Source organism: Mesoplodon mirus (assembly GCF_964341445.2).
Source record: "Mesoplodon mirus genome assembly, chromosome: 4".
Taxonomy (NCBI): domain Eukaryota; kingdom Metazoa; phylum Chordata; class Mammalia; order Artiodactyla; family Ziphiidae; genus Mesoplodon; species Mesoplodon mirus.
This window is the reverse complement of record NC_138979.1, coordinates 161,390,999-161,462,547: the sequence shown is the minus strand read 5'-3', so window position 1 is coordinate 161,462,547 and position 71,549 is coordinate 161,390,999. Positions and strand designations below refer to the sequence as shown.

The following is a 71,549-nucleotide window of genomic DNA, read 5'->3' as shown; positions in this document are numbered from 1 at the left end:
TTTAGCTCCATTTTACAGGTGAAGAAACTAAATGGTTAAGTGACTTGTTCAAAATCACACAGTAGGAAGTGGCAGGGTGTGTGTGTGTGTTTGAACCCCAGAACCTGTGCTCTTAACCACGGCCTCTAGCTGTGATATGGAGCTCAGAGCCTGACAGATAAGACAGGGAAAGAAGCAGGTACCTGAGGATGCACAGTGCAGAGGAAACCACCCCTCAATGCGATTCTGATAAACTGAAATGAAGATTTGTTCATTTTAGCGAGTAGGTGGCTGTGAAATCGAGGAGACAGGAAATCACTAGGGAGAAGTCTTCCTCATAGACAAATGCTTTCCATTCATGAAGGGGGGAAAGTTTAGGTAGAGAGAATAATCTGACCACATCAAGCATGATAGTGATTGTCCCCGCAGTGAATCAAAGGTTCAGTCACACTGCGAAGCCGGTCAGCTCAGGTCCCCCCAAGTTAGGGGAACTGACAAGCTGAGACAGGGCTCCCCAGAGTTCAAGTGTGGTCCAGGCTCAACCTGAACAGAATAGGTGCTTCTCAGCTGGAACCCCACCACTGCCTGCTCACTTTGTGCGGCTCTCACACACAAGAATTGGCTTTTTGTTTTTTATAATCATTATTTATATTATTTTTATTTTATCATCTTTATTGTTATAATTTTCTTTGTTTTTATAATTATCTTTTCTGATTATAAAATAACACACATATCTTCATCTTAGAAAAATTGGAAAATACAAATACACATGCACACAAAATAAGTGAAAGTCAGTGATCATCTCACCACGTAGGAATAACATTGTTTAATATATATATATATTTTTTGCGATACGCAGGCCTCTCACTGTTGTGGCCTCTCCCGTTGCGGAGCACAGGCTCCGGACGCGCAGGCTCAGCGGCCATGGCTCACGGGCCCAGCCACTCCGCGGCATGCAGGATCTTCCCGGACCGGGGCACGAACCCGTGTCCCCTGCATCGGCAGGCGGACTTTCAACCACTGCGCCACCAGGGAAGCCCTGTTTAATATTTTGTATATTCCTTTCCAATCCCTTTTCATGGCATATGAATACATATTTATTCTTGCAACATTGAGATCATAAATAATACAATTGTTTTTGTAAACAATTTTGCAGAAGCTTTAAGAAAAACAATCAATAATATAATTAGAATTGTTGGTCTAAAATTTAAATATATAAAATAAAATGTAAATTTGGGTTTAGCATTCCTTACTTCCTTCTAGATATCCAAGGATGTTGTAATGCACCTAAAACAAGCAACGAGTAGTCAAAAGTGAGATCTTTGGCTCTTATCATCACCCAGGAGTTGATGGACTTGACTTTTTTCTTCTACCAAGTGGAAGAGGAATCCCAGAAGTTCCATGAAGTAATAGACACAAGTTAGCTGTTCACCACATCTATTTCCCTTCCTTCCTGGGGACACACCTAGACTGTATTTCCCAGCCTCTCTTGCAGTTATGTGACCATGTCACTGAGTTCTAGCCAATGAAATGCAGGTGGATATGTGTATTAGTTATCTATTGCTGTGTAACAAAGTATCCCCAAACTTAGCAATCTAAAGCAAGTTATTTATTTGCTCTATAAAAAATTATCCCCAAAGTTAACAGTTTAAAACAACAAATAATTACTACCTCACACAGTTTCTGAGAGTCAGGAACCCAGGTGTGGCTTACCTGGATGGTTCTGGCTGAAGGTCTCTCATCAATCTATTGGCTGGGGCTGCAGCCTCTGAAGATTTGATTGAGACTGGGGGTTCTTCCATTCCTCGCTGCAAGGGCTCCCACAGAACTGCTCAAGACGGGGCTTCCTCCAGGGTGAGTGATGGTAGAGAAAGAGTGACAGTACCTGGGATGGAAGCTGCAGTCTCTTTATAACCTAATCTTGAAATTGACCTTCACTTCTGAACTCTGTTTGTTAGAAGTAGGTCACTCACTAAGTCCAGCCTACGCTTAAGGGGAAGAGAATTAAACTCCACCTCTTGAAGGAAGGTATATCAAAGAATTTGTGGATTTTTTTTTGGCCACGCCCTGCGCCATGTGGGATCTTAGTTCTCCAGCCAGGGATTGAACCTGTACCCTCTGTATTGGGAGTGCAGAGTCTTAACCACTGGTCCACCAGGGAAGTCCCTGTGGATATATTTTTAAACCACCACAATCTGCTGCACATTCAGGCTTGTGTGGCCCTCCTCTCTCTTTCTCCATCTGCTGGCTGAGTGGAGAGGACTCTAAAGTTCTAGAGGAGGAGAAGGGCACAAAATGGAAGGAACTTGGATCCCTGAGCAGGGTGTAAAGAGATCCCCACTCTGCAGCCATGTGGGCTTAGAAGAGGGGAATTGAACTCTCCTGATGTTAAGCCATTGAGATTTGGAGTTTCTCTGTTACAGCAGCTAATTAACACATAAAGTAGATTTGTTTTGCTTTGTTTTCCTTAGGCTCATGCTTGTGGGTGTAGGTTCTATCAGGAAAAGTCTACTTTCAAAATAATAGAAGTGCCTTAGAGAAACGATCCCTTTTACTGTACAGAGAGATTGAGAGCCCTGACCTAGGAGAGAAGTAATCACATTCCTTGGAGGAAAAGTGTAGGAGAATTGAGAGGCAGAAAGCCAGAGGACAGTGGGGTCCCAGTGCAGGTGCAGAGAGCTGAAGTTGAAGCTGGCACTTCAGGGGATCTGTAGTGAGCACAGCAAAACCCTCACAGGAATGTGAGCATCTGAGCGCAGCAGTGCCACACTGTGAGTCCCCATCCTCCTAAAACACAGGGAAAGAAGACAGGAAAGACAGATCAAGAAGGGCAAAGGAAAGTGACTCATCTGAGAGCTGTATGCTGCAGAAATGAACACATGATACGTGTAGGCATATATGTATGAGGATGCTCACTGTGGCGAGGTTTATGATAGCAGCTGGGGTGGGACATGGAACGGGGGAGAGGAATAGTCTAAATACTCCTCAACATGGGAATGGTTGAATAGAGTCTGTTCATACATACCATGGTGTATTGTGAGGGTTAATTCAAGCAGGACTGGAATAAGCGCAAGCTGATTTACTGAAGTAAGAGACGTTCGTGCATAGCACAGACCCCTGGTCAAGTCATTAAATGTACCGATTGATAGTGTTGCTTTGTAACCACGGGTCTGAGGAATTTGTACCAGCTGGTCAACAGGGGTTATTTTTTATTTTTACTTTTACTTTGTTCATCATTGTTTGTTGACAATAGTGAAATTGATGATTTGTACCTGGTTTTGGCAAGACCCCTGAAGGTCTCTGCTGCTGGGGATGGTAAACCAGCAAGAAATATGCCTATGTGACCAGCAGGGTGTAAGAAGCCCTGGTGGAAACTCCATTTGGGGCTTCCTAGGTCTGAGGTGTTTTGTGGCACACCTGTGACCCCAAAGAGAGAGTGTCTGGTATGGTTCTTACAGAGGGAGGACAGTAGGAGTTTATACCTGGCCTCTCTGGATCCCTTGCTGTCTTACTTCAATGTTTTTTAATACTTTTCCTGCAATAAACTGTAGATTTGCAAGCATTGTCAGTTGGATTCTGTGAACCTTCTTTAACAGTCAAACTCTGCCTAGTGACCACGGTGAGTGTCCATGAGACAGTAACAGCCGTGGTTGCCAAGAAAGAATGAGATCTACATGCACCTCCCGGAAAGAGGTCCTTAATGTAAGTGCAATAAGCAAGCTGAAGACTAATATGTAAAACATGATTTCATCTTTTTTTTTTTTGATGTGTGATGCTAGATAGATAGGTATAAATATCAATATATTTGTAGAAACTTAGGGAAAGAATCAGGAAGCATGCACAAGTTATAAACAATGGTTACCTTATTGGGAATGTGTAAAGTGGGGAATGAAATAGGCTGGAATATCTACTTCTAACTTTATGTGATTAAAAAAATGGAATTATAGATCTTTTTTTAAATGAATAGACTATTTTTTAGAACAGTTTTACGTTTATAGAAAAATTGAGCAGAGAGTATAGAGAGATCCATATATTCCCTTTCCTTTCCCCCAGAGTCCCTTCCAGACAGTTTCCTCCATTATTAATATCTTGTATTGGTGTGGTATATTTATTATAATTGATGAACCAATACTGATATATTATTATTAGCTAAAGCCCTTAGTTTCACATTAGGGTTCACTCTTTGTGTTGTACGGTACTTAGACTTTTGGGGGTCTTTCTGTTTTTTTATTCTTTGTTCGTTTTTTGGCCTCACAGTGCGGCATTCGGGATCTTTGCTCCCCAGCCAGGGATCGAACCTGCGCCCTCTGTATTGGGAACACAGAGTCTTAACCACTGGACCGCCAGGGAAGTGCCAGTACTTTGAGTTTTGACGAATGTATAATGTCATGTGTACACCATTACAATATCATACAGAATAATTTTACCACCCTCATCATACCCTGGGCTCACCTATTCATCTCTCCCCACCTCCCCGCTGAACCCCTGGCAACCACTGATCTTTTTACTGTCTCTTTTGCCTTTTTCAGAATGCCCTATAGCTGAAACTATATATATGTAGCCTTTTCACACTGGCTTCTTTCAGTTAGTAATACGCACCTCAGGCTCCTCAATGTCTTTTCATGGATTGAGAGCTCGTTTCTTTTTATTGCTAAATAATATTCCACTGTCAGGCTGTACTGCAGTTTGTTTATCCACTCGCCCACTGAAGGACTTCTGGATTGCTGTTAGTTTTTGGCAATGGTGAATAAAGCTGCTATAAACTTTTGGGTGGACATATGTTTTCGACTCATTTGGGTAAATACCAAGGAGGGTAATTGCTGGATTGTACGGTGAGAGTATGTTTAGCTTTGTAAGAATCCACCAAACTGTCTTCCGAGAAGCTATACAATTTTGCATTCCCCTCAGCACTAAATGAGAGTTCCTGTTGCTCCACATCTTCACCAGGATTTGGTGTGGCCATTGTTTTGGATTTTGGCCATTCTAATAGGTGTGTAGTTATATCTCATTGTCCTAATTTGTGATTCTCCAGTAACATGTGACGGGGAGCATCTTTTCATGTGCTTATTTGCCATCTGTATACCTTCTTTGATGAGGTGCCAGTTCAGATCTTTTGCTCATTTTTAATTGTTTGTTTACTTATTGTTGAGTTTTAAGAATTCTTTGTATATTTTGGATACACGTCCTTTCTCAGATACGTGTCTTGCAAATATTTTCTCCCAGTCTGTGGCTTGTCTTTTCATTCTCTTAATGATAAGCCATTTTTCACTTTTGTATTTTTCAAGTAAATGTTTCAGTAAAGAAGATGACGGTGAGCAGAAATGACTTAGTTTAGCCTCTCTTGCCTGGTTACATGACTAGAACTAATTCCTAGTGAGGAGGAATCCACGCCTATGTGTTATACTTTTAAACAGTTTTCGTATTTCTATAACTAATTTACTAAATCCCATTCATTGTTTATCTATAGTTTATGATGAAAGAAGCCTCCCCCCACTTTTTTTAGCAAGGCCTAATTATAGAACTGTTGTCCAGTATGGGGGAGGGGTAGAAATTGTGGACGCCAGGTCACCTTTGTGGGTCAACTGCTCCTTAGTGGGGAGCCCAGTCAGGGATGGAGAGTGAGTGAGGGGCTACCTGTCCCTCCACCTACTTGATGTGGAGTGTGTGTGTGGGTACATGACCAGGCCCCCCAAATCAGTTCCCTAAGAAGCTGAATGTTTCACTTGAGCTTATTTCATGAGACCCACAGTGGTGACCTTGGACTCCCCCTCTCCTGAGGGAAGGGACTCTGTAGAGATCGGGCTGGAAGCTGCTTAGAAATGCAAAGGTTCAGCTACTTGAAGGGAAAGCATTTGAGGGAAGTCTCTCCTGACTCCCCCTGTGCCTTCAAAGAGGAACAGAGCTTTTTCAGAAGCCCTGTATAAAGACGGAGAGTTCAGAGGCTCTGGGCCCTGGGCCCTGAGGATGTTTCTTCTCAGGCAGTGTTATGCAAATCTGGCTTAATAGAAGGGTGGACTGATTCTTATTTTAAGCAAGGAAAGGAAGGGAAGGAGAATTAATACCCTTCACATTTGGACTATAAATACCACAGTAAATAGGGCTGAAAGGGAAGGATTGGGGGCCTTTGGGGAGCTTGAATCAGCTGTGAGGCCTACAGCTGGTGTGTCAGCAGTACTTCTCACACGAAGGACAGGAGAAGCTGGGATTGAGTGACTGGAATGGGAACCAATTAGAACATCCTCCCTGAGGACATGGCCACCACTACCAGGCATCCCCTTGGTCACCTAAGAGAGTTAACTAGGAGATTGCTGAGAAGAAAGGGTTCCTGCCCTGTTGGCTGACCATCAGGGATCAGAGGGGCCAGGACTGCTGTCAAAGATTAAAACACTGACATGAAAACTACATTTGGGGGAGCAAAATGATAAGATGGTCCCACACCAAGGTGTATGCTCAGACAAAATGGGGTATTATTTTCCCTCAGAAGGAAAGAGCACAGGCCCGAGGGTCACCTGACCCAAGGTAGAATCTCCCTACCTGTTGCCCTAAACCTGCCCCTGCCACCTTCCCAAAGGACTGTGACCTCCTTAAAGGCAGGGATTCTGTCAGGTCCCTATTTGTCTTCCAACCTGGTTCAGTAAAATGTTCTTGGACTGATTCTGGTAGTACTACCTGCCTCAGTTTCCTCATCATTAAAATGGGACATAAAATTATAAGAACTTAGCACATGGTAGATACTCAACAAAAATTAGTATCTGTCCTTTAGTTCATTGTGAAGTCATACTATCTGCTGCAGTTGTGCAGTAATTTCTTTTTTACAGCTATGTAATCATGAGTCTGTGAAACTTTATAATCAATATCTACCCTTTAACTCAGAAAACAATGTATCAAGACATTAAAATTAAAGTTTTGACTGAGACACCAAAGCACAACATATGTGAGGTCACATCACCAAGTGCAGGCTTCACAAAAAAAAATTTTTTTTAATAAATTTATTTTATTTATTTATTTTTGGCTGCATTGGGTCTTCATTGCTGCGCGTGAGCTTTCTCTAGTTGCGGCAAGCAGGGGATACTCTTCGTTGCAGTGCGCAGGCTTCTCATTCCAGTGGCTTCTCTTGTTGCAGAGCACAGGCTCTAGGCGCGCAGGCTTCAGTAGTTGTGGCTTGCGGGCTCTAGAGCACAGGCTCAGTAGTTGTGGCGCACGGGCTTGGCTGCTCCGCAGCTTGTGGGATCTTCCTGGACCAGGGCTCGAACCCGTGTCCCCGGCATTGGCAGGCAGATTCTTAACCAGTACGCCACCAGGGAAGTCCTAGACTGGACCTTCTAATGAACCAGTTGAGACTTAGAATGGCACAGGACTGTCTCTCACCTGAGAGTCAGCAGAAAATTTCCTGACCTGCTGGAATTTTCACCTGGGGCAAGGAAAGATGATCCTCATTGGATATATTTCAAGGAGACCGTGGGAGATAACATATTACGTTGTATTCTAATTTAGCTTGAGTTGTGCATTCAAAACAGCCAGCACCTTATGGTCCATGGTACCTCTTAGCCTCACTGGGTCTGCCAGGTGATATGGTGGCAGCGTATATGGTGATACGGTTCCAGCGGCAGAGCAGTCGGTGCTGCAGCCTGGCCCTGATGCGCAGCCTTTCTTGCTCTAGGTCCCACTCAAAACTAGCAGCTTTCTAAGCCACTGAGAAGTGGGTCAGAGCAGTGTTCCTAAGTGAGGTATATATGCTGCCTCCAAAATTCCAAAGCGGCCCACTAGGCCCTGTGCCTCTTTCTCAGTAGCGGAGTGCCAGGTGCAATTGCTTATCCTTTATCTTGAAAGGGATGCTTCCAAATGCCCTAGACCACAGGACCACTAAAAATACCATCCACGCGGCAGGCCCCTGAATCCTCATGGGGTTTCTTTCCAATCCTCTCTCATGCTCATGTGCCTTCCTAGGGTATTAGCCACTTCTGCTCCGCAGGTCCTATCAGCACCGTGTTATCAGTATAATGGGAGCAGTTGGATTCTTTGGAATGTCAAGGGGATCAAAGCTCCTATGGATTATATTCTGATGAGGGGTAAGAGAGTTAATATAGCCCTTGGGCTAGACAGTAAATGGGCACTTCTGCCTTTCTCATGTAAAAGTGAGCTGGTTTTGATTTTCTTTATTGATGGGAATTGAGTAGAATGCATTTATCAATTAATAGCTGCTTACCAAAGGCCAGGTACCGTATAACCTGTTCTAATCATAATAACACCCCAAGCATGGCAGGAGTGAGAGGGAACCACTTGGTTACGTTTACAGTAGTCCACTGTCTCTCACCACTATCCATCTGATTTCACAGAGATCAAATGAGTGAATTCTATGGGGAGATGATATGGACAGCCACCACCCTCTTGCATCCTTTAGGTCCTTGCTGGTGGTGCTGTTCTCTGCAGTTGCACCTAGGATGTAGAGTCAGTTCTGATTTGCCATCTTGGCTGGGGATGGTATAGTTTCAAGCACGTCCATTCAGCTTTTCCTCCCAAAACCCTCTTATCAGTAGGAGCTGGGGAAAGAGCCACAGGGAGGGTCTGTGGGCCATTAAACCCACTAGAGGCAGACTTGGGCCAGAACATCTTTTATCTCCTGGCCTCCACAAACCCATCTCCAGCTACTCCAGAAGAGCATAATAGCAGGTGCCCTGGTTATCAGTGTCATCTCATACCCTTAATTTTAATGGCGATGTTGGGATTCAATGCTCCTCAAAAGATGTGAGAATTCCCTTCCCCACTACATATAGTTATCCTTTAGGGAAGGATCAGGGAAATGTTTACTGAATAAATGTATTGTTTATTAAATAATGTATTGAATACATGTGATGGTAACACAGGGGGTTTCCTCAAGGGGAGCCAGCCTATCCTTCAATCAGTGGGCTCTGGGTCTGTGAACTGACTTAGATCTAGAAAGTACATGAGGCCCTGTTGTCCATGATACCAGTTAATTGCCTTCACCTGGCCTCTACTATTCTGGAATTCCATAATCCCCATTGACACTAGGGAGCCCCAGTTCTACGGCAGCAGCTCCTGCTGTCCAGCCTGGCCTGCAGAGGTGACCGGTTCAGGGCCTCTCCAAGGATCTAGTGGCCCCGCTCTAGTACCTCATCACTGCCTTAGTGACACTCTGGTTCTCCTGAGGAGCGTGGTCAGGTGATGGGGCCCCAGTCTCACATAACAAATCCATCTAACTGTGGCCTCCTCCCTGGACCATCTGACTCTTCCTTAATTCTCAGCCAAGGCAGTGCAACATCTCCACCTCATTTACTGTATAAGTTCATATCATGGGTAAGGCTCAAGGAGCAATACTGGCCGTGTACTAAGATACATTCCAGGTGTCAATGCCGTGGCATTGAACCTTGAGTCACAAGTGAGTTTTTCCATGTAAAAAAATTATCCCCTTCCCAGTAGTATTCTGGGCCCCTCAAGACCCAGTCATTCTTATATGTCTTCTGCTGGTGCTTGCTAAGATGGATCAGCCACATCCTGTAGTTCCTTCAACAGATAAGTGATTTCCCTCTGGAGCAGGGACTGTATTTCCCCTACTTGGGCTGAACAGAGATGTGACCCTATTTATCTGCCTGGCAATAATGAGTGTGGTAGCAGTGGATCTTGAGGGTAAACATCATGCTGCAGGGTACCTGCTTCGAATGCAATCTTTCCACGGCCTCCAAGCAAGGGAAGGCTGCTTTTAAGGGGCAGGGGGCCACTTTTGCCAGTCCAAAGGGCTCAAGGGATTCTAGAGGTTCAAGTCTCATTTACACAGATGCCCCATTTCAGGTCTCAAGGTCCTACATTTTTCCCTTTTAGCATCCTGACTTTGATATTGAAAATTTGTCAAGGATGGACATTGGTTCTCCTTAATGGGTCTGCCACCCTTACAATTAGATTCTGGGCCTGATTCTCAGCACAGTGTGCTCTGGGACTGGGAGAGACAAGTGTCTCCTTAAATACTGCCAGAGATGCAGTCTGGTTTTCACAGCACATCTTGAGATTATAATTGTCTGAACAGTTTTGCATTTTCTTTTTCTGAGGCTTCCAAAATGGTTAACAAAAGGCAACCAACTCAAGCTTTATAACTTATTCCCATACCATTCAGATGCCACAGCAATCACTTCCCTTTCTACCTGTATCACATCTCAATCCACACAGGAGAGTCTGAGTAAATACAGTAGGTCAGGGATTCTCCCCACCCCACTCAATATCACTGCCACCCGACTGGCAAATAGACTCAGCTCTAAATATCCCATCCTAAATATCCCTGAGGGTCTGATTTCTAGGGTTACTTCTGATACCTCCTCTTTTCACTTGGGTGCCCCCCCCCCGAAGCAGAACCTGAGACAAATGCTTGTGCTCAGGTAGTTTATGTGGGAGTGAGAGGAGTGAAACAGAGAAAGAGAGGTATACAAGGTGTGTTATTGAATTGGGTACCTCTATCGGTCACTTCTGCAGGTCTTGCTTAATCCTGCAAGACCTTTTGAGGAACCTAGGAAACGTGCCTCAGAACTCTCCACCTGGAGGATGAAAGGGGAAAGCATCTATCCGTTGATTCCTCCCCCCAATTAGTCAAAGGGGACCCTATGGTCATTGAGTCCCCCGAATTTCCAAGTTGCGTATGTGTAAGTGCCAAGGGGGTAGTCATGGATGTCCCCGGGACAGAGGTGGGAGGCACAATCTGTGTGCAATCTGCACACAGATTGCACCTGTGTGAAGTTGCTCACACCTGCTCAGAACTGGTCACGTGATAGAGCTGGGGTCAGAGGACTTAACATGGGGCACAACGGGTGCCCGGTACAGTCCACCCAGGTGAGTACTGTCCTTCCCAACAGCAGAAGCTGATGCTTAAGTATAACTTCACTGAAGTTGGTCCAAAGCACTGGGAGTCGTTTCTTTAGGAATAACCCAGAGCCGGTTTAGGACCTAAATGAGAAACTCAGTCTCTTACTGTATTTAGTTTTTAAGCCAAAACAGTATGCCTGGATTAATTAATCTGATCATTAAGCATAATTTAGCTCTTACCAAAGAAAGACAATTTGCCAGTATGGAGAACAAGCTCATTTCAAAGTTACAGAAAAGTAATATAAAGGAATAAGACTGGCATCAATCTCATTGCTTTATACTTAGTCACACCTTATATGAATAAATGTGTGTCTATATATCTGTGTGTTGTGTATGTAACTGTGTTTGCCTCTGCCTATATTGTGTCACATATCTGAGTAGATCTGTGGATTTGTGTGTGGCGTCTGTGTTCATTGTGTGTTGTGCGTGTTGACCATCCACTAAGTGCCAAGCACTGGGCATGCCTGTATAGAGACTCCATCCTTATGGCACTTACTCGGAAAACAGTCTATCTTGCCAGGGAGTGAGGAGGGCTGCCGTTAAGAATCTCCAACTCTTGGGACTTCCCTGGTGGTCCAATAGGTAAGACTCCATGCTCCTAAAGCAGAGGGCCCGGGTTTAATCCCTGGTTGGGGAACTAGATCCCACATGCATGCCACAACTGGGAGTCCGCACGCCGCAACTAAAAAGATCCCGCAGGCTTCCCTGGTGGCGCAGTGGTTGCAAGTCAGCCTGCCGATGCAGGGGACACGGGTTTGTGCCCCGGTCCAGGCAGATCCCACATGCCGCAGGGCGGCTGGGCCCGTGGGTCGTGGCTGCTGGGCCTGCGCGTCGGGAGCCTGTGCTCTGCAACGGGAGAGGCCACAGCAGTGAGAGGCCCGTGTACCGCAAAAAAGAAAAAAAATAAAAGATCCCGCATGCCGCAACGAGGATCCCGCATGTCGCGACTAAGACCTGGCGCAGCCTAAATAAATTAAAAAAAAAAAAAAAAAAGATTCTCCAACTTGTAAATTCCTATTGTGGTAGGCAGAATAATGGCCTTCCAAAGATGGAAACTGACTATGTTATGTCACGTGGCAAGGGGGAATTAAGGTTGCAGGTGGAATTAAAGTTGCTAATCAGTTGACCTTAAAATAAGATTATCCGGCATTATTCAGGTGGGCCAATATAATCACAAGGGTCCTTAAAGGATGTAAGGCAGAAGAGTCAGTGTCAGAGTGATCGACAGGAGAAAGACACAACCAGCCAGTGCTGGCTTTGAAGTTGGAAGGGGCCATGAGCCCAAGGAATGTGGGTAGCCTCCATAAACTGGAAAAGGCCAGAAAACAGATTCTCCCCCGGAGCCTGCAAAAAGGAACGCAACCTGCTGGCACCTTGATTTTAACCCAGTGAGACCCATTTTGGACTTCTGACCTCTAGAACGCTAAGATATTAAAATTTGTGTTGTTTTAAGCCATTAAATCTGTGGTACTTTGTTATAGTGGCAACAGGAATCCGATACACCTGTGACACCTGGGTCTTTAAAAGGTTCCCCCTTTGCTTTAAAGCTGCACTTAAAGGTGTGGTGGAGTTGCATTTTACACAGGGATTGGGTTGAATATTCAGAATGTAACAAGAAAAGGTAGAATCGGAATTAACCTTGAACATACCTTGCGTGGCTCATTATGTAGAGGGTAGGGACCAGGACCCACTGAAGTGGTACAGATAAACACTCCCCAAGTGCCCTCACCCCGGGGTACCCTCACCACCAGGCACTCGGCTTATTAACTGGAAGGGCCAGCTAAACAAACCACATGCTTTGAATCATCTTTCTCTCCCTCAAGGCATGCAATTAAATTTGCATAAATTCATAGAGTGTATGCTGCAACTCTATTGTAATTTCAGATTTTGTTTTATTTCCTGAGTTTGCCGAGGAAAGAATGGAAAAACAAAACCTATTTGTGTTGTCTGTGGCTTGTTCTTTTTATTAGGAAATATACCAAGCATACAGAGAAGCATGAAGAAGATAACCTGCATCTGTGTGCATATCCCTCACCTCTGACAAGTTCCATTATTCTACATTTGATTCAGATTTTTAAAAATAAATGAAATGTTACACATACAGTTGAAACCCAGTGTCCTCTTTAGCCTTGCAGATACCATCCCCAAACCCCTTCCTCCCCACCCCCCAGGAGCAATTCCCTATTACTTCTTTTTTCTTTTGCGGTATGCGGGCCTCTCACTGTTGTGGCCTCTCCCATTGCAGAGCACAGGCTCCGGACGCGCAGGCTCAGCGGCCATGGCTCACGGACCCAGCCGCTCCGCGGCATGTGGGATCTTCCCGGACCGGGGCATGAACCCGCGTCCCCTGCATTGGCAGGCGGACTCTCAACCACTGCGCCACCAGGGAAGCCCCCCTATTACTTATTTTGATGTTGACAGCATTCCTGTGCATGCTTTTGTACCTCTATTACCCAGTTCTGTGTGTACCCATAAACAATAAAGTATCAATTTCCATGTTTGGAAACACTGTATAAATGGTATAGCGTACATGCTTCTGCAACTTGCTCCCCATCCTCCAGTTCAACAGTGTGTTTCTGAGGTTTACCCACATTGATACCTGTAGCTCTGATTCATTCTTTATAATTGCTGAGTAATACTCGATTTTATGAAAACACAATTTGTTTACCTGCTCTTCTGTTCATAGGCATTTAGGCTGTTTGCAACTTATCTTTATTAGAGACGAAGATTCAGTAAACGTGCTTGTACTTTTCCTTGTGCCCCTATGCCAGGGTTCCTCCAAGGTGTATCCTTAGGAGGGAAATTGCTAGGTCAAAGATGTGTGTAGCTTTAGTGTCACCCGTTATTGCCAAACTGCTTTACACAGGAGTCACACCAATTTCCCACCGGCAGTGTAGGTAAGTTCCCTTTAACCTGAATCCTGACCAATACATACTAGTTGCTGCCTCTCTGATTGCTAATGGGTCTTGTCCTTCTCGGGTTGCCCAGCTGATTCTCACAGCAACCCTGGGCAGATGTGGCACAAGTCTCATATATGACCACCTGGCAGGAGGGCACAAGGAAGCCCAGGGAGAGGATGATGAGCCCAACACAGCTGGCTATGGCCGTTCAGGAGCCGAAAGAACCCAGGAGTCTTGGATCCCAGGCATCCATTGCCACAGGAACCAGATACATGGCCAGAACACTAACTCTGCAGCCACTTTTAGAGAATAAAAGATATTCAAGTAATTAGTACTACGTGGTAAATAACAACCATCCACGTGAACAGAGGGCAAGATAATTACCATTTTGTGGAGCTTTGTATTTCACCAAACACTTCTACATGCATTCCATATTTGACCTTGACAATAACCCCATTAGGGGGTTGTTGGATTACTGTTCCTACTGTACAGATAAGGGGTTGGATTACTGTTCCTACTGTACAGATAAGAAAAGTGAGGCTCATGGTTGGTCAGTAGAAGATTGGATCTTGAACCTACTTGCCTTTAAAGTTATGTCTTCTGTATGTACACTTGGAGATGGGTGTCTGAGAGTTGGGAATTCTCAACCTGTGCCATCTCTCCTGGCCCTCTGCAGACAAGTTCTCCCATTAACTGAGGTCACACCACAAACACAGAGCATTTCCCCCAGGGTGAGGCCCAGGTCAGCTTTTTACACCTGGAGTCAGACTGTAAGAACATCCTGACTCTGTCACTCAAAGGACTGTGATTTTGGGCAAGTTACTTCTTCTCTGTGCCTCGGTTTTCTCATCTGTAACATGGGAATGATGGCACCTACCTCCCAGCAAGGTCGTAGTACGGACTGGCTGCAGTAGCACATCTAACCTGTCAGGCACACAGAAAACATGTGAACATTAGCTCTTATGAGGTAGACTGTGACTGTGGCTTCTGGCTTCCCACAGCAGGGAGCGGTGGTCCTGATGAGGAAAGGTGGGCCGCAGCATAGCACATGTCACTGATTCTGGGAGACAGCCCGTCCTCGGAGGCGAAGGAGGGCTCTGTCCTGGAGGTACAGGCTCACGGCACCCAGCACAGGACCAGAGGAACCACAGCCAAGGGCAGGCAGTGGCCCTGCAGGAACGTCCACCAGGTCACATGAGGGGCCTGTAAAGTCCACATCTTCACTTTTCTCAAGGCTTGGTAAATGTCAAAGGATTACAGCCTGAGGGTTTGCCGTGTGCCACTACAGCTGCCAGTGAGCTGACCAGGCACTGCTTCCAAGGCAGGGCTCGGAGGGTGAGGGCTGGGCGTGGCGCACCAAGCGTGTTGGGTAGAGGGGACCTGAGATAAGGAAGTAAGGAACCAAAGGTGTATTAATGACCTATTCTTGGTTCCTGTCCATCCCAGAAGGACTTGTTCAAGATCTGAGAAGCAACCCAAGCTCACTGCTGTCCTTGACGTGAAGCCTCACCATCAGCAACTAGTTATCTAGCCCCAGTAATGGAGGAAAGAGAACACACAAGTATAAGGTAGGACAGTAGGGTTCAGCTCCTGAGTCTGCCTGTTTACAGCTGGGTGAACGTTAATCTTCGTAAGCCTCAGTTTCCACAACAGTACAATGGGACTAAAACACCTATCCCACCTGCCTCATAGAGCTGGAACATCAGATGAGTAACTTGCATGAAAGTGCCCTGTGAACCATCACATGCCATGTAAATGGCAGCTCTTGCCTATGGCACTGAGCTGTTCTTGCTCTGGGTGGGGTGGGGGGGAGGCAGTATTCATTCACACCATATGCTCACATCACTGGTTCACTCCATGACCATGGCACAGCCTGGAACTCTATCCAGCCCTCCCAGAAACTAGATCTGTAACCATGGCCTCATAGGCCTCCTGTTCTAATCAGGTGAAACATTCCACCATGGGGACAATCACAGTCAGCTGGCCACAGGTGGAGAGAGTCACGGGCCTTTGGAAGCAGAGTTCAGACAGCAGCTCTGCTTCTCACTAGCTGGGTGATCTTGGATGAACTACTTACCCTCTCTGAGCCTCAGTTATTTTTAAAATGGGGGTAATGATGCCTCTTTTGTTGCTGTTGAGAGAAGTGAATGAGACTATGTATGCTGGTCACCCAGTAAGTCCTCAACAAGGCAAGTTTAAACTCCCTGGGCCTAGAATTCCTCATCTACAAATGGGGACAATGGCTGCTCCTTGATAAGGCTGTTCTGAAGATGAACAGAGACAGTGTGTGGAGCACACACAGGACTTAGCTCATGACTGTCAGGTCCATAAGCGCAGGGCCTAGGTTTGTTTTATTCCCCAGGGACTACTCAGCCCCTTGTAGCATACCTGGCACACACCCAGCTGGCACTCAGGAAACATTTGTTGAGTGAATGAGCAAAGTAAGTACTGCAGATTTAACTTCTCTGAGCCTCGACTTCCTCATCTATAAAATGGGCATGTAAATACTTACCTGGGAGGGCTGTTGTGAAAACCAAGGGCCCACGGCAGATGCTCCAAACATCTCCGACACTGCACACTGGGAGGTCACCAAGTGTGCCTTGCACCCCATTCCCTAGGCAGACACCACAAGAGGCGGCTGGGTAAGTAAGAGTAACGTTTACTGAGCGATACAGGACTGAGTACTATGAAGGGTTTACCAGGATGGAAACGCACCCCACCCCCTCCCCGGACACCCCGCAACACCCAGAGACTACAGTACTTAGGAGTTACACACAACGGCCATAACTGCTGGATATCTGTTCGTAACAGACAAACCATAACATATTTATACTGTATCACATCGAGTGATTATAGAAATCCATATATATATTGCTTGTATAAAATCTTTTTTTTTGTAAAAAATATTAAAAAAAAAAAAAAAGAAAGATAAAAAACATGTGCAGTTGAAAGCCCTGCCAGGACAGCCAGTCTGTAAACATTCAGTGAGTATGTGCTTTGGAAGGGCGCCCGCGCCTCGTGCCCACAGCAAACTCCAGCAGGGCCGGCAAGGGTGCACCCGGCTGCTACTCCCCAGCAAGGCCGCACTGGGCCCCGCATCACGGCCCTCTCCGGCCTCGCATCAGGGTCAGGGGTCAGGGCTGGGGCAGGCAGATGGCAGTGTTACTCAGCTCCATCCTCAGCCGTGTTTGGTTGTAACTCATGGCTTTTCCTGGCTGCTCGGAGGTCCCTGGGGTAGGTGGCCTGGCGGAGAGGCCGGAGAAGTGCCCAAGGCTGCCTGGCTGGGCGTCTCTCCGGCCTGGGTGCCTCTGTCCTGCCTCATTTGAGCTGGGCCCCAGCAGGACAGCCCCACCCTCAAGTCTACTTTGGTCTCAGCGCTGGGTCCTTCTGGGTTTCGTCAGCCTGCTCTTCCCCTTACGTGGCTGATCTGAGTTTCACAAAAAAGCCCCACTAATTACTGGCTGTGCTGAGCCTTGTTGTAAAGTTTTTCATGCACCAAGGAAGGGCCCTCTGGTGCCTTCCTCCTCCTCTTCCTCCTCTTCCTCCTCTTCCTCCTCCTCCCAAGCCCACGGTCACTTCTTCTCTAGCTGCTCAAGCAGCGGGTTGCCTTCCGACTCAGGCGTCTTGACGCTGTCCGTCCGAACAATACAGGTGGGGCGATGCCGGTTCAGCATCAGGATGAGCTGCTGTCGTTCCTGCTTTAGCTCCTCAATCTGGGTCTTTAGCTCTGCGTTCATGAGTTCCAGCCGCTCGGATTCCTGCGTGCAAAATAGACACATGGCTTTAGGCTCTCACTGGGAACCAGCTCCAGGCAGAGACTCTCCCTCTGGGTAGGCACAGGGCACAGCAGGCTGGCGTTTGCCTGTTTTCTGTCTGCCAGTTTCCCACTAGAGGAAGCACAGAATCTGCTATTGAGTCCCCCGGGGTAACTGACTTTCTTTAGGCCATGCCCGTCACACCTGTGACACTGGCCTGTGTTGCTAGTGGGATGAAACCAGGTTATATCCTGGGGCCAGCCTGGTTCATGTCCCACCTCTCTTCCCCACTCAATCCACTCCAGCCACAGTGGCTTCCTTGCTGTTGCTCAAATATGCCAAATACTCTCCTGCCTCAAGGCCTTTGCACAAGAAACAAAGGGTGGGACAAGAATGGAGGCCAAGTGGATCACAACAGATGCATGGAGGGTCCATGGAGGGGTTAAAGGTGGCCCGCGATGGCAGTGCAATGGCAAGGTGCTTTATGTATGATAAATGTATGTTGGGGATATACTGGCCTGTAGGATCCACAAGCCCAGTGTGGTCACGTAATTCCTCCTAAAACATGCGCTTCCTGGTTATTAGTCTATAATTATTTAAACAGCCTCTTCCTTATCGCCTGATATCTAGAATCTCTGCCCACTGGGAGGCAATCAATCCAGAAGTCATCCTTCTGGATCCAAACTGTGGCTTTAAATAGACCTCAAGTGAGATTTCCAGAGAACTTCCAGCTCAGCTGGAGGGGCTGCAGGGCGAGGAAGCAGCGTTGATTTGATTTGGGGGGTTCACCTGTTCATGATGACAGGTGACGGGCACACCAATTCAAGGCTCTGGGGGTCAACACAGGAAAATACAGAGGCACCGGAATGATATTTCTTGGACTCTGTCTCAAAACTTATAACCAGTTTGGAGGTTGGAATTTACTCAAGGGCCAGCAAAGGTTGACCAGTGATTCTCAACCAGAAGCAATTTTTGCCTCCCAGGAGACATTTGACAATATCTGGAGACATTTTTGTGTGTCACAGCTGGGGAGGGTGGGTGGTCTTGGAATCCAGTGGGTAGGGATCAGGGATGATCCCAGATATCCTTCAATGCACAGGACCCCACAACAAGAACTATCAATCCAAAATGTCCACAGTGCCAAGGCCGGGCAACCTGCATCAGACCGAGTGTGGGCTGTGGTTGCAATGGGCTGAGCGGCCCCGCCTGGGGGCCCAGCCGGACAGCCTCCCTCGGGGCTCTCCAGGGCCCCAGGGCTGCTGTCTTCCCCACACCAGCCAGGCTGACTGAGTTGTTCCTTTTGCTCATCTCTGCGGAGGCAGCCCAGGGCTGGGGACTCAGAACTGCTGAGATGTACAGTCCTCATGACCAGACGCTGAGGGAGAACAGCCTCAAAGAAGGAAAAAGTGCTCAGGGGGAAAATACTAAAAGCCAGCTAGGGTGGTTTTGGATTCAGCTGGATAAAGTGCGACAGGGAGGCTGGCCTGGTCCATGGTTCTCCAAATTCCGAGAGAATAGCATCGCTGAGGGCCAGGAGAGACCCCACGTGAAACCATGAGTCTGGGGCAGGTGGGTGCCCATCTTAGCTGCCTGCTCACTGGGTCTACAACCTGGTGACCTTGGGAATGTCTCTGACCATGTGGTTCCCCCAGTCAAGGTTTTAGCTCCAACTTCAAAGCCTCTGAGCCTCTTGCCTCCAGGAGTTTCGGTTCAATCCACCCACCCACCAGCGTGTGCTGAGAACCTGCTGTGTACAGTGAATGCTCTAGGGGGTCCAGAGGCCCATGAGCCCCTAACACAGATCTTGTGCAGCTTCCACTCTAAGGGGAAGAAGGATTTATAGAGCAGGGAAGAGCTTATCATGTGTCCATCAGCCATCTAGGGTCTAGAAGACCAGGAGAGAGTGGGCTAAATGGCCGGATCTGACATTGGGTTTGAAAAATGGGTTGACTCTCGTTGAGCAGAGAAAGTCGGTAGGAGTGGGGGGCATTTCAAGAAGCAAGCCCTGAGTGAACAAGGACGCAGACATGGGAAAGCTTAAGATGTGTTTAGGAGATAAAAATCCTCCATTGTGACCATAGGTCACTTTAGGATATAGTAGGGTACAAAGCTGGGAAGGTGGATTTATAGCCAGAAGCAGAAAAGCTGGTGGGGTTTGGAATCAGAGTCAAGAGTAAGTTTCCTAACTTCCCTGAGCCTCAGTTATCTCATCTGTAAAAAGATGATGATCCTGGGGATTAAATGACTGCACATGGGAAAAGCATTTTGCAAACTGAAGGGTTAGGGAGGCTTACGGAATTTTTACTTTAAGCCATGAGCAAGGGAATATGAAGACAAGAAGGAGGAGAAGCAGAGGAGGAGGCCATTTCCAAGAAAACTTGGCAGGTCTTGGAGACTGCCTGCATTTGCAGAATGGGCAGATGGGAGGAGCGCTGCCCTTGAGCCTGGGGTGGGGGGTATCCAAGGAAGCAGGGAGGAGGGAGTTGCTCTGGAGAGCAGTGGGGAGGGCAAGGCACGAGTTGGGTTGTACAGTGAATGGAAGTTACAATGGACATGCAAGGGGCAGGGTCCAGCAGCGCTGTACACACACATCCTTGTCCTTGAAAAGACTGCATGTCAAACCCACCTTACACGTGAACACCTGTATCGCACAAAAAGACCAAGTGTGTATGTGGCAACTTGCTTCCCTGTGCATGTATCATAGGAATGGCATGATATTTTGCTGGTTTGAAAATGTATGGGTACCTCATGGACTATCCTGACCTCTGACAGTCTGGCTATCAGACTGTAACTAACTGCTTTTTCATTTTATTTTCTTCTGTTTTATTCGTTGGTGCTATGTATTTATTTAATGTGTAAGTATAAGTTGAGCTCAGAGGAATTTTTTTTTTTAACCATGATTGCAGAAGTGGTTTGTGGTTTTAGAACAGCAATTACCTGATCTGTTTTCCTAATAAATTCAGGAACGTGGGCTAGGATCTTCACACCTTAAGTATGAAATGAATAACTCTTCTTGCATTTTTGTTTATCGTTTTTTTTTTTTTTTTTTTTTTTTGCGGTACGCGGGCCTGTCACTGCTGTGGCCTCTCCCGTTGTGGAGCACAGGCTCCGGATGCGCAGGCTCAGCGGCCATGGCTCATGGGCCCAGCCGCTCCGCGGCATGTGGGATCTTCCCGGACCGGGGCACGAACCTGTGTCCCCTGCATCAGCAGGCGGACTCTTAACCACTGCGCCACCAGGGAAGCACCGTTTATCGTTTTGCCCCTGGTAGATATTTACTGCCCTAGAGAAAATGAAACCATTTGTTGTTTCAGAATGGAATTAATGCAAGTGAAGGAGGTTCTGTCTCCTCCACGGTGGTCAGTGAAAGGAGCAGAAAAAACACAGGTTGACGGGGCTTCCCTGGTGGCGCAGTGGTTAAGAATCCACCTGCTGGGCTTCCCTGGTGGCACAGTGGTTGAGAATCTGCCTGCTAATGCAGGGGACACGGGTTCGAGTCCTGGTCTGGGAAGATCCCACATGCTGCAGAGCAACTAGGCCTGTGAGCCACAACTACTGAGCCTGCGCGTCTGGAGCCTGTGCTCCGCAACAAGAGAGGCCACGATAGGGAGAGGCCTGCGCATCGCGATAAAGAGTGGTCCCCGCTTGCCGCAACTAGAGAAAGCCCTCGCACAGAAACGAAGACCCAACACAGCCAAAAATAAATAAGTAAATTTAAAAAATAATAATAAAGAATCCACCTGCCAATGCAGGGGACACGGGTTTGATCCCTGGTCCGGGAAGATCCCACATGCCACGGAGCAACTAAGCCCGTGCGCCACAACTGCTGAGTCTGCGCTCTAGAGCCTGTGAGCCACAGCTACTGAGCTCACGTGCCACAACTACTGAAGCCCGCTCGCCTAGAGCCCGTGCTCCACAACAAGAGAAGCCACCGCAATGAGAAGCCCGTGCACAGCAACGAAGAGTAGCCGCCACTCGCCGCAACTAGAGAAAGCCTGCGTGCAGCAACAAGGACCCAAAGCAGCCAAAAATAAAAATTAATTAATTAATAAAAAAAAAAACCCCACAGGGTGAGGGGCTGGGCATCCTTCTGTGTGCCCTTGGACTAGTCACTTCCCTTCTCCGGACCTCATTTTCCCCCTTAAAATATAATGATTGGCCCAGGGGACTTTAAGCATTAAGATTCTCTGACTCTATTATTTTTAAAAGTTACCCTAATGAACTTAAAATAGGGCTCTACTTCCCAACTCTTCCTGTTAAAAAAAAAAAAAAAAAAAAAAAAAAGCCTGGTACAGACTTCTGAGCCCAAAAGCCCTGTCTGAGTTAACATTTTGACGCTGCCACTGGCCAACTACACTGCTGTGAACAAGATTCCCAAGTCCCTGAGCCTGGGCACCTGAACAGAGTGCTGGGCCACAGAGGAAGCTCTGGGCTCCGGTCCTGACTCGGCCACCATGTGACGCTGAGCAACTTTCATCCCTCTGAACCTCAGATGCCAGTCAGTGGAATGGGGCTGCCTTGCCTCCTCCTGAGTCACTGTGACCATCAGGGAGAGAGTGGCTCTGAAGAGCAAGGAACGCTGTGAGGGTGTGAGACTGTGTCACTGATGCCACACCCAGGGAGCTGTGTCAGGCACAGCGGGGTTACAGAGGCCGGCTGTATAGCCGTGGGGAGCCAAGGGGCTGCCGCTCCCGAATGCAGGCAGCGGAAGTGGCCTGGGGCCTGCAGGGCGTGGATCTGACCCCCACAAAGGCCTGCCTCCTTCAGGGCTGTGGCTGGTCCTGGCAGGTGAACTCTGAGAGGCTACAGGAATCTCCCAGGGTGGCTCTGAGTGTCCAGGGGTCAAGAATGGGAGGGTAACTTTTTACATTATATGTATATGTGTGTATGCGTATGTATATATATATATGCGTGTGTGTGTGTGTGTGCACATACACATACATATACCTTTGTACCTCCGAGCCTTGTAAATATTTGACGTGTTAAAAATAAATTACAGAAATACAAATCAAAACTACAGTGAGGTATCACCTCACACCAGTCAGAACGGCCATCATCAAAAAAGCTGCAAACAGGGCTTCCCTGGTGGCGCAGTGGTTGAGAGTCCGCCTGCCGATGCAGGGGACACGGGTTCGTGCCCCGGTCCGGGAAGATCCCACATGCCGCGGAGCAGCTGGGCCCGTGAGCCATGGCCGCTGAGCCTGCGCGTCCGGAGCCTGTGCTCCGCAACGGGAGAGGCCACAACAGTGAGAGGCCCGCGTTACCTCAAAGGAAAAAAAAAAAAAACCTACAAACAATAAATGCTGGAGAGGGTGTGGAGAAAAGGGAACACTCTTGCACTGTTGGTGAGAATGTAAATTGATGCAGCCACTATGGAGAACAGTATGGAGGTTCCTTAAAAAACTACAAATAGAACTACCGTACGACCCAGCAATCCACTACTGGGCATATACCCTGAGCAAACCATAATTCAAAAAGAGTCATGTACCAATACGTTCATTGCAGCTCTATTTACAATAGCCAAGACATGGAAGCAACCTAAGTGTCCATCAACAGATGAATGGATAAAGAAGCTGAGGCACATATATACAATGGAATATTACTCAGCCATAAAAAGAAACGAAATTGAGTGATTTGTAGTGAGGTGGATGGACCTAGAGTCTGTCATACAGAGTGAAGTAAGTCAGAGAAAAACAAATACCGTATGCTAACACATATATATGGAATCTAAAAACAAAAATGGTTCTGAAGAACCTAGGGGCAGGACAGGAATAAAGACGCAGACATAGAGAATGGACTTGAGGACACAGGGAGGGGGAAGGGGAAGCTGGGACGAAGTGAAAGAGTGGCATGGACATATATACACTACCAAATGGAAAATAGATAGCTAGTGGGAAGCAGCTGCATGGCACAGGGAGATCAGCTCGGTGCTTTGTGACCACCTAGAGGGGTGGGATAGGGAGGGTGAGAGGGAGACGCAAGAGGGAGGGGATATGGGGATATATGTATACATACAGCTGATGCACTTTGTTGTACAGCAGAAACTAATACAACACTGGAAAGCAGTTATACTCCAATAAAGATGTTATAAATAAATAAATAAATAAATAAACAAACAAACTAATTAATTAATTACAAGAGAATCCCCCATGTCTTCAGGTACTGACTGTGCACACAACCTTCTGACTTCACGCCCTAAACCTCACACCCGGCCTCTGCTTCCAAGGCCAGAGGGGAGGAGGCGGGCGTGGGGATGAGGGGGGCTGGACTCGAGCCCCGACAGACTTCCCGAAACCTCCCTCCTCGAGGCCTGCACTTCTCTTGGTCCACAGCTGCCTGCTCCTCTCACCAGGACAGCACCACCGCCACACAACCGGTCTTCCCACTCTACTCTCGGCTCCCCATTCCGTGCCCCACGCTGCAGCCACAGCGACAGGGTGTATCTCTCTCCTCCCGAAACCCTCCCATGGCTCTCCATGACCAACACACTTCATCATCCTAACGGGGACACGTGAGAGAGTGAAAGAATGTGCCATCAATAACCAGGCCAGGCCAACAGGCACAAACCGGGACTGCCCCAGACAACCCAGCACAGGGAGTACCTGACAGGTGAAGGCTCTGGGGCCCTATTCTCTCCATGGACTGTACACTCCAGCTACACTGGTATTTTTTTCACTCCCTTCACCACATCCTTAAACAACGCCTCTTGCCTCTGGCCTTTGCTTTGGCTTTCCTGGTGACTGGCCCCTCCAGCCCTGTCCTTCCACGCGTTGGCTCCCGCTCCTGTCTTATGTCTCAATCAGCGGTCTTTCCGCAGCCTAGACTCAGACAGGGCCCCTCCATCTGTGCTCACAGCCTGCCGCGCTTGCCCAACCTAACGCTCAGCACATATCCCATCCCTGTTTCCTGCCTGCCACCCCACTGCAGCCATGGCCTGCAGGCCCACTGTGTGGCGGCCACTCACTCAGCACTAAGGATGGACACATGGGTCAGCGAACGGCTGGGTGAGTCCCGGCTCCACCGCACACTAGCAGTGTGACCTCAGGCAAGTAACCTGACTCTGTGCGCTACGGGTCCGTGTCTAAAATGGGGATCATCCATGTCTAGCTCAGTGGAATGTTATAAGATTAAACTAGATATGGGAAATGGCTGGCACACAGTAGGTGCTCAGCCGGTGTTACTGGAATGTGCGGAGCAGCGAGCCCCGCTCACTCGGCGCTGACCATTCGCTGCACTCGTGTGTTACTGGTGTGCGTTCACGTGGGCCTTCTTGCCTGCTGGCTGGCTGACAGGCCCTTGAAGGCGGGGATGGGATGTGAGACGTCTCTGTCCCCTGCTATGCCTCGCCCAACTCCACAGGCACTCAGGGCTGGAAATGAGGGATGTGACACTCCATCTATCTTAAAGGCCTATGTGAGACCCATGTCCTAGAAATTTCTTGAAAACTTCCCACCTGGTGTTGGTCCACCATCTCTTCCAAGGGGCTCCCAGCTCTAGGAGTCTAACTCCGCCTCCACTGACCTTTCCCCTGCCCTAGAGGCTCACAGCCAGAGGTGTACACACAGCCCCATGGTGTTGACACCCAGGATCTCAGATTTGCTCTCTGCTTGTTGCAAGCATGAGAAGAGACCCACAGATCCCCAGCATCAGAGAAAACCCAGTCCAGCTTGGCCTTGTCTCTCCAGCTCCCACAGGACGGACCACGACTGGTCCTTCCTGTGTGTCCCCAGCGCACCTAGCACAGGGCTGGGCACTCAGTACATGCTTAAGACTACTTGTCCACAAATCAATCAACGAGCAAAAGAATGAATGAACAAAGGAATGAACAAACCCATGAATGAATGAATGAGAGCCAGCAGGGCAGAGTGCTGAGGATGGATGCTGTGAAGTTAGCCTCAGGCCGAATCTCAGTTCTACCGCTTAGCTGCTGACGGACCTGGGCAAGTTACTTAACTCCCCGTGCCTTCCTTAGGGTCCCCATGTGCAGACAGAGAATAACGCAGGCCCCTACCTCATACAGTTATTATGCCGATAAAATGAGCTAATATGTACACTGCGCTTTGCACAGGGCCCCACTTCACACGTTAGCAACTAGTGTTAACGGTTGCACTCTGTAGAAGGGAGCCTGACCTGTGATGTTATTATTCTATGATGTTACTATTGTTATTTAGAAATCTACAAGGGATTGGGGGTGGGGAGGCTGGAGACCACCGGCTTGGACTAATTAGCTTTCTGGTCATGTCCCTTCACACCCATCTACCGTTTTTGAGGAGCAGGGAAGGCCTATTTGGCACATTCCAAATGAAAGGGCAGGGATGTGCTCCGAGGGCCACGAGGCAAGGCGGCCCTCCACTGGCCTTGGCACGCAGAGCTGACCTCTGGTCCCAGAGGCAACAGCCAAGAGCTCGGGGGTCAGCTTCGGTGGGGCTGAGGCCAAGCGGACGGGAGGCAGAGCCAGAAGAGCCTCCCGCACGCGAGGGAGGAACTTTTCTCTGCCCCATCGCTACGTCCACTGCCCACGTGCAGGGAGCTCTCACTGACGTCATCTGCACCCATGCCAGACAACTCCGGTAGCCCTCAGAGCACCGACATGGGTAGTGCCAGTCCTGGGCCCTCTGGGCCCATCAGCACCGCGGGTCTGACCTCAGTTAGAGGGGGGGATCTTGGCTCCTCCCACCTTCTCTGGTGGTCCAGGGAGCTGGGTGGGCGGAACGGCTGCTGGCTGCCCCTGGGCGTCTTGGCTCAGGGAGGGGGCATCGGAGAGAAGGCAGGGAAGGCAGAGGGGTCGAGGCCGGTTGGGCAGATGCCAGCGAGTACACATTGATTCTGCAGGCATTTGATGGCGTCTCCCGGTCCATAAGCACACTAGCCACTAAAGGACAAGGCCGGGGTCCCCCCTGGCCACTGCCCTGCTCACCCGCTGCAGAAATTCCGTCCGTTCCTTCTTCTTGTTCCGGCATCGGGCGGCCGCGACTTTGTTCTTCTCCCGACGCCTTTTCCTTCGCTCTTCTTCCTCGTCTAGCTGTGAGGGCAAAGAGCCATGGATGAGACATTGAGGCAAGCCTGGCGTACAGCTTCCCTCCTTACGCTCGGACCAGCAGATGGACAACTTAACCCACATCTCGCTGTGAGTGAGCCGCACTGCCAGCCCTCTGGCCTCTTGGCGGGTGGGATGGCAGCGTTTCCCAGCCGGCCCGAGGATGCTCTCGGAGTAGGTGGGCATCCCTGGGAGAAGTCAGTGCCCCAGGAGGGCAGGGCCACCTGGGTTCTGCCAGAGTTCAGGAGGCCCAGAGCCTGGTGCTCTCCTCACACAGGTGACACCCCATGGGTGGTGGCGGTCTGTTCTCTTGCCTGGCCCAAGCCCTCTGGGCACTGTTTTCCAGGTCAGCGGCTCCCTGGCACTTCCTTTCAAAACACCTTGGGCATGAGTGTTGATTTCACCCTCTGCCCCACTGTCACCTCCCTGAGGTATTGTCCTCCCTCTCGGTCCTTCCAAACCCTCAGATCTATCCCCTGGTGATGGAAAAATCTCCCCAGCCCCTCACCTGGGTTCATCCTTCTCTCTGCCTCTGCATGGCAGAGGACACCCACTTGCATCCCAGGATCCCATGGGCTCCTTAAAGTGCCCTGCTTGGGACACAGGCAGAGGGGCCTTTGGAGTCTCCAGGCTTGCTTCTCCCCGAGACACACTAGGAAATTTACCCTGCATGAAACAGGGCCCATAGAATGGGAAGGAGAAGGCTCGCTGCCCACCAACACGGACTTTCAAAGCTGCAGTTATTGTTGTTTCATTAATAATAATAACAAGAGCTGCCATTTGTTGCCTACTTTGCTAAATGCTTTAAACACAGGTCATGTAATCCTTACAAAGTCTGATGAGGAAGGTACTATGACTGTCCCATCTCACAGATGGTGAGACTGAGGCTCAACAGCTGAGTTTGCCCAAGGCCCTACAGCAAGGAAACAGTAGAGTCAGGCTTCCAACTCAAGATTTCTCTGACTTCAACCTTCCTGCTCTTGACCACAGCCCCAGCCCATTAGGATCACTTTGACGTGATGCCTCTCACTGTCCATTACCCACCAGGAGAATCTGGAGGATACACAGGACCAGCCGGTCTGGGAACGGCCTAGAGTCCGAGGCCACTGGAGAAGTGTAGGGTTGCCAACTCTCTCACTTCTGGAGCCAGTTGCGGGTGCTTCTGGCAGCCTGAGGCCTGGAACAAGGTCTCAGCCGAAAGGGCTTCAGGCCAGGAAAATAAACAGCCTCTCTGCCTGCACTCCCAGCATGCTCTAGGAGCTCAAGACCGAGGGCCTGGGCTGGAGACCAGCACCCACGGCCCTCAGCACAGGCCCTGGCAGGGCACAGCCCCTTCTCCTTCTCCACCACCTTGGAGCTTCTCCCTGACCCACTCCCACCCTGCCTGGGAGGCTGGCTGGAGAGGCGCCTTGTCAACACGGCCGCACCCAAGCACCTCCCAGCCCCTTGGCCTCCTTTGAAACAGAACCAGAAGTGACAGCTCCTCTGGCTGACCTGCATCTGGGGAAATAGAAACCCGGACAAAGTTGATTCCACCCAACCTCTACCTCACCCCCAACAAGGCCAAGGTAACCGTGACGACAGGCAGAGGGAAGGAACTGGAGGAAGTGGCTGGCAGTGCAATCTCCCCTCGGCCGAGAGGGTTTGCCCACAAACTGCCAAGGTGATGTGTGCAACCTGGGCCCTGCCAGGCTCACAGGGTTCTGGGGTTCTGGCAGAGCCGCCGTTTCCTAGGAGACACAACCTCTGTCCTCCAGGACCCACCTCCCTACCCCACCCCTGCGTAGGGCCTCATCCTACATAAAGCTGGAAGCCAACGGAAGCTGCGCTAGCAGCAGATGCAAAGAGGCTCAATGCTGGAAGTTTAAGAGATCAACTGGGCCAGGATGACACCCGGATGGGGGGCTGCTCCACCCTGCCTCTGCAGCCACATCAATTCCCTCCTGCCATTGCTCTCGACTCCAAACGTCTCACCCTTCTCCAAGCCAGCCAGGCCCTCCCGAGATGACCTTCCTTTCCTATTTGTACACTCTTACAACCCTCAAGAGCAAATGCCGCCTCCTCCAGGAAGGCTCCTTTGACTCCCCAGGTAGAATTAACTGCTTTTTCTATGCTGCTACAGCACTTTGAGTTCCCCGCTGTAAGAGTCTCTGTCACACCCCACGGTAATTCACTGCTTATGTAGTAGCTGCCTTCCCTGCTAATCTGGAGAATGGGGGACCTGGGTATCCCCAGCACCTGGCATAGAACATGGCACTGAGTAGGGGCACAGCAAATGTTAGTCAAATGAATGAATGGAATAAAAGATTCAAGAGAAACATGCCACAGGCTTGGATTCTATAATTATAAAAGTGATGTATTGCCTACATTTGCATCTGCATAACCTTTTCTTCAATGCTTATAAGGAATTGTCTCTGCCAGGGATGGCCTCTTCTCTCTGTCTGCAGGAGGCCAGCAAACCTTGGGGACTGGGTGCTGCCATCCCCAGAAACACATTGACCAAAGATGGAGTCAAGATTCAGGGTGCAGGGACTTCCCTGGTGGCACAGTGGTTAAGAATCCACCTGCCAATGCAGGGGACACGGGTTCGAGCCCTGGTCCAGGAAGATCCCACATGCTGCGGAGCAACTAAGCCCATGCGCCACAACTACTGAGCCTGCGCTCTAGAGCCCACGAGCCACGACTACTGAAACCCGTGCACCTAGAGCCTGTGCTCCGCAACAAAGAGAAGCCAGCGCGATGAGAAGCCCACGCACCGCAATGAAGAGTAGCCCCTGCTCGCCGCAACTAGAGAAAGCCTGAGCGCAGCGAAGAAGACCCAACGCAGCCAAATTAAAAAAAAAAAAAAAATTCAGGGTGCAGGCCACCGATGGTTGTGGTGGGTGCACAAATCCCAAGCAGGCCCTGGAAGGATCCAGGCTTTGCACTTAAGCCTAAAGCCCCCAGCACCACAGCACCACCGGCTTCCAAGTCCATCCCTGGGCCTTTTCTGTACCCATGCCTTGGCTAGTATCTCCCAATAAAGCAAGAAATGGCCCCAAAGCCCCATCATCACACTTTCCCCTTTGAAACTGTGCTGCTTCTCCCCCAAATCCTCCTGCTGCTATTTAAAAGCCTCCCACAGGGCACATAGAAAACGGATGCTGAGGTCCTGCTGGAAATAAGACAGAGGTTGGGCAGTGCCCTTGGCCTTCTCCATCCCCACGGGCTCACTCTGGCCCCTCTCGCAGGGCCTGCATGGTCTGCGTCTCTGATTGGAGCTGTCTGGACTGGCGCAGCCCTCCCCCAGGCCTTTGTTCATCCCCAGAGTTGAGGCTGCTGCCTTCTCCTTGATGCTCCCCGGATTCTCTGAAGCATTTGGCCCCGCGTGGGTGACAGACAGCAGAGTGTTTTCACCGCCCACAGCTCAGACATCTAAAACGGGAACCCCAAATGGGAGATAGGACTTTTTCTGCAGATACAGCGGGAAGATCCAGCATGTGTGAGGAAGAGGCAGCTTGAGGCTCAAGACATTTAAAAACCATGAGATGGGGGCAGGGGTGGAGTAAGCATAGCATTCCCTCTTCCCAAACTGGATCCTGGCTCTGTTTACCCCCAATTCCCAGGAAGGCCCAAGGACAAAGCTGTCTGTGTTCTGGCAGTCAGGGGGGCCCTGCACCACCCTTCACATTGGAGGGACAGACCTGGGGATCCACGGCCAAGGGTGCCCTCCTGTTGAGCAGTCCCTCCTCAGAGAGCCTGTCCCAAGCCCCTGCTGAGGGCCAGGGCGACCCCAGCCCCTGGCCCAGCTGACTGGACGAGGTGTGAGCGGCTGACCCAAGCTGGGTTGTATTCACCAACTAGAAATTTGAAACAGAACTGCTGGACTGGGAGGCATACAGGCTAGACAACCAATTTCAACCCAGAGAAGCAGAAAGATCAGGCTGCTGATGTGTGGAGGTGAGCAGAGACCACGCGACAAGAGAGAAGCAAACGCTCAGCTATAGGAGGGAGTCGGACAAAGAGAGGGAACGGGTGACAGAGAGAGAAGCAGGGCCTGGATAGGGTGTGGTGGGCGAGGTACCCAGGGTACACATTTCAGGAGGCGCTCACTCTGGGGCTTGTGCCAGGGCAGGGTCAGCACCTGAGGATGGGTGCCTCCTTAAATGCCGTGCCCTGGGCATCTGGCTTGCCTCACCCTGTCTAGACCCCGAGAGATGGAGGGAGCTCCAGAGAGAGAAAGGTAAAGACAGAGACAGAGAGGAGAGACAGAGGGACACAGAGAGACAAAGGTGGGTGGAGAGAGACAGAGGGAACAAGGCAGAGACACAGAGAGAGAAACACAGGGATATGGCCACAGGCCGATGGTACAGACAGACAGAGGGACAGACAGGAACTCTCTTGGTCCTTCTGATTCCACCCCTGGAGAGGCCTGACTATGCTTTGTCTCCGTGGGGTCCATGATGGGTACACCTGAATCTACCCTGGAAATTCCTCCTTTGGCCTGAAGGGAGCTGGAGAAGGTTTCTGCCTCTTGCCACTGAAAGATGCCTGGGACACCAGGGTCCCACCCTTGTGAAGTCAGGTGATGCAGAAGGTGGTCCCCAGTAATCCAGGGGAGAAGGCCTACCCAGGAGCAACGCTTCTAGAACAGCTGGGAAAGTGGCAGAGCCTGGATGCAGAAGAGCCCTTGAACAAACAGAGGTGGGTCACCTCAGCAGGTAGAAAGTCCCGGGTATCAGGGGTCCCAGGGGGTTAAATGGTCTCAGTAAACCAGTCAGGACAGGCCTATTATCTTCCTCACTTTCACAGATGAGGAAACTAAAGATATCAAGGCTGTCCAGAAGGTCAGTGACAGCTTTGAATCCAGGCCTTTTGGCCCCAGGGCCTGAGCGTCTTCTGCTCTTGGAAGGGCAGGCCTAGGTAATAAGCCCCCCACCGTTTCAGCTCCACCCTGATGATGGGACCGTAAAGCAGCAGCAGAAGCATCTGACTCTGAGCACGATGACCGTTTTGTTTTTTCCTACCTGGGTTTTTTTTTTGTTTTGTTTTTTTGTTTTTTTGTGGCACGCGGGCCTCTCTCTGTTGTGGCCTCTCCCGTTGCAGAGCACAGGCTCCGGACACGCAGGCTCAGCAGCCATGGCTCACGGGCCCAGCCGTTCCGCAGCATGTGGGATCTTCCCGGACCGGGACGCGAACCCGCGTCCCCTGCATCGGCAGGCAGACTCTCAACCACTGCGCCACCAGGGAAGCCCTACCTGGGTATTTTTAAATAAAAAATATGTTTTGCGCAGTTAACATTAAACGTGTAGCGCTGAAAGCAGGAGGGGGGCCTCTCCTCACCCTGGTCGTGTTTCTCGGGCCCCGTCTGCCAGCCACGTGGCTCTCACACGGTGGCAACAGTCACCCAGATGTGATTTTGAATTCTGACATTTCATAAGCGTTTCCAAATATGTATCTTGCGAGACCCACAAAAAGACAGGATGGGAAAGAGCAATGACACTTTTTAACCCCAGGCACTGCAAACACAGAAACTCTCACATGGACAAAGCAATAGAGAAAAGAGCAACAAAGCAGGTGACAAGCAGAAATAGAGAGGGGGAAAAACCAAATCAAACCCCCAGCACTAAGCAGATCAGTGAAGGTCTGAGAGGCTTATTCAGACTAAGAACTGTCTCACGGGCAGAGAGAAGCAGGCTTATCTGAGACTCAGGGCATCAGGGTCATCAGCATGAACTTTGGGGTCTAAGAGGCCTGGGTCGCCCTCAGCAGCTCTGCTGTGTGCTCCTGGGCAGGTCACTCAGCCTCTCTGAGCCTCCGTCCCTCACTTGTACAAGGAAGGCACTGAGCCCTGCTGCACAGGGTCATCATGGGGACTAAGTCCCAGCCCAGAGCCGGGGACCCAGGAAGGGCTCTGAAAATGCCAGCTTCTCTGCCTGTCTTCCCAGGTGAGGCCAGTGCTGCCCGGGGCCCACCCAGCCTCCCCCACAGGCAGAATCTGGCATAAAAGGAGACCTGGGGGGGGGTGCAGAGTGGAGGTGCTTCAGGGCACGTGAGCTGTCAATGGGCAGGCCTGGAGTGACTGCCTTGCTGCCTCCAAATCTAGCCCTGGCCACGCCCACTGGGGGCCCTCCCCCCTGCATGGAGGAGCCACATTTCAACACCAGGGACCCAGGAGCACCCTGGGAAGTAAACACCCAGATACCAAACATACCAGACATTCTCCCACATAAGCAGGCTGCTCGGAGCCAGGGGCTGCAGAACCTCCCCACCCCCTGCCTCCACCACCTTACCCTTCAGACATCAACAAAGCGGGCCAGTCCAGGGACAAGACTTCGGCCAGCCCGGCCAGGCTGGGCCCACAGTCCCCTCTGCCTCCTGCCACCCCTGCAGGGAGGAATGAGGAAACGCCAGGGGCCCTTGTCCAGCACCCTTGCTGACCCCCTGCAGCCCGCAGGGCACAGGCCCTCCCCCGGGTATCTCTCCTGGGGCTGAGCCGTCGGAGACTCCACCCTCCTCTCTGTCCCATCTTCTCCAGCCAGGCCCTCTCACTCCGAACGGCCAAGGTATGGACCTCAGCTGAAATGAAATACCGGACAGTTTTAGTGAACAGTTGGCCAGGCTGTAAGAAAATTCAGGACAAATGGTCAGTCAAAGGGCTGGCGTTGCAAACTCAAGCCACCCCCAGGAGCCAAGCAAGTCAAGGTTGGTGAGGGAGGATGGCTGGATGAGGGTCTCTGGCCCCCAGAGGGGACACCCCCCACTCGCCCCAGGGCAGAGAGGGCTCAGTGTGGCCAAATCTTCCAAGTTTTCAAGTCTAGCTGAAAAAGTGAGCTTGTGGGTAAAATCTCCCCATTTTTAACGTTGGCAATGAATTCCATTTTGAAAAGAACACTGCAGGAGCCAAACAAAACACAACTGTGGGCTGCCCCGGCCGTGGGCTACTAATTTATGATCCCTGGCAAGAGACAGACCCCGGCGGGGTTGGTCACCAGACAGGCGGTTCCAGTCACGGCGCTGCCCCTTTTTTCTGACCTTGGGCCAATCAGCCCACCTCCCGTCCCGTGGCTCATCTTTAATAAACACAATGGCCCCCCACTTCCCCTAACCTTCAAACATTTCTAGAGGGTGGGTGCTAGGGGCCTCATTTTACAGGTGAGGAAGCAAGGCAAAGTGTCTGCCCAAGGCCACCAAGCTGGGGAAAAACAGGGATTCAGGTCCCAAACATCACACTGCCTTCCAACACTGGGCCGGACCAAGAGCTCCCCAAACCCCAGCCAGCTCTGACTCCCTGGGGTTTCATTTGTGTGACCCTCAGGGGTCACGAGTGCAGCGTTGGTTTTACTGAGGGGAGAGGGAGGGCCGTGTGGGAAGGGGACTCTTGGCAACACCGAGGCCAAGATGAGGAAACCAAGGCCCAGGGGAGGGAGAGCTTGCTCCAAGGCTCATGCTGGAGGGCAGGGCCTGGGTCCTCACAGACAAGCCCAAGGGACACTGAGGGTCAGTCCCTGGGCCTCCTGGCTCCACCGACTGTGCATCACACCCTCTTTCTGGAATTCTCTCCGCCCTGGATGCTCAACACTGACCTTGTGTGGTCTCCTACTTCTCTGACTCTCCTTTCCTGTCTCTTGCCCGGGACCCTCTATACATACTGCCTCCGGATCACCGTTTCCATCTACTCGTGTGGTTTCAGCCACCACCTCTTCTCAAATGCCAAACAAATCTTTATTTTCAGACCAAAAGCTCCACTGCCAGCTGGACATTCAATCCAGATGTCCCTCAGCTCCTCAAAGTCTTTATCCTCAACTGGTGGCTTCACCTCTATTCTCCACCCCACCTGGCACCACTGCTGAGTCATTCAAGGAGGTAGGAACTCAGGCCTCGCCCCTCACCTGTCCCTCTCCTTATCTCCAGTTTTGACCAGACAGGCCATCCCATTCTACATTCTAAATCTTCCTCAGATTTGCTCCCCACTCTCCATCTCCCCTGCCACTTTCCAGGCTCTCTCTCTTCTCGCTGTCTCTGTTTCTCTCTGTCTCTCCACCTCTGTCTCTCTCTCCTGCATCACCTCCGAGGAGGCCTCCTGACCCTTCACAACCATCCTCCATCCCAGCCATTGGAGGGAACTTTCTAAAATGCAAATCTGATCCAGTTGTTGGCCTTCAGGGGGCTCCTCAATACCCTCAGGATAAAGCCCAAGCTCCTAATGTCCCCAGCAAGGCTCCCCGTGACTGGGCCCCACCTGCCGTGGTCTCACCTCCTATCTATCCCTACCCTACACGCCATGTTCCTGCAACCTGGAGCCTCTATTATACCTCACACTTCCCTGGCCTCATGCCTTTGCCTCTGCTGTCCCCTTGGCTTACTCTCACGCTGTACCTTCAGCTCAAGCATCACCTCCTACAGGAAGTCCTCCCTGATTCTCATCACCTCCAAGTTGGGGAGGTGTCCCTCTGCTCTGGGCTCTCATGGAAACTTGAGTTTATCCTGGCCTCTACTGTGCTATATACTAGCCTCAGTTTCTGCCCCCACTGAACTGGGAGTTCCATGAGGGCAAAGTCCATGTCTTGTTGACTTTCTGTGTGCCCAGCATCTTGTAGAGTTTATGGCCATCAGTAGCACTCAATAAATGTTTGCTCAAGGGAGACCTGATCCACAGAGCTGGTGACCTGGACAAGAAGCCAGGACTCCTGACTCCCAGTCCAGTGCCCTTTTCAACTGCTCCCAATGCCAGGCTGTAATCCAACAGTTTCACAAACCCACACATCTGGACGCCGTGTCCACTCAGAGCTCCAGCCCAGCCAACCACCAGTTGAAGGCTCTGAACAAGAGCTGGCAGAGGCAGTGGCTCCACCTGCCAAGGCGATGCACTCGGCTCTCCCGGCTGGGGGCACGCGCAGGTGGAGAAGCAATGGCTCAGTGCGCTGGGTCTCTGCAGGAAAGCGTGGGGAGCAGCAGGGCTGGAAACTAAGCTCCATCCTGAGGTTCTGGAACTAAGAAGACCTAGAGATCCTTGATTCCTGCTGCATCCGCAGGCCTGGGAACTCTAGTTCAGGGAAGGAGAGTGAGTCTGCCCAGGTCTCTGGGTCAGACAGCAGTGAGACCAACCAGAACACCACTGCTTTCTGGAAAGAAGCAGGGGATATCTCCTTTACAAACTGAAAGCCTGCCCCCACTCTTGTTGCATTAGATCCATGGGGGATCCATCCAAACTGACCTGAGTGCTCACGTCTCAGCAAGAGGAAGCAACTCTGGACCTCGGCCCTCCCACCCCCCGCCCTCACGCCCGTGGTCCTCAGAAAATCCTTCTCCTGGATTAAGAGAACCGATAAAACAATAGGCTGCCCAAGGCTTGGGCCTGGTTTATATGCACAGAGTGGGAAAGGGCCATTCTCTCAGAAAGCAGTGGAGAACAGCCCATTTCCACTGCTAAGAAAAGGCAGCATTGTGTTTGGAACAAAGCCTGAAAAAGCCGGCTGGGCAGGGTGGCAGCCATCTGTGGACCGCCCTGCTAAGCGAAGAGCAAACACTGTTACTGCAAAAGTGAGGGGGAGGCCAGGAGACAGGAAAAATCACCTTGGCTCCGGCAGAAACGTAACATGGAAGAGAAGAGGGACAATGGTTGCCAGGATATCCTTCTATGGACAAGAGCTCTTTGAAGAATGATGGCTCTTTTTTGTTGAAATATGTCTGTTACAGGCCCGTTTCATATTTATGGTTTAGGGAGGTTTGGTTTCCCACTAGTCAATCGATCAATTTTCTTGCCCAATTGACATTCACTTCAAAAAGATGAGAAAAGGAGAGAAATCGTGGCCCCCACAAGATTCTCCCCACCCCCAAAAGACTGGTAAGAAGCAGAATATATCTGGCAGGGAAAAATCCATTTCCTTCTCAGAAAGAGTTAACCATACAGTTGAAACTGGGTCTTTAACAACAGCACCAACAAGGAGCAGTGTAGCATGCCTTGATTACACCAGGGCAAAAACAAAAAAACCCAAAAAACCAATAACAACAACAAAAAAACAGAGACAAGAGCTCCTGCAAAATGACTGTCTACAATTAAATGAAAATGCAGTTGTTGCAAAGAATATTTATGAACAGGGCTGTTCTGAAAGTCCCGAGCTGGCCAAAGTAGAAGAACATTTCAAGTGCCATCACCCTATTAAAGCCTTGGAAGTCATTTGTCTTTCATCATGAAGGTGAAAAACAAGGTCCTTGGCTCAATTCTTCTCCACCAACGCGGTTCTGTTGAATCTGTACGCAGGGTGGGCAGCTGAAATACAGATTTCGGCCAATTTCTTTCAGGCACAAGGCACAGACAACAAATCGCTAAGCAGAAGGGCGACCTCTACTTCAAGGGAACAGAACGCCAGCTAATAAGAATCCCACTCAGATGACAAGGGTCAAAGGAACTCACGACCAGAGATGCCTGGCCTGGAGGATGGAAGGGTGATTTTCACCATGCGTGACTTATGCAATGAAACGGATGCAGCTAAAGTTCATGGGGTGGGGGGGAAGGAGGGGTTTCACAGCACCCAGACAGATGAGGGGGGGGGGGCAGAGAGCAACCCCCTGCCCCAGTTTTCAGACCAGAGCTGCTGAGACTCCGGGCCAGATTCAGCAAATGAAGGCTCCTTTGGCATCAGGACAGTTTATCTGATTCTCCCTTCTAAAACGATAAAGGAGCTGGCCTATTGACAAGCTCGGCTGCTTAATTAATTGGAAAGTCCTTTCGGGTGTGCATGCTGGCAGCAGGGGCATCTCAAGACCTGGAAATAACTGGTTTGGAAACGCTAAGGTGTTTGCAGACTCAGAGAACAACCCTGCCTAACACAGATTCAGGTACCACATCATGGCATGCGGGTTGCTCCAGGAAGCCTGAGATAGGTTTGGAGAAAAATGTGGCTTTAGACCCTAGTAGCCATTCTCAGAGAGAATCATTGCCAGTCAGAGCTGGAAGGGACGTTCAGTTCTGAGAGCATCAGAACCCGCTGGAGGGCTTATTACATCTCAGATTTGGGGGGCTCTGCCCTCTAGAGAGTCTGCTTTAGTAGGTTTAGGGTGAGACTCAAGAGTCTGTGCTCCTCACATGTTCCCAGATGCCAGCTGGTCTGTGCACCCGACTTTGAATAGTGCTGATGTAAACCAGTGGACTTCAGATGGGTTTCAGCAGAAGTCTCTTCTTCAAAGGATACTGCAATATACTAAATAGATAAAGGTGGTATTTTATTAAGAGGCTCAAATTGTATCACATACTTATTATAGTCATTCAGTGAGAACATTAAGGTGTGGTTGATGCCAAATCTTTAACTCAGAGGTTATGAGGGACATTTGCAGGTTTCTGACAGCTTCAAGATCCAGATTATTCCTGTCTTATGTTTTCCCTGCACACACAGGTCAGTAGTTACAAACGGTGTTTATGTGTATATATGTGTATACATATATACACATACACACACATATGTAAATAATGTTTTTTTCAGTTTGCCTTGCACTTTCAGGATGCTCATCAGTAAAGAGAAGTAGCAGAAAGAGCTCTGTTCTGAAATCTATGCAAAATAGATTAACCTGGCACCAGACGCCACCTTGGCAGCGCTCTCCAAAGTGTTAGATTTGATAACTAATAGGTATGAGCGTGGGTGTGGCTCTTGCTTTTTCTAAAAAACAGATTAGATAAAATTATGCCTTAAAAATGAGACCCTGGGGGCTTCCCTGGTGGTGCAGTGGTTAAGAATCCGCCTGCCAGTGCAGGGGACATGGGTTTGAGCCCTAGTCCGGGAAGGATCCCACATGCCGCAGAACAACTAAGCCCATGCCTCACAACTACTGAGCCTGCGCTATAGAGCCCGTGAGCCACAACTACTGAGCCCATGTGCCACAACTACTGAAGCCCACGTGCCTAGAGCCCGTGCTCCGCAACAAGAGACGCCACCACAATGAGAAGTCTGTGCACCGCAACGAAGAGTAGCCACCACTCGCCGCAACTAGAGAAAGCCCGCACGCAGCAACGAAGACCAAACGCAGCCAAAGATAAAATAAATAAAATAAAATAAAATAAAATAAAAAAATGAGACCCTGGCAAGTTACTTAATCTCTCTGAGCCCTGGTTCCCTAACAACTAATGGTACTAAAAGCACCTACCTCACAAGGTTTTTGAACAGATCAAAGGAGATAATCTCTACAAAAGCAGTTGTCAAACCCTAAAGTGCACTGCTCACATGATCCTTCTGTCCTGAAGGCAAACGTCCTCACTCCTTCAAAGACCTGGGCTGGCTTATAAGGTACCACGGGTTTCAACCAATGGCTACAGATTAGAACCACCAGCCCGCCCCACCCAGACCAACTGAACCAGAATCTCTGGGCTGAATGTCAGTATTTTTAAACACTCTCCAGGGGATGCTAATGATAACCAAGATTATTCCATATTTCCTCCCGAGTTCCACACAAAACCCTGCCAGGCTGCTCCCATTTCTTCTGGATGGCCAATAGCAACAAAAGAGAAAGAGAGAAAAAATATCCCTAACCAGACCCTGACTTTTTCACTGCTGTTGGCCTAAAAGGGGGGGGTTAATCACCATAGCTACTAATTCTGGAGCACCGATACATGCTGGGTGATTTACATACATTATCACTTTTAATCCTCCCTGTACCTGGGTGAGGTAGATATTATTCTTGCCCATTTTTACAATAGCTTTATTGAGATAAAATTCACACATACTGTACAATTCACCCACTAAAAGTATACAAATTCAACAGCTTTAAGTATATTCACAAAGTTGTGCAACCATCACCACAATCAATTCTAGAGCATTTTCATCACCCCCCCAAAGAAACTCCATACCCTTTAGCCATCACCCCTGACTTCTCCCATCTCCCCGCCCACCCACCCCCCACCCCCCACCCCCCAGGCACCAGGAAACTGGTTCTCCTTCTTGTCTCTATAGATTTGCCTATTCTGGACATTTCATATCAATGGAATCATACAATATGTGGCCTTTTGTGACTGGCTTCTTTCTTTTTTTTGGCTGCGTTGGGTCTTCGTTGCTGCATGCGGGCTTTCTCTAGTTACGGCAAGCAGGGGCTACTCTTCGTTGTGGTACGCAAGCTTCTCATTGCGGTGGCTTCTCTTGTTGCAGAGCATGGGCTCTAGGCGTGCGGGCTTCAGTAGTTGTGGTGTGTGGGCTCAGTAGTTGTGGGTCATGGGCTCTAGAGCACAGGCTCAGCAGTTGTGGCGCACGGGCTTAGCTGCTCCGTGGCATGTGGGATCTTCCCAGACCAGGGCTTGAACCCGTGTCCCCTGCATTGGCAGGTGGATTCTTAACCACTGCGCCACCAGGGAAGTCCCATGACTGGCTTCTTTCACTTAATGTTTTCAAGGTTCACCATGTTGTAGCATGTACTTTATTCCCTTTTATGGCCAAATGATATTCCATTGTATGGATATAGCACGTTTTATTTATCCATTCATCAGCTGAGGGACATTTGGGTTGTTTCCACTTTTGAGATATTATGAACATTCCTGTACAACTTTCTGTGTGGACATATGTTTTAATTTCTCTTGGTCATATATACCTAGGAGTGGAACTGCTGGGTCATATGGTAACGCTATGTTTAGCCTTTTGCGGAACTGCCAGCTTGTCTTCCAAAGTGTCTGCACCGTTTTACATTCCCAACAGCAGTCTATGAGGATTACAACTTCTCTACATCCTTACTAATACATATTATTATCTGTCCTTTTTATTATAGCTATCTAGTGGATGTGAAGTGGTATCTCATCGTGGTTGTGATTTGCATTTCTTTGATAGCTAATGATGTTGAGCATCTTTTTATGTGCTTATACTTCTTTGGAGAAACGTGCATTGAGATAGTTTGCCCATTTTTTAATTGGGCTCTTTGTCTTTTTATTAGAGTTGTAATAGTTCTTTATATATTCTAGATACAAGTCCTTTATCAGATCCATAATTTGAGAAAATTCTCCTTCTGTGGATTGTCTTTTCACTTTTTGCCCTTTGAAGCACAACAGTTTTTATGTCCAATTTATTTTTTGTTGCTTGTGCTTTTGGTGTCATATCTGATCCAAGGTCACAAATATTTGTGGCTTTTTCTTCCAAGAGTTTTGTGGTTTTAGCTCTTACAGTAGGTCTTTGATCCAACTGGAGCTAATTTTTGTATATGTTTGGAGTTAGGGAGGAAGCTGAAGCTCAAATGTCTAGTAACCTCTCCAGAGCCAGACTGTTCCAATCAGCAGTCCTGCCTGGCTACATGGCTTCCAAAGAGCCAAGGTTCTGTACTGGTGGTGGTTTGTGGTAGAGGCAGGGAGAAGGGCCACGGAAGCAAGCCGAGGAGGAGCTTGTCACCCAAGACAGGCACAGGCACTGTACTCAGTAAAGGGGGACCCTGCAGCCAAAAAGCAGAGCACAGTCAATGAGCCCCACAGAGGGCAGGACATGCGCAGGCTCACGGGGTCGCTAAACCCAGAGGTGGCCCATTGACCTCACTCCAGTTATCTCTGCAGCCTACCCGAATCTGCCCCAGTGTCCTTCTAGGTCTCTGAGCTCCAAGCTCAAGTGAAGTTGTCTTATGTCTTTTGGGCACAGTTGAAGGGAAAGAGATTTGACTGGCTCCAGAGTTGTTCAGCCAGAGAAGGACCCGTGAGGGGACTCAGTTTCCCAACTCTGAGTCCATATTACCAGTGGGTCTGGGGACACCAATGTAAGATGACCAGCATTGATAGAAGAGGCCACTTCATAGGGCTGCTAAAAAAACTGAGGATTCATGAGAATCCAGCAACGCCCGTAACACCACAGGAAACAAGATAAGGGGTCACACAGGGCAGCTTAGTGGAAATCAGAGGGTTGAAGGGCCTTTTCATTCACAGTTTGTGATGGTAACTAAAACTGTGGCTGCATCTAAACTATCAATCCATAAACAGTGAGAAACAGGAAGGTCTGCTTGCTTCCCTGAAACCCAGGTCACGGGTACAAGACATTGGAAAGCCAAGTGCTGTCAGAATTTGTAGTGTGATTCACTGCAAGTGGACTCAGTCCCTAGTAAAGGTGATTTACAGGTGTCATGCACTGTAGTCAAGGTTATCTTTACACACAGTAAACTTCTTCACAATGAAATTCCATGAGCATCAGTTTCCCCCTTTTGCAAATGAGGAAACTGTGCTCAAAAAAGACCAGCTGACTTGTCCAAGGCCATACAGAGAGTGGGAGATGGAGATGGATTTTGAACCCAGAAGCTTGAATCCAAGCCTAGAGCTCTTCCCAGGCCCAAGAAGCAGCCCATCTGGTTAGAAAGCCAGGATGTGGTGCCCCACTCCCACGACACCTGGACACCTCCAAACACTCAGGCCACCCACCACATCCAAGGGCAAAATACCTCAAGCAAATGAAAGCCCGAGGAACAGTTTTTGAATCAATTATAAAAACTAATTTGCCTGATCCACACTTATGAAAAGTAATCGCAATCATGTCTTACATTTGTTGTGTATCTTATTAAGTGCCAGGCATATGTGAAGTCCTTCTTTACCTGCATTAGTTCACTTAATTATCACAGCAGCACTAGAAGGTAGGTGCTATCATTATCCCCATCTTAAAACAGAGATCTAAGAAGGCAGCATGGGACTCCTTGAACTTTTCGAAGTGTCTGATTTCTGCTAACTACATACAGATCCAGCCATGTCCCTACCAACACCTCTCCAAGGGATCCAGTGCTAGGACAACAGTGGGTGTGACCAACCTATGAGGTTAAATAAGAGATTTGGAACCCTCGTGAATGCTCAGGGTATGGTATCAAATAAGACTCAATACCACAGGGGCCAAAGTTAAACACACGCATGGTTGCCTTTAGCTATCGCTCGTTTGCCCTCAAATTACATGATTAAAGAAAAAAAAAAAAGCTAACAGCTTTGGAAAATGTGCTAACAAAGTGAAGGAACTAAAGTGGAAATTTAGGATTTCAAAGATGAGTTGGGAGACTCTATTCCAAGAAGGGACAGATTGGATCTCTCTGCCAAGCAAGAATGAGACAGAAAAAGCGTCTGAGTCAGAGGGAAGAAGGCCAATGCTATTCCGAAGAGCCACAAATTAAAAACCAATTATGCAAGGCTTGCTAAAAAAATGTCAGTGGGCTGCCTTTATGTTTTAAATCACTAAAAACATAAGCATGCTTATGCCAACATTTACCCAGCACATCAGCTGGTTTGGGGAAACTTTTTATGCTCAGGCTAAACATGGATGAACATTTTGGTCTTTTTGGTGAGCAAACTCCTAGGGTGAGCACACCTTCCAAGACCACACTGTAGCTCATGGATTCAAAGTCCCACTTCTTCCAAAGGTGAAAGCCTTCTAAATGTTCTCTAGGGCCCCTGGAGAAGTTGGGAGATGACCAATGTGAAATCCACAAACAGCTAAGTCTCCTCTCCTGTTCTCAAGAGGATGAGGACAAGGATCTAGTCGCCACATGCAGGATGTGCTGGAGAGACAGTCCACGATGGAATGCACACACTGATTCCTCAAGGGGACACCCTCAGAAGGCTCCCTGATAGGGGTCAGAAGAGCACAAGAAGTACAAACAGATAAAGTCAGGTTCCCAAATGTAGCCAAGTACTCTCCGGGCCTACTAAAAACACAGATTCCCTGGACTCTGCCCTCAGAGATTCTGAGTCCATGGGCCCAAGGTTGGGACTGGAAATCTGGATTCATAAGAAGTTTTCCAAGTGGTTTTGATGATCAACCAAGTTTGGGAATGGTTGGTTTGATTTTCATTGTGTCCTCTTGTCTTTGGCCTGAAGTCGCTTATGTTCAGAAATAGAAAAAGAAATGGACAAATGCTTGGAGGTGAGAATTGGGAGATATAGAAACCAAGGGATGGAAAGTTTAAGTGACTTGCCAAGTTGACACAGCTAATTAATGTTCAAACCCACAGGCATGCGTTAAACAGTCTAAGGCCAGGCACTGTCCACCGACTGGGGGAAGTAAAAAGGAATGGAAGATGTAGTCCCCATCCTTGGGACCTAAACACAGGACACAAACTCAAAAGCCGGCTGGTGACATAGGCATTGTGAAGCGGGCTGGGAAAGGCAACAGGAGGCAGTGGGGACTGCAGAGAAATGAGGACCACATGCCAATACAACGAGCTTAGCTCCAGCTTCTCATTGCATGTAAGGGTGTGGGTCTAGAGTGCCCAGATATTCTGGGTTTTTTAAAGAAGCCAAAAAGTCCACATTTCCTGGCTTTTAAATATAGCAACTCATTCAATAAAAAAAAAAAAAGAAGAAGAAAGAAAAAAAAAAACCACCCCCCACTGTGAGGGCCAAACAAGATTCATCTGTAGGCTGACTCCTGCCCATGGAATGACAGTTTGCAATCTGTTTCTTAAAAGGTCATCCAGACTAACCTCCCTTGAACTTGAGTCCCCTCTAGAGAACTGCAGAGCGACACAGAGGGTGAGGGGTCCCATCCAGCAGGTTGTTAAGTCATTGCTTGCTCTGTGTGTGTGTGTATGTGTGCTTGCGCGCGCACGTGCACACACACAAGGGCGGGGCTTCTGGTCTCCCTCCGCCACTACTGGAAATGCATTCCAGGCCCAGAGGCAGGGCATGGCCACTGCAGCCCACTCGGAGATGACCCACCCAGGAAGGGCCGAGATCTCCAGGACAACAGAGAGTGCTTGGTGGAGGACTCCAGCGTAAGGGGCTGCAGAACAAAAAGTGGAGGAAGGAAGGAAAGCTCCGGAGAAAGCCAGAGAGCAAAGCTGTCTTGAAAAGGAGTATTGAAAAGAAAAGAAGAACAAAGAGAAAGAGAGAAGCATCGGCTCTAAAAATCCCATAAGCCACAATATAACGTGCCCAGATTCCCTAGCCAACCCTCACAACGAGCAGTCTGGCCACTTCCCATCCACCTGGTTTTCTTAGCTTTTCTTCACGATCCTGACCACTACCTGGCCTTTTATATTGTATATGAATTTGCTTATTTTTGGATATCCCCACTCCAATACATCGTCCAAGAGAAGGTGGACTTTGTCTACTTTGCTTATGGTTCAGCTCCCAGTGTCTGGCCCGGTGCTTGGCACATGGTAGGTGCTTAGCATGTATCTGTTGGACAAATGGACTGCAGGGAAGCACTTGGCACAAAAATAGTTTAACGTGATGTGACAACCCTATAATATTGGGTTGGCCAAAAAGTTCGTTCAGGTTTTTCGTAACATCGTACAGAGAAGCCCGAACGAACTTTTTGGCCAACCCAATAAAAACATCAGCCCAAAGCATTTTATTATTTACAAAACCCGTCCTTTAACTTAATTCCTCTGATTTTCTTTTCCCCAACTGCTTCATGTCTTTGGACATGGACAGCCCAAGAGCCAGCTGGGACAGAGCTGCCTGCACAGTGGCTCGGCCCGGCCTCTCTCCAGGGGCCTGGGAGATGATCCGGCTGCAGAACTGCCGGGCTCAGCGTTAATCTGGGTGTGTCATCAAAATGATGGAGGATTCTGGGGCCAGGTTCATCCCGCGTCCCCAGCCCAATAGAGTACTGATTAGAGGCCTGGAAGTCTGGCAGAGAGCACAGGAGGCAGCATAGCATAAGGTTAAAGCTTTGGCTGAAAAGTCAGACTGCCTGGCCTCATTTTGCAGCTGCGTGACCTTGGATGTCCCCAAGACTTGTTGACTGCATCCACAATGTGGGCATAACAATAACAACAGCAATTATAATGACCTCAAAAGGGTTTTCGGGCGAGTTCAACAAGATGCTTCACAGACAGCACCCAGCACTGTGCCTGCTGCACACCACTGTCACAGCAGCAGAGTCTTGCCCATGCAGGGCCCAGCTCTGCCACCTTCCAGCCGTGCAACCCTGAGTGACTTGACCTCCTCCTCCCTGGACCTCAAATTCCTCTTCCTTAGTTTTTTATTTATTTTTCTATTTTTAAATTTTATTATTATTTTTTTTGGCCGTGCCGCGCGGCTTGCGGGATCTCAGTTCCCTGACCAGGGATTGAACCCGGGCCACAGCGGTGAAAGCGCCGAGTCTTAACCACTGGACCGCCAGGGAATTCCCAAATTCCTCTTCCTTAAAATGGGGAGAACCAGATCACCAGGATCAGGTAAGGAATAAACAAGACTCTACATGTTGAGCCCTTAGCACAGGGCCTGCTACATATTAAACGTTTAATAAATGTGAGCTCCTATCTTATGATTATTCAAGAAAGTTTTACTAGTCCAAAATGCCAGTGTGAAAATCCACCAAAGGCAGTGTGCCATATGCAAATAAATCTTCGGGACATAAGGTTCTCCAGCTGCAAGTTTCTCTCCCAACCCCCTTTACCTTTCAGTTGCTCTCAGAAGGAACCCTCACCCATCTTGGGTCTGACCTAGAACATCGGAGGTGGGTTCCCAGTGCAGGGCCGACCTTACTCCACGCCAGCACCCACTACGCTGCAGTCTGACAGCGAGGGAGGGGACATGCAAATATGCCCTAAAAATGGCTTGTTATTTTCACAGCCTGGATGGTGTGTGTTTGTGGGTGCCTGGGAGGACGGCATGTCACTGTCAGGTACAGGGCATATGTCACCAATTTGGCGGAGGCTGTGAAATGTAAAAATACCCAATCCAAATAAAGGCCTTTTCAAAAAAAGAAAGAAAGAAAGAAAGAAAGAAAGAAGGAAAGAAAGCTCCTCCGGCGCCTTTTGCGGAGGGGAGAGGTGGTAACTCAGCCCCTGCTTCCAGGCAGATATCAGAGACCAAAGCACCGGCTCCTCATCGACCCCACAGCCTCAGTGCCCCTGCTCAGCTACTGGTTTTAAATACTATGGAATGACCCAGAAATGAATGCTTTCAAGTTCTGGGCCTGGGAAGGCAAAATAGCACAAGACCAAAGATAAGGGCTCTCCATAAAGAACACAGAGCACTAACTAAGCCAGGAAGTGCTATCCACAGCACGCTCGTGGACAAAATCAATTCAGAAGAATATAATTACCATCAACTCTCATCTTGTAATCAACTGTCTTTAGTGGGCATCTACAGGGCACCTAATCCAGGTGTCTCCAGCACAAATGTCCACAGTAGGGGCCACGCGGTCCAAGATAAATGAAGGCAGCTGGTGGCAACAAAAGCAAAACTGACAAGTAACAGGGAGGCGCCGGCCCGTGGGAGATTGGAGAGAGCCCAGAAGTGAAGCGGGTCCCCCGCTCCTGGCGGTGCCAGAACAGGGCACGGCGTGGCCAGATCTTCCCACTTTGTAATCAGAGATTAAAGTCCAAATTTTCAAGTGAAATGTTGGTTCCAGCTTCTTTTAAAACACTGCGTAGGCCAAACAAAACACACCTGAAAGCCACATCCGGCCCGCCAACAGCCAGTGTGCCACCCCCAGCCGAGCTCCCCAGCAGCCCCTTCTGTGCAGTTTTTATGGTACTTATGGGGAGAGGGAGGGCAGAGCAGGAATGGCATTAAAATACCCAACTCCCCCCTGCCGGTACCCAGACACCTTTCTCCACTAAGAGTCCCCCTTTCTGGGACGTCCAGCCCTGTGAGCTCCATCCTACAGGATGAGCCCCCATCCGGGCGCACCTCTGTCTGTGAATGCTCCCTCCCTGCAGGGCGGCCCAGCACCTGACGCTCAGCTGCCTCCCCCCAGGCCTCTGGCCCAGCCGCCTCTCCAGCTCCCACCACTGGCTCCTTCTCCCTTCCAGGCGGGCAGCTACTCTGTCCGGCCTCTGAAGAAATGGCCCTGCTGGGGACCTCACTGGGGCAGGCCTCTGGACAAATCGCCAGCCCTGGGGAAGTGACCGGGGGCGTGCCCAGCACTGATGCTCACCCACGCTGAGGACGTCTGCTTCTCCCCGGTCCCCAGGGAAAAGCTACTCTTCTACAAGTAAGGCTCATGAGCACTGCAGCTCCAAGGGACCCGAGGAGGGCGTGCTCCGCGTGTGGGTCCTCTGCAAACATCAGCTAAGGCAGATGATGCCGGGCAACTGAGGCCAAGTCCAGCTCTGGCAGCAGCTTGGGAAGGGAGCCCACACCCCCACCCCCTCCAAGTTCCTGCTTTCAGCTCCAGCCTGGGGCCAAGAGCAATAGAGACAATGATGTGACTAATGATATTAATTTTTAAAGCTAACCCAATATTGGCAATGCCTTATATACTTTTCAAAGCATGTGCACATTCCCATTATCTCCCCTGACCCCACCCCCAGCACCCCAGAGAGATGGCCAAATGTTATTATTTAATACTTTTATTATTAATCACTCTCCTCTTGCCCCTCAAAGAACCAGAGACAGGTTCGGCATCCTGCCCTAGCCCAGTGCTTCTCAAACGCTAACATGGCCGTGAATTCCCCAGGGGAGCTTGTTAAAATGCAGATTCAGATTCAGACAGTCTGGGGTGGGACCTGAGATGCTGCACTTCTAACAACCTCAGGATGTTACTGACATGGATGCTACTGGTCCTCAGACCCCATGTTAAACAGCAAGGCTTAGGTCACACGTTGAGTTTAGGGCTAGACCTAGGACACTAATCCAGGCGTCCTACCCTCCCCCCAGGATCCTGCCCTGGGGGAACAAGGCTCGCTCACCTCACTCTTCACGGGTTGGGGCCTCTTGCCCAGTTTCACCTCCAGGAAGTGCAAAGGGGCAATCATGGCCCCAATGTTGCGGATGTCGGCGTATTTCAGCTCCTCTGCAGTCAGAGCCGAGCTGGGGAGTCCGGTCAGGGGGCCGAGCCCTGGCAGAGAGCCCGCAGTCATGGAAGGGTCTGGGATCTGCCCAGGCATCATAGCAGGAGGAGCGGCAGTCCAGCCTGGAGTGGACAGAAGAGCAGGACAGGCACTGTCAGCCAGGTGAGAGGTTCCATGAGGGGTTTACGTCCCTGTGTCTTACCAGGACCCCACCCTTTCTTTCACCAATGTCCCCCTAAACCCCTTCCCCACCTAAAGTTGCTCTTCCTGCCCTTAAGTCCAATCTGTTATTGAGGGAAACCTGATCAGTTAATTCACACCAAGGTTATTGTTGGCACTTAGGCAATGCTTAACCCAATCATAGGCCACATTGATTCAGCATTTGCTATGGGCTGGGCACTGCTGTAATCCTTCCATCAGTCCCATAAGACTGGGTCAGAGGCCATGACAGGGAGGAAGAAGCCAAGGCTTACAAAGAGAACTCGCTCCAGACTGTACACAGTTAAAACTGGAAGAGCTGGATTTAGACGGCAACACGCTGCCTCCGAAGAGAATGGATCAGGATGGAGGCATCTCAAGCACCTTTGCACCTGTTTAAGAGGGAGCTATTTTGGGGGCTGTCATGGTGCTTCCCCTCAAATCACACATCCCATTCTGCATACTTGTTAAGACACCCTGAATACGAGATGAAGCAGATCTAAGTTAACAGTGAACGTGTGTGTGAGTGTGTGCATCTGGCATCTATGAGGAAGAGACTGAGGCACAGGAGATGGAATTAATTAGCATGTGCTTCCCCAGTGGAGCCCAGTACGAGAAAAGTCCTCCGCGGGCTCTTCACTTTCAAAGCAAACACATATTCTAGCTCCACCAGACCCAGAAGGTTTGCAAAGGAAGACAGATTCAGGCATAAAAGAAAGACATAAAGTAGACAGGTCAACACTAAGGGAATTCTTTTTCCTTCTTTTCACTGGGGTAAGTTCATGGGTAAGAAACTATCCCTTCAAGGCACAGATGGCAGGGAAGAAAGCTTGTCTGCTAATAAAGCCAGACTTTCTGGCCACTTACAGGGCTCCTACCTATCCATCCATCCATCCGTCCGTCCATCCAATTGTCAACCACCTACTATGAGTCAAGCGGCGCTGAGAACGCTACAGGTCAGTTGCACACCGTCTTGGCTTCTAAACAGCCTTGTAAGTAGCATTTCAGTACAAAACTGCCTCTGGATTCTAGCCCTAAGAAAAAAAATCATTTCTCGGGCTTCACTGGTGGCGCAGTGGTTAAGAATCTGCCTGCCAATGCAGGAGACATGAGTTCGAGCCCTGGTCCGGGAAGATCCCACATGCCGCGGAGCAGCTAAGCCCGTGCGCCACAGCTACTGAGCCAGTGTGTCACAACTATTGAGTTCATGTGCTGCAACAACTGAAGCCCGTGAGCCTAGAGCCTGTGCTCCACAACAAGAGAAGCCACCACAGTGAGAAGCACACGCACCACAATGAAGAGTAGCCCCCGCTCGCCGCAACTAGAGAAAGCCCGCGTGCGGCAACGAAGACCCAACACAGCCAAAAATTTTAAAAAGTCATGTCTCCCCCTTCCCGCCTCTCTGCACAGGGCTATAAAATTAAAACTTCATCTGTCTTGGAAATCCTGGGGGAGAAGCTTTGACCTATCTTTCTATCTTCACTCTCTCTTCCCATAGAGAGGGGTGTATTTGGCAAGACAGGGAAGATGTGATGTCTGTCAGACCACTTTCAGTGAGAAAGTCACTCCCTCCACCCTCTGGAGCCAGGCCTGCAATGCAGAGAGGGCTGCAGGCTGCCACGCCCGGAGGCTGCTCTGGGGCATGGTGGATGAGCTACATGTCTCCCCAGAACTCCTCCAGGGAGAATAAGAAAGGGGCCAGTGTAAGGACTCACTCCTCTGTGGCAAAATGATGCCTGGACCCAGCCATGTCGATATTTGACAGGCGGGTGGGGGGGGGTGCGGGAGGAGGAGTGGGCGGAGGGGGGTGATTTCAGGCTACCTGAGCCAAAGTGACAAAAGAAACTCATAACTCTTCCCCAGAAGAGGGAATAAAAACCTACACAACTCCCCCTTCTAGACCTGAACTGATGCTACAAGGAGTCAGCAACCCCAGGAAGGATGTTTAACTGAGCTAGTCAAGATGGACAGGAGAGGGGCTTCCCTGGTGTCGCAGTGGTTGAGAGTCTGCCTGCCGATGCAGGGGACACGGGTTCGTGCCCCGGTCTGGGAAGATCCCACATGCCGCGGAGTGGCTGGGCCCGTGAGCCATGGCCGCTGGGCCTGCGCGTTCGGAGCCTGTGCTCCGCGACGGGAGAGGCCACAACGGTGAGAGGCCTGCGTACCGCAAAAAAAAAAAAAATGGACAGGAGATGGGAAGCTTGAAAATGTCCTATGCCTGGTGTTTCAGCTGGGCACAAACCCCTACCAGGGGAGAGAGGCACCACACCTCAGGTATGGAGAAAAGCAAAAATATAGTGCAAAACCCCCTCTTTGGTCAGAAGCCCCAGAACCTCCCAATACTGTAAGGACCCGTTCATGCGTGGCAAAATGTGCCATGTGGCCACTTAGCAAGTGGAGGGGTGATTTCAAGGGGTGAGTAATGCAACATTTCTGGCGCAGAAAGGATAATCAACAAATACCTGTCAAATGAATGAATGAAGAAACGAATGATAAATTCATGGCAGAACAAAATTCAGTGAGTAGGGTAAGGATCTGTCTCTGGAAGTTTATATGCTCGTTATCCACCTCCAGATTAGTCATTCCCACGGTAGACCCGAAGAAAAATCCTCCAGAGGCTTCTGTATGTTTCCCCGCCAGAGCCATCTCAGGAGATGGAAGCCAGACCCCACTCTGTTCCGGGAATGATAGGCTTGGCTTGCAGCTTCTGTTTATTTTCATACAGAAGGTATAAATGAGATACTAACAAATGATCCCAAAATATAATAAATTCTCTGCTACTGTGAGAAACCCCTGCCAGACGGAGCACCCACTGGGAGCTGCAGCCCCATGAATTCTTACCATTCCTGCTCCCCTGTGAATCTGCCCCACTGACAAGCCTCACCCAGGGAATTAGGCACCAGGTTTTCCTTTGCAGAAGCAAAAAATCCCCCTCTCCTGCCTTTCCTCTCAAGGGTGCCCCTAACTGCTCAGATACACACCACGAAGTCCTTAACACATGCCATTCCTAGGAGACAACCACAACAGCTGACGTTCACCAGCGAGAAGTCATCCTAAAGGGCTCAGGGGGTGGGGGACAGAAGATGGAGGCGCTAGAGCAGCTGCCTTTCATAACTGGATCCCCATTAACTGGAAGGAGCTGACTGATGAGCCAAGGCTGAAAGGCAACGTGGGTGATTTGAAAAATAAAACCATTTGATGTGATTTAGGGATCTATACGGGGTGGGGCGGGGGCGGGTGGCAGGGAACCAATAATAGCCAGGAGGAATTTACCCACTTCAAGGAAGACAGAGGAAAGATGACAAGAGGTGAAATCATCTCCCAAACTGGTTGTTCCATACAGAAACAATTTAGTGGGAGAAGGAGAAGTACACACTAAAAGTTTTATGGGAAGAACCCAGAGTTTCTTCCCTCTGGGGCCCAGAAGTCCATAAGGAAGATAAACACCCTCCATGTCTCCATTAGTAACTGGGATGCATAAATAAAGAGCAAACGCTATACACTGGCAGAAGACCCATATTGGCAAATAGTGCCTGTGCTTCAAAAGACAGGCCTAGAATCCAAAAAGACTTTGGCGCCCCAGTGTTCACTGCAGCACTATTTACCATAGCCAGGTCATGGAAGCAACCTAAATGCCCACAACAGATGAATGGATAAAGAAGATGTGGTACATATATACAATGGAATATTACTCAGCCATAAAAAGGAGTGAAACTGGATCATTGGTAGAGATGTGGATGGACCTAGAGACTGTCATACAGAGTGAAGGAAGTCAGAAAGAGAAAAACAAATATCGTATATTAACGCATATATGTGGAATCTAGAAAAATGGTACAGATGAACCGGTTTGCAAGGCAGAAATAGAGACACAGATGTAGAGAACAAACGAATGGACACCAAGGGGGGAAAGCGGGGAGGGGGGTGGTGGTGGGATGATTTGGGAGATTAGGATTGACATATATACACTAACATGTATAAAATAGATAACTAATAAGAACCTGCTGTATAAAAATAAATGTAGGGGGACTTCCCTGGTGGCACAGTGGATAAGACTCTGTGCTCCCATTGCAGGGGGCCCAGGTTCGATCCCTGGTCAGGGAACTAGATCCCATATGCATGCCGCAACTAAGAGTTCGCATGCCACAACTAAGGAGCCCGCCTGCTGCAACTAAGACCCAGTGCAATCAAATAAATAAATAAATATATTAAAAAAAATAAAAATAAAAAAAATAAATGTAGGGCTTCCCTGGTGGCGCAGTGGTTGAGAGTCTGCCTGCCGATTCAGGGGACATGGGTTCGTGCCCCGGTCTGGGGGGATCCCACATGCCGCGGAGCAGCTGGGCCCGTGAGCCATGGCCGCTGAGCCTGCATGTCCGGAGCCTGTGCTCCGCAATGGGAGAGGCCACAACAGTGAGAGGCCTGCGTACGGCAAAAAAAAATTAAATTAAAATAAATAAATAAATATAAATAATAAATTCAAAAAAAGACTGGCAATTCAGGACACTGACCAGGAACAACTTGGAAAATAGCCAATGAAGAAAAACTGGGTAATGCACAGATCAAAGATGAGACTGACAAGCAAGGCTGAATAAGACAGAAAGCATTCTGGAGGTCACAAGTGGACCCTAAGCTGCTGTTGAGACTAAGATTTGGGGTGGTTTGATGCAGCTTCCTGAGAGGCAGCTTGAAAGAAACAGGGACCAGGTGGATCCAAGGGAAAAGAACCTAAAGAAAAAATCTGATATCTGTATCTCTCTATCCTGACTTCCTCAGGGACTTGTAGGCACACGATTTGGAATGCTGCCTTGTACAAGTAGAAAAAAAGTCACAAAACACTTCAAGTCCAGAAAATAGGCCCTATTGGGAGATATTAAGATGAAGTCATTTCAGCCAAAAGAATGAAGAGATAACTTAAAAACGTAAGTTTTTCCCTCTTATTTTCTTCTCTTGTTTACTGTATGTAAATCTGTAAGATATTATCATATTCTTTAATGGGAGTATTTATAAATAAACAATAGTCTTGATTTGATGTGTCAAAATTGTAAAAGGTTACTCGTATTAGAAAGTGTCCAGTAATTGGCATCTTCATCTAGAATGGCAAAGGTAGATTTTTTTTTTTAAAGACAGATCAAGAGAAAGTTAGGATCTGCATCATGAACTTTCTGTCCATTGGAAAAAAAGTTTAAGGAAGGCTCTAAAATCCCTGGGTCTCTTAGAGAAGGTTTGCTCCCCTCCAGGCAAGGTGAGTGAGGGCAGGAGCAAGGAGCAAGGGAGTTCATAGAGTCAGGCCCCAGAAGCACTAGCGGGGTTGGAAGTCAAGAGCAAGTAACTGGCAACTGAAATCAATGGGTGGGAGGTCTTGGGAGCTGGAGCCTGGGAAGATTCCCAGGGGGAAGATGTGGAGGGCAGAAGTCCATGGCAGGGGCTGGGGGGCAGAGAGGGCAGAAAGGTGCCAGACCAGTCATCACAGAGCATAGTACTAACTATCATGAATCTTGGAGAATTAAACACCAAATCTGTTCTTGGAGCTGAGGAATCACCTGGGATGACCTCTCTCCTGGAATCTGAAATGATGCAGGTCAACCAGCTTCCAAAACAAGGAGATCCAGGAGGCAGGGAGCAAAAGGATGGTGAAAGCTCCAAGATGGAGAAAAGGGCAAGCAGCAAAAGACCATCTCTGATGGCTGGCTCAGCTCTGCAGGCAGGAGAGTGAGGCAGGTTAAAGTGGAAACTCCAGAGCCAGATCATCTGAGTGTGAATCCTAGCTCTGCCCCTACTAGCTGTGTGAACCTTGGGCAAGTTCCCGAGACTCTCTGTGCCTCACTTTCCTCAGCTGCAAAATGGGACTAATAACATTATTTGCCCTGTAAGGCTAAAAAGAAGATTAAATTCATTAATACTTGGAAAGCACCTGGAACAGCACCTGCACTTGGTGAGTGTGAAGTCAGTGTAGCTTCAAGGGCCTTCCTTCCTGGAGCGACACTAGTGCTTGATGACCCCTCAAGGACCCTCTGCACAGTTCCCAGTTCCCATCTAACACCGATCTCCCGTTCCTATGGCCACGAGGAGGATCCTCTGGGGATCCAGCCCAGAGAATTCTCTGCTCTCCCACTGTCCAACTCTAAATCTCAAGGAGGCAGGACCATCCTGCATCCAGGCAGTTATTGCAGAATAGAAACAATAGGTGGCAGATCAGGGCTGGGTACAAAGGTGCAGAAATGAGACCCAGCACCTGCCCTCTGCCTCAGTTTCTCCTAAGTGCTCCTCCATCTCACAGGCCAGAACACAACTGCATAGATCACTGGCAACAGGGCACTCCCAGCTGGCTGGGTTTCCATGCCTGCCTCCAGAAGCAGAGCGCCAGCATCTCCTGTGTCCTTCAATCCACTGTAACCCTGCACTGCTTAGAAGGAGTCACTCCTCAGATCTTCATAAGGGAATGTGAAGTGGTGGGTGTCAGGAGAAGCCACCGACACAGCCTGATCCCTGCATAGCCATCCCAGCCATAGAAGAAACTGGAACCTCTCCCCAAGAAAGGTTCTTCCCTGGAGACCAGGGAAATGCTTTTGACAAGCCCTGCCTGTAAACACAGCTTTCTCCCCTGCCTAATGTAGGTGCTCAATAAAAACACAGCAAGTCATTTCTGCCAGGATACTTATCCTGAGCAGCGAGAATAAGCTGGGAAAGAACTGCCAGCAGGCCAGACTTCTAGACTCTCTTCCCACCTCACCCCAACTCTGTTCCTTGGTGCCAGGAGTTCATAGCATCATACATAATACAGACACACACACAGAATGTGACCGATCCTTTGGCCCTTTTTAAAAAATATGCCATTGGCCAGTTAAAGCTTTGGAAATGGAGCTCCACAAATGGAATCCCAAGGGCTGCAGCAAGAAAACAGACTGAAAAAAACCCAGAATGGTGGGCTCTGGCCGGGCCTCCCGCAGCGATTAGTGTAAAGAAACACAGGCTGAAAATTCCAACCGGGGGTCGCTAACGCGTTTGTCTCCACTGAGCTTTGGGAGGCCAAACCATACACACACGCACAAGAGCAAGCGTGCGCACACACGTATGTGCACGCACACACAGCACACGGAGCTTGGCAGCCTGTAAGTTCCAGAGCTGGTAACACAAGCCACAGAACCGACTGCCAAGACAAGCAACAGAATGAGCCAGCCCCAGTTTCATTGGCCACCATACACTGCATATGGCCCAGGACGCAGCCAAAACAGTGTTCTCACCCTCCTCAAAGGCATAGGAGACCCTCTGTTTTCAAACACACCTCCACAGAGCCTTAATTAAAGGAAAATGGAAAAATAATGTGCCCGCTGCTCTCCCCCTGCCTATATAGGGTATGCACACACACATACCCATATACACTCCCTCTATTTTTCTCTTCCTCCCATTTCGGTTTCCAACATAATTCATTCACATGGAAAAAAAGCAAACTGCATCCTGCAGCAGAAAAGCAGAAAAGAATGTAGCTTGCCCTCAGCCCTGGCTCTGATCGCTCAAGTTGAGCTGGGGCTGAATGAATACAGAGCAGGCCAACCTAGAGTCTGCACTGGCCCCTTTCTTCCAGAACAGAGCTGGAAACAGAGACACTTGTGTGAGGGACAGTCGCAACACCAGCAGCCCCATGACAAACAAGGCCTGGAGAGCCTAGCCCTTCTCAGCCTTCTGCTGAGTTTTCTGCAGGTTGGAAAAGATGCCCACACATCCTGCAAACAGGTGGTAGCTGCAAAAGCCAGGTGGCGAGTGAGTGGAGAGATCCTTGTCCAGATTCTTCCTTAGGGGACACTGTTACCAGTTATCAACACATCTCCTTGGAGGTGGCTGCAGCCCACCCAGGAGGAAAGTCAGAAGCCTCCACATCCATGCCTTCCAGCTGCCCTTCAGATCTCACAGCGCCCAGCTCTTCAGGAAAATTCTGGAGCTGCCTGCAACTCTGAACCGAAGCCAAAGTAGAAGGGGAACAGAAGAGTCTTTGAGAAATCCGTCCTCCCTGTTTTAAACAAGGCAAAACCTTAACCAGCCAGAGGCACGAGAATAGATCTTGCTTCTCTTCCCTGGTCGTCAGGTTTATATAAAATCAGAGCCATGCTCACACCTGATACCTAGTTAAACTCTCCCCTAGAAACCTGCAACAGAAGATAAGGCGTCCATCCAAACTGCAGCCAGATTGGCTGGAAAGATGAAAACAGTGGGAGGTGTTTTAAAAAACCCTCAGGGAAGGGAGGTTGGGGGGGAAGGGAGATAACATGTGAACACAGTTCACTGCAAGGCCTTAAAGGACAAGCAGGCACCCAGGCATGGTTCAAAGCTTCAGTTTCTCACAGTTCCTCAAACTAAGACCCTGAGGAGTCCACGAAGATTTGAACCTGGGAACACACACCCACACAGTCTGCAAGCCCTTTTTAGAGAGGCAGACCTGAGCCCAGCTGCCCTGAGCACATGTGGTCAGGCCACAGCCCAGTGCCCTGGATGTGGGGGGAGGTTGGGGGGAGAGGCCCAGTGCCAGGGTCAGGCAATTTTGCTATGGGAGCTGACCAGAGGGGTCAGTTGTGCTCCTCTTTTACCAGCCTCTCCACCTCCAGACGCAGGGATGGCCCATCCATCCCTGCAGAGGTGAGGAGGCCTCCCTGTCCCCCTACCCCACCACTGACTCAGGCAAAACCTGGGTCTGCAACCGCAGGGTCAGGGGTCCACAGCCGCTCAGGCTCCTTTTGGGGGGGCGCGCAGAAGACAGCCGTTGCCTAGAGGAGCTGGCTGGCCTCCTTATGTAACCTGGCTTGGGAGCTGGGGGAGACCAAAGGGGACCCGGCCACCCTGAGACCCCCTCCCAGAGGTGGAATTCCGGAGCAATGGCCCTGAGAGAAGCCCTCTTCATTGCATGGAGAGCCCCAGCCCTTCTCAGTGCCTTCCTCCAGGTCCTCAGGGGGCCGTGCTTCCTCCCTGCGACGGGGTTGGGGCGGGCACGACTTGCCAGCAGGTCCCTGTCATCCCTCCACCACCAGCACCCTGCACTTCCCTGGCCTTTCACCCTCCATCTCCACCCCGCGGCTCATCTCCCCGGGCAGTTTTCTCCCCCACTCACCCGCCTTCCCCGCCGCGCAAGGAGAGCACCTCCCTGCAAACGGACGGGGGAGGAGAGCACGGGAGGGAGACGGAGAGAGCGCCTCGGCTGCCCCGGGAGCGGACGGAGCCTCCCGTCCCAGGGTGGGAACCAAAGGGAAGCCACCGGCTCGCGGGCCCTTGGCGGGAGGGGCCCGGACTGCAGCGTCCCCCTCCGGGGCAGCGCGGGGTACCGGGGCTGCGGGAGCCTCCCCGCGGGGCTCGGGTTTCGGGGCCCGGCGCTCTCCGCCCGCGCGGGGGCGGCAGTCCCAGGTGCCCGCGGCCAGCGCGCCCCACCCAGCCCGGCCCGGCGCCCCCAGCGCGCGCCCTCGCACCCACCGAGCAGAAGCCGCGGGCGGAGGCGGCGCCCCCGGCACCGGGACCCGGCTGCAGGCGCCGTGCCCGCTCAGCGCCGCTGCCGCCCGGCCGCGGAGCTCCGCCCGGTGCCCAGGCCCGTCCCGGCCCGGGAGCCGCCGCGGCGCCAGCCCCGCCGCCGCTGCAGCGTCCGCCGCCGCCAGCGCCCCCCCGTCGCGGCCGCCGAGCGTCCCTCCCGCAGGCTGTGGCGGGCGGCGGGACGGGTTGCATCAGCCCCGGCTATATAGCGGCCCCTGGGCGGCGGGGAGGGGTCGGGAATGCGGAACCGGCCGAGCTGCCAGCTCCAGACGTCAGAGGGGGACGGAGAGGAAGGGAAGGAGGGGACAGGGGAGGAGGGGGGTGTGGATCCGGCGCTTCACACCCACTGACCTTCACCTCCCCCGCCGCATTTCGCGCCCTCCTCCCGCGGCTCCTCGCGGTCCGCTCCCCGCGGGGGCGGCCCCGGCCCCGCAGCAGCGGCCCTGACTCCATCGCGGCCCCCGGCTCTCCTAGCCGGCGGTGCAGGAGCGCGCGAGGAAGCAGGACGCGGCGGGCGGTTATGTAAGAGCATCCCCAGCGCACAGCCGCCCGGCTTCCACCCCGAGACACAGCTCGGGCCGAGAGCAATGAGAAGGTGGCGGCCGGACAAGTCAAAAGGCCCTGGAAGCAGACGTAGCCTGTGTTGAACCATCTTCCTCAGTCCTTAGCTCTTTTTTCCCAAACAGAGAGAGAGAGAGAGAGGGGGGATTTCAACACATTTTCATCCTTGGACACTTCAGCACTGAGTGAGGAAATGATCTCGCAAGGCTGTTTCGTTTTTCTGGGCAGAAGGATGGGCAGAGGATCAAGGCGTTTGGGTGCCTCTAAACCCCCCCCCCACTAGCCCACCTGGCCACCACAGCCGCCCTTCAGCCCTGGGGTGGTTCACTGCAAGAGACCTGCCCTCCTTGGACTGCAGCCTGAGCCCCCCACCCCTTTCCCTTTCCCCGTGGCTTGCACGGTTTGACCCCTGGGCTTTTTATCACACTCCAGCAGGCTTCTCCTTTCCGCTCACGGACGCGCGGGCGGACACCCGTGTGAGCAGCCGCCGCCCTCAGCCCACCCCAAATGGCCTTCTTTCCCTTTACAACTTCCATTGCCAACTGAACTCCTACCTTTCATCCTCCTCAGAGTGGCAGATGGTTAAGGGTGACTCCAGAGGAAATGCGTCCTCCACGGTGCCCTCAGTACGTAAAGGCACAGAGACACCGAGCCCTCAAGCACACATGTGGCACCTGAGACCTTGGCATTCTGGTTTGCATCTCCTTCCTCCAGACCCCCTGGTTGCTCAGCCAACCCCCTGCCTTTCTGCCTCAGCCAGGGAGGAGTGACAGTGTTTATATTCAGTGACCTTCAGCCTCCTTCTCAGAGTGATGTCAGATCATCACCCATAGAAGAAAGGAAGTGAAAGAAAAAGTTCATGCCTTCTTGGAGTGCAGATGCTCAGAGAGAAAGAAACAACCAGCCTTGAGACCGATGGAAGCAAGTGAGCAGAGCCCAGTGAGCAGGTCTCTTCAATCTGAGGACAGTGAGCTCCTATTCTTATTGCCCCAGTGCAGGGAAATCTTTCTGGATCAGAGGACTGGTCTCATGGAGGGAAAGACAGAGCAGGTCCCAATGACATCGACTGACCATTTTCACCTTCACTGTCAGCTCTCTCCCGTGAAGCAATGAAGTTAGCAAGTAAAAAGAAAGTAAGTTCTTGAAAGAAGGTACAGTGGAAAATGAGTAGTAATTTGACAGTCTTGTGGAAGAACATGACTCTCAGCCCCAGAAAGGCCAACTACACCTTTACTACAGCAGAAACATCAAACCTGGGTACTATGAAACCGCCTTACAATGTTTCCCCCATGAGCCTGAGGTTTGGACGTTTATATAGAAGAAAACACTCAATGGGGGCAATGTTACTTTATGCGTCTTTGTCTGGGACTTTGGAAAAACTACACTGGTCTATGTGTAGGGACCAATAATTAGTGTGCGTGGTTAGAGCAATCCTTTCCAGGGCTGCCTTTGGACATGGCTGGGCCACCGGCAGGCTGACTGGGCCTTTGCTTCACTCACAAATTAAATATACTACAGGGGGTGCACCGAGGGGTAACCTGGAGGTCTTTAGCCCCTTCAATCTCCCTATAATATCCATTAGGTCTCCTCCATTATTTGATATGGATGCTTTTTAATTTTATATAAAATGCTATGTGAACACAGCTTCAAGACCTACAGCCACATTGCCCCTTACTAGGCCCTCTACGTAGTTATTGCCCCTGGAAGTGGCTGGAGGGAGAGATCATAAATTGACCCATTTATGTTGACATTGGTCTGCTTCTCCCTGCCTTGCTGGTTGGAGCTGATCTACCACTGGCTCTTAGGGATGGACGAGTGACCCAGCCTAAGGCAGTTTAAATTTAGGTTTCCTATTGCTTGCAACTAAAAAAGTCCCAATTAATACATCCAGCCCTGGCCAATGGGCTGCCTCAGAGATTGCCATATGTCCAAGTGAGTCTGATGACACTAGGAATTTTGTGGATCTGCTAGGAAGAGAAGCAGACAGAAGCTGGATCTGAAAATGCCCGAAGCTATCACGTGGAGAGGGTCTACTGAGAGTGAAGCTAATGCAAAGAAGAGTAGAGAAGAGTATAGCCAAGCAACAGAGGGGAAGACAGATCAAGTTCAGATGTCGTTGTCTGCGTTCCTGAATCCAGACATGCCTGACATCATCTCTACCTCTGGAGTTTTTAGTTACAGGAAACTATATTATACTTTATATAATATAATATAATTTCTATATTACAGAAATTATATCTTACCTAAGGCAGTTTGAATTTAGGTTTCCTATTACTTGCAACTAGAAAAGTCCTGATTAATACACTGGGTTTTGTGTCTCTGACTTATTTAGATATTGCCTTTTAAAGCTTAATGGACATTGATGAATCCCAACCTCTTTGCAAACAGGAAAAAGTGAACCAGCAAGGTAAAATAATTAATTCCCCATACCTGTTTCTCCAGTATCAATGGAGGAAGTGGTAGTTCTGAGTAAACAACCAATTGACTAGTCTTTATGCTAGGATTTATAGAAACTATATTTTGTGCCTGTGAGATACACAAACTTTAAGACATGATTCCTCACCTGTCCCCATTTCCCATCTCGTTAGGAAGAATAACTTGAACACTAATAAACAGCTAGACCAAGAGTAACTAAAAGCTACTAAGTGACACCAACTATAAGCACTGTAGGAGTTCAGACAGGATTGTTGCACAATAGAAAAAGCATTTGTTAATTGTTCCATTCTCTACTCAAACTGTAGACCAAAAATTGCAAACTAGCAGCTGCCAGGCTGAACTTGGCTTTGATGGCCAAATTCTTTTTTTTTTTTTTAACTTGGAGATTACACACAAAAATCTAGATTTCTATTCTCTTGAAAAAAATCAGTCAGGTAACATATAATAGTCAGTTTAAGAAACAGACTCACAGACATACAGAATGACTCTATGGCTACGGATGTGGGGGGAAGGGACAGTTCGGGAGTTTGGGATTGACATGTACACACTGCTATATTTAAAATGGATAAACAACAAGGGCCTACTGTATAGCACAGGGAACTCTGCTCAATATTATATAACAACCGAAATGGGAAAAGAATTTGAAAAAGAATAGATACATGGGGGCTTCTCTGGTGGCGCAGTGGCTGAGAGTCCGCCTGCCGATGCAGGAGACACGGGTTCGTGCCCCAGTCCGGGAAGATCCCACATGCCGCGGAGCGGCTGGGCCCGTGAGCCATGGCCGCTGAGCCTGCGCGTCCGGAGCCTGTGCTCCGCAACGGGAGAGGCCACAACAGCGAGAGGCCCGCGTACCACAAAAAAAAAAAAGAAAGAAAGAAAAGGTTGCCCTGGGGACTTCCCTGGAGGTTCCAGTGTTTAAGATTCTGCACTTCCACTGCCGAGGGCACGGGTTCGATCCCTAGTCAGGGAGCTAAGATCCTGCATGCCGCACAGCACGGCCAAAAAAAAAGAAAAAAAAATTAAAAAAAAAAGAATAGATACATGTATATGTATAACTGAATCACTTTGCTGTACACCTGAAATGAACACAACATTGTTAATCAACTATACTCCAATATAAAATTAAAAAGTTATTTCCTGAAAAAAAAATTGAAAGGACTAGATTCTTCCTCGAGAAAAAAAAAAAAAAGTCAGTTTAGGACAGGTTATGCTGCAGTAGCAGACATCCTCCAAAACTCAGTGGCTTAACACAATAAGGGTTTGTTTCTCACCCTCACAAGACAACTGTGGATTGAGGTTACTGTTCAAGGCAGCTGTCCTGCAGGTGGTGGCTCAGTATGGCACCTCCATAGCAGCAAGTGTATCCCTGGTCAGGATGGCATGGAAAGAGAGAGAGGTAGAGAGAGCCAGGCACCATCAGTTAAATATTTCCTCCTGGAGTAACATTTAACACTTTAGCTTACATCTCATTGGCCAAAACAAGTCACATGGCCATTTCCCTTAATTTCAAAGAGACAGGGAAGTTCAGGCCTCCTATGTACCAGAAGGAGAAGGGAACTACATATTAGTGAACAGTTAACATTTGCCACACCATGCACTCCCTAATGGCAACAATGGGCCGTAGCCCACTTGAAGCTGCCCCTTGCATGGGACTTAAACACCCCAGTTTGACACCGTTTCCACCCAGCCTGCCAGGGCATTTACATGGCCTGCCTAGCCTCTGGGGGTATTTGATTTTGCAGCTTCTGGTATAAACAAAGCCAATCTCAATATCAGTCTTTCAGTGTCCCTGGTGATCCATGGGGTTATCACAAATTTTTCAAAAACAGGGTTTTTAAAATTTGCTAATTAAAAAAAAATGCCACAGAGAATTCTTAGGTGAAGGGCAGGATGGTACCACAAAATCAAACAAGGAGTTGAGACTGGCTGTTATATAGTCTGCAAATTATGGAGACCTGTGTATGATAGTTTCTTCCTCCTCCTCTTCCCTCACTCAATCAAATATCTACCAGGAGAGACCAGGAGAAATGAGGCTTCCACTCTCTCCCTTAGGGTAGGAGGAGAAGATACATGGTAGTAATTTTGTGGGGAGGTCTGTTTTAAAGTTTTTAAAATTTCCCATATATATGTATGTATATATATTCATGACTGAAGTATTTGAGAAGAAAATTTGAGTTGGGAACAGAACTGCTTCTCTTCCAATAACCACCAATGAGACTTTTATAAAACAACAGGCAACATGTCTAAAGGTTTAATAATAAATCAGCACCCATGGAAATACAGCCATCTCTGGGGAAAGCCCAGCATCTTCTCTTTAATCTCCTAACACAATTCGCTAGTTAAAATGCTGGGCCATGGGCTTCCCTGGTGGTGCAGTGGTTGAGAGTCCGCCTGCCGATGCAGGGGACACGGGTTCGTGCCCCGGTCTGGGAAGATCCCACATGCCACGGAGCGGCTGGGCCCGTGAGCCATGGCCGCTGAGCCTGCGCGTCCGGAGCCTGTGCTCCGCAACGGGAGAGGCCACAACAGTGAGAGGCCCGCGTATCGCAAAAAAAAATAAAAATAAAAAATAAGGCCCAAAGTCAAGCTTATAAAAGGTTGCTGAAATGACACTGTAGAATTTTATCTGCTTACTATTCTTACCCCATCCATCAAATGCCACTCAACTATCCGAGACTGAATACAGAACTACACTGAGCTGCTTTCTTACAGTTCAGGGTTTTGTTAGTCATTTAAATAATTTAGTCAGACAACCTTGTTTGAATGTTTGCTATATGCCACCTTATTTGAGGGGGCAAAGCAAAAAGAAGTTATCATCCGTGCCCATAAGGATGACAGAGTAGAGGGCCAGGAAGATGGATGATATCCATTAACATGGGGAAATGAGGACTTGAGTGACCTAGGGAGATGCTGATTCATTCTGCTCCCAGAATATTATGTTTCAAAACATGTCTTGAAAACACCTGGGAGAAGATGAAAGGTCCATGTGGGGATGTCATTGTGTAAGTCATCCATATATATACATGCTCCCTGAAGTTGACACCAGGATTGTAGGTAGAATCACCAAACTCTTTTAGATTAAAGATGATCTTTAGATATATTAAATTTCAAATAATAGGTGATCAACAAATTTTGAGTTAATGAATGAGTAAACAGAAGCTGGCCTAGGACTCAGTCTTAGGAGATGCTGATAATTAACAAACTGGGGATATAAGAGGAGGCAAAGAATTTAGCAGACAAAGAGTACCCCAGAAGATAGCAGAAAGGAAGGCACAGACAGAAGCAGCACAGAACCTCAGCATCCCTCAGATCCCCTCTCCCTTAACACAGGAGTGGGCTTCCGCACTGCCATGGAAGCCAAAATGGGTTGTCGTATGGTCAAATGTAACACAGAGAAAATCTGAGATGAGTCCACTGTATTTGTTCAGATCTAGAAAGTACATTATAAACATAGGGATATATATTCGAGAGGTCTCAAGTCATTCTTAAAAGAGGGAGTTTACTCTGAAAATGTAGACATTATGCTATGAAGATGTTTCCACTTAGCACCCACAGAATGCTGCTTCTAGAGGGATTGAGGACCCTTCTTCACTCTTTCCTTTCTTCTTAATCCCGGTCCCCCCAAACCTAGAGGTGTTACTATGGTATTGGTTGGATTCCCAGATAAAATATTTGGACCTCGGTTTCCCCAACTGCTAAATGGGGACAATAATGGTGCCTACATTAGAGTGTTGATATGAGGATTAAATGTGATACTTATAAAGCACCCTATCAATACCTGCCACATGCTAAGAGTTCAATAAATTTGGCTGGATTCATCATCATCATCACCACCACAATCATCACCATCACCACAATCATCACCATCAACATTACGTTTTAGCCAACCCAAGCTCTACTGTTAGGTAGCCTTCTTAGATCTGTCAAACCCAGAGTGATTTCTCCCTCTTCCAACCTTAAGTAGCACATCCCTGCCCATCTAACAGCAATCATATGCTATTTTAAAATGTTCTCTTTATTTCATACATGTAGTGTCATTCCAATGTGCTTGAGTTTACCTTAGATATAGAGACAACATCTTACATTTTTAAAACTCCTATAGCACCTACCGTATACTGACTTTATAGTTGGCATTTAATGGACACTTAAATAAGTGATGGGCAGGGGCCAGAAAATCATTTCTTTTGTATCCCCAATAATGTCAAAAGCAGTCTGCGCTCCTGACACTTAAAGAATATTCATCAAACAGATGCTGAGCAGAATGCAATGATCAGTCACTCCTTGTACAGCACACACTTGCAGAATATTGAAGTGACGAAGGGGCGCCATATTTTATAGATGAGGAAATTGAGGCCCACATTGATGACACAGATCTAGCTGAACAAAAGTTATGATGGGAATAATTCTCAGGACTCTTTTTATGCTCTGTGTTTTAAAACAACCACCAATAAAAAGTTATTTCAGCAAATGTTTATTGAAGGGAAAAAAAAGTCCCCTAGGTTTCCTGCGGGAGGTGGCATTTCCTCTTACACTCAACAATTTTGGTGGTGTGGTAGAGAGGGGTGTGGGAAGGAGCCAAGGGGGCCCTATGACTGGGCTGTTGTGTGAGCCCCAGTGTTGGGGGCAGGGGTGGTATTTTCACTTCTAGGAAAGCTCTTCCAGCTCCAGGCAATCCAGGCCAGGTTTTGACACCTGCTTTCCTAAGCACACCGCCCTAAGTTGGCCCAAGGGTGCCTTCCAAAGAGCTTCCAGCTTTGTACCTGTCCCCAGGCCAGGCTAACAGAAGCTCATCCCAAGAAGCATAAAAGCTCCCCACACTTGGAACCTGGGGGGATCTGCTGTCCTTGGGCAATGAAGATAAAACATTTACAATTAGAACTCACTGCTGTTACAGGGAGACATCTGGAGGCTGGCCTCAGGACGAGGCTCTGAGGGAGGCTGCGCGTCCTGCAGAGGGAGGCCTCTGGACAAGGCATCTTTGGTAGCCCTGGCCAGGCTCACAGGCTCCCTTTCAGGTTTTATGCCCACATATTTCTACCCTTGCCTCCTGCCAGTGTTTCTCTATCTCTTAAATACACCTCCCTAATCCTCTCCTTCCTCCCTTTTAAAGCCTGTCTTTCCTTTCAAATACTTCCTCAAATGCCAACTTGTTATTTTTGTGCCCTCCCCTTCAAGAACCTTCCCAAGAGCTCTGACTGAAAGTATACTTTAGATCACAGGGCCGGATTTTCATTCATTTCTTCATTCATTCATTCACTCAACAAATATTTGATTATATGTGCAGGGCTGTGGCAACACAATCTTGAAGGAGGCTGGCCCAATTCTTTGGTGAGAGAATAATTAGCTAATTAACTAAATAATTACAACTGTGCAAAGGAGAATTAGGGAGTGTTACGAGAAAAACCATCAGAATCAACTTTCTCTACTTGTCAGGGACTCTTATCCAAATCAGCTTGGTGCCCCAGGCCTGTTCCTCTCAAGCACAGGAGGAGGTGTCATATAAAAACTTGTTCCCTCCTCTCATACGTCAAAGTTTCAGTGCTCCAGGGGGTCTCCTGAGACTCCATTGCCTAGCCCTAACTCTCCCAGACTTCTTCATTATCTTGGGGTCTTAGGTTTTCATCCATGTCCATCCACATACAAGGTTTTCATCTAGTTACCTGGTCTGAGGTTAATGCATCGTGCAGGGCAGTAGACCATAGTGGCAAAGAGCATGGACTCTGGAACCAGACTGTCCCCATCTCTGATACATACTAACTGTGTGGCCTTGGGCAAGTTAATTAACGGATCTGTGCTCAATTTCATCATCATTAAAATGGGGTGTGAGTGTGTGTGGGGGTATGTGTAATACCCAACCCATAGGGGTATTATAAAGATTTAAATATATAAATATACAAAGAGGTACTGCCTATAAAGCACTTGGAACAGTGCTTAGCACAAGTAAGGGCTCAGCAAGGGAGCTCTTGGATGCTATAGTTTGAATCTTCCCCGACAAAGGTGTCCAGCCTTGGTCTGAACCCAGCCCAGGTCAGAGGCTCAGGCCGCTGCTTGCCTGGGAGGAGAGGCTGGACCTTTTTTAAAGAGATGAGATACTTACAGCAATGAAGACTGCCTGGAAGCTAGACAGACAAGGGCAGTGAAGCCAGATGGATGTGGGGCATGTTGATCTCAACTCCCTAAGACCGGGAGCCACTCCCACTGTCTGTTCCTCGAGCAATGAGAAGGGAGCCCAGAGACCTTGTTTTGAGTGGGCTCACCTACATCCAGCTTCTTATGTGGCCCCGAACAAAGATAATTTCTATGCTTTGTTTCCGTTTTTCAAAGGCAGAGGATAATATTCATAGAATCATAGAGTTTGAACTAAACTTGACCTTAAAGAGTCCATATTACAACACTTTTATCTTCTATCGAAGGAAATGGACACCCAGAAATATCATGTGACATAGGTGGCAGGGGCTAGGTTCAAATCCCAGCCCCAGGATTTATGCTCTTCTCTGAGGTTCATTATACTCTGAGGTAAAGTGAAGGTAGGACTTCCTGCTGAATTGGGTCACCATGAGAACTAAGCAAGACCACATATGATGCACCTAACCCAGAGCCTGGGTATAGTTGGGTAGGTACACATAAAGGTATTTCCCAGTGTCATGTGACTGGTTGGTAATCCCTTCCTTACCTTGTCCACTGGGTTGACAGAAGAATAAAGGAAGCAACAGAAGACTCACTCTGAAAATAGAAATGCCATGTACTCATTCTGTGCTGTTAATGTTACCCATCTAATTAAGATTTACTAAACCCATTCGGGAAGCTGGCAAAGGTACTAGAAACTAAGGAGTTAATGTCCATGTGTAAAAACTTCGTTTCTGGTTCTTGGTTTCTCACTTGGGACTTGGTCTCTCAAAGAAGAAAGGGCTTTTCCAAGCCACAGTGCTTAGTAATCACGGTCTCACAGAGAAAACTCGCTTAAGGAGTCATCATTGCCCGTCACCCCTCCCCCGCACTGTTCCTGAAGCATTGGAGTAAAGCGCATGTGTGGTCGGGGGCTTGGCTGCCAGCCTCCTCTGAGAGCAACTGGGGGGCCTGAGTCCACAAATGCTCCCACTGGGCCAGCCACTCAGGCTCATCCGACAGGGGACAGCTGCACCCGCTCCCTGGGGTAGGCTCCCTGCCTTGGGCCAGCGCGGAACTGCAGCCAAGCGCCATCAAACCGCAGACCCAGTCTCGGTGTCATCAGAAATGAGCCAAGGCCCACAGGCCAAGTCAAAGGAAGTTAGCCAGGTGCTCTTTAAAAGAGATCATGATCAGTAAAATAGGAATCACAATAAAACCGTGGAAAGACAGAGCTCTGCCCATTAGCGGAAGAAGATAGTTTCTTCCGCACTCAATTTTTAAGGTCAGAAAAACCCCTTCCTTAGACATCCCCTCGCAACTCATTGGCCAGATTTAGTCACATGCTCAACACTAGACCAATCCCTGGCCAGGGTGCTGGGTTGATGGTGACTGGCCTCATCACTTGGAGGCGGTGTGGATACCGGAACTAAATAAGCTGAAGCTTTGCCAGCCGGGAAGGCAGAGGTGGGCTGTTAGATGCGCAAGTCCAGCCACCAGTTACAGCCAGCGAAGGGAGGAAGTGTTAAAACTTAAGGGATCGAGCGTGGCTTTGAAGACAAAGAGCTGGGTCCAAATTGTGCCTCGTACCAACTGAAAAACCTTGGGTTCCCACCTTGGTCTCTGAGAGCCTCAGATTCCTCTACCAAGACTGTTGTGAGGGTTAAACTAGGTAATTTAACGTTCATGCAAGCCCTTGGCAGACTTTAACATCCCCTGAGATAGGGTGTCCTCCATCGCAGTTATCATTATCAATGAAATGGTGACGCAAACGTATCTTCTGTGGAAGGGAAAGTGTCTGGAGTTGCCTGTTAGGGGCACTCACTTCTTGGTCTCTACAGGCGGTGGCCAAGTGACCCTTTTTGGCCAAGGTCAACTATAGTCCCTGTTCTTAAGTACATTAATACCTGGCTTATTCTTTATCTGAAAGCAATATATATCATTTAAAGTTCTTAGGCCCTTTAAAAAAAAAAAAATCCTGGGCTTCCCTGGTGGCGCAGTGGTTAAGAATCTGCCTGCCAATGCAGGGGACACGGGTTCGTGCCCCGGTCCGGGAAGATCCCACATACCACGGAGCTGCTGGGCCCGTGAGCCATGGCTGCTGAGCCTGCGCATCTGGAGCCTGTGCTCCGCAACGGTAGAGGCCACAGCAGTGAGAGGCCCGTGTACTGCAAGAAAAAAAAAATCCTAAATTGCAATGCAAACTAATTGTGTTGAAATGCATATGTGTAAATTCCAAATACAGTATGCCATTAGAACTATTGGGGAGAATGTCCAATAAACATTAAGTGCATTATAAGTAAGCGACAAAATGTCCAAGTTTGTCAGTGGTTCTCAACTAATCTCTCAAATGTCATGGTGCTCAAGGGTGTTTGCTGTGGTCAAAGATAAGATCACCTCAAACTTGAGCAGGAATCTTTGTTAATCGTTGAGGTTTCTTCCCCAGAGTGACATCAGAAACAGAAGAGTGTTTGGTTGGTGAAGGAAAGAATGGGGATGGGGGGAATCTGCCAGGTCACTCAGGCAAATGAAATGTAGGTATATTGCTTTTTCCCTGCCTGATCCATTGGCATGGTCCCATTAAGAGGCATCTTCTCTGGGCCTCAGAGCATGCATGGGCTTGAAAGCTCTAGCTCTGTAAAAGATCTTCTATCCCAACGTACAGTGGAGAGAAGTTCCATTCTGCCAGGCATTTGATTGTGTCTCCTGAGTGCAAGGGATTGCTATGGCCAAATGGTAGCAACAGCTGATCGAATAGAATCAGCTCTTAAAGAGGTTCACATTTTTAATAGTAGCTAGTACTGATTGAGTACTTACTATATGCCAACCGCTGTTCTAAATGCTTTAGATTTATTAATTCCTTTAATCCTCACAGAAGACCATGAAGCAGGCATATTATTATACCCATGTTACAGATGAGGAAATGAAGGCAGAGAATGTTTAGCTCATTTGCTGTAGATCACAGCTAGTTAGGGGGCAGAGCTAGGACTCACACGCAGACAGTCTGGCTCAAAAAGTACATGCTCTTGGGGTTCCCTGGTGGCGCAGTGGTTGAGAATCTGCCTGCCAATGCAGGGGACACGGGTTCGAGCCCTGGTCTGGGAGGATCCCACATGCCGCGGAGCAACTAAGCCCGTGAGCCACAACTACTGAGCCTGCGCGTCTGGAGCCTGTGCTCCGCGACAAGAGTGGCCACGATAGTGAGAGGCCCGCGCACTGCGGTGAAGAGTGGCCCCCGCTTGCCACAACTAGAGAAAGCCCTCGCACAGAAATGAAGACCCAACACAGCCCCAAATAAATAAATTTTTTTTAAAAGTACATGCTCTTAACCATATACAATATGGTGTTTTATTCGTTTTTGTTTTTTAATAGACTTTATTTTCTAGAGCATCTTTAGCTTCACAGCAAAACTGAGCAGAAGATATAGAGACTTCCCATATACTTCCTGTCCCCCACACAAGCACAACCTCCTCCGCTATCAACATCCCCACCAGAGTGGTACATTACAATTGATGAACCCTCACTGACACATGACTACTACCCAAAGTCCATCATTTACACTAGGGTTCACTCTTTTTTTTTTTTTTTTTTTTTTTTTTTGCGATACGCGGGCCTCTCACTGTTGTGGCCTCTTCCGTTGCGGAGCACAGGCTCCAGACGCGCAGGCTCAACGGCCATGGCTCACGGGCCCAGCCGCTCCATGGCATGTGGGATCCTCCCCGACTGGGGCACGAACCCGTGTCCCCTGCATCGGCAGGCAGACTCTCAACCACTGCGCCACCAGGGAAGCCCAGGGTTCACTCTTAATGTTGTACATTCTATGGATCTGGACAAATGTATAATGGCATATATCCATTACTATAGTACCATACAGAGTAGTTTTGCTGCCCTAAAAAGTCTCTATCATTCCTGCGTCCCCACTAAACATCAGAAACCACTGATCTGTTTACTGCATCCATAATTTTGCCTTTTGTAGAATGTCATATAGTTGGAATTACACTGTATGTAGCCTTTTCAGACTGCCTTCTTTCGCTTAGTAATATGCATTTAAAGTTTCTTTATGTCATCTCATGGCTTGATAGCTCATTTCTTTTGAATGCTGAATAATATTCCGCTGTCTGGATATACCACAGTTTATCCACTTACCTACTGAAGGACTCTTGGTTGCTTCCTAATTTGGGCAATTATGAATAAAGCTGCTATAAACACTCCCTTGCAGGCTTTTATGCAGACATGTTTTCAACTTATTTGGGTAAATACCAAGGAGCACAATTGCTGGATCGTATGGTAAAAGTATGTTTACCTTTGTAAGAAATCGCCAAAGTTTCTTCCAAAGGAACTGTACCATTTTGGTTCCCACCAGCAATGAATGAGCATTTCTGTTGCTCTACAACCTCACCAGCATTTGGTGTTGTCAGTGTTTTGGATTTTGCCCATTCTAAGAGGTGTGTAGCAGTATCTCGTTATTTTAATTGTTGTATATCTTCTTTGGTGAAGTGTCCAGAGCTTTTGCCTATTTTTTAATCAGGTTGTTTGTTTTCTTATTGTTGAGTT

The 71,549-nt window shown here is 49.1% G+C and overlaps 1 protein-coding gene across 1 annotated transcript; it reads right to left on the bottom strand.

Annotated features, from left to right (window-relative positions):
* Window positions 1–16,388: 16,388 nt before the first annotated feature.
* Window positions 16,389–58,065, bottom strand: JDP2 (Jun dimerization protein 2). Its single transcript, XM_082616994.1, has 4 exons — window positions 57,840–58,065; window positions 48,087–48,310; window positions 26,418–26,522; window positions 16,389–17,503 (listed from the first exon to the last, which is right to left on the bottom strand). The coding sequence occupies exons 2-4, from the start codon at window positions 48,285–48,287 to the stop codon at window positions 17,318–17,320; spliced, it is 492 nt and encodes a 163-aa protein (XP_082473120.1). The 5' UTR covers window positions 48,288–48,310; window positions 57,840–58,065; the 3' UTR covers window positions 16,389–17,317.
* Window positions 58,066–71,549: the final 13,484 nt, after the last annotated feature.

Bases quoted from the DNA above. Each gene is read 5' to 3' on its own strand.
- JDP2 (XM_082616994.1), bottom strand. From the start codon at position 48,287: ATGATGCCTGGGCAGATCCCAGACCCTTCCATGACTGCGGGCTCTCTG. The intron at 26,523-48,086 runs GTGAGCGAGCCT...TTGCCCTCACAG, and splicing joins CCCAACCCGTGAAGAGTGAG to CTAGACGAGGAAGAAGAGCG. The intron at 17,504-26,417 runs GTGAGCAGGGCA...TTTTGCACGCAG, and splicing joins GGACGGAATTTCTGCAGCGG to GAATCCGAGCGGCTGGAACT.